This window comes from Pan troglodytes, chromosome X (genome assembly GCF_028858775.2).
Source record: "Pan troglodytes isolate AG18354 chromosome X, NHGRI_mPanTro3-v2.0_pri, whole genome shotgun sequence".
Lineage (NCBI taxonomy): Eukaryota > Metazoa > Chordata > Mammalia > Primates > Hominidae > Pan > Pan troglodytes.
In genome coordinates, this window is record NC_072421.2 from 8342638 (window position 1) to 8414726 (window position 72089).

A 72089-nucleotide genomic window follows, 5' to 3' on the forward strand; every position below is an offset into this window, starting at 1 on the left:
TTCTCTGGTAGACCCTCACTTTTTCATAGCTGTTCCAAACTTAGATGATTTGCCTTTTATTCTGAAAGACAACAGACCTGCTCATGTTTCTCTTCTCTGTTCCCAAATCCCTTTGTCATAGCCAGCTTCTCTCTCTTCCTAAGATTATGCTTCTCTCGAAGAGTTCTGTCTCAGTCCTCCATCAGTGTTTTTGATCTGCCCTATGCCAACTTTCACCAGAAACTCGCTCAACAAATGGACTGCCTGGGTATTCTCTTCCTGTCTTCCATTCTCTGGCCCTTCTTTATTTGCTGACAAATATGCCCCAATCTTCTTTTTTTCCCATCATCCTACTGTCCACAACCCAAACTAATTTCTATTCACACGCCTAACTTTCAATTTTACAGCCCTCTCTCCATGTTTTTAATATCACACATCTTGGGAAAAGTTGGTTTATGTAAAATACAGCAATGTTGTCTGTATAATCTGTCACTAATTACACACTTAAAAATAAATTTGTATTCCCATCACCATAGAAACCACCATCTTAGCTTTGCTTCTCAAAACTTATTGCGCATACAAATCACATGGGATTGTAGTTAAAAACGTGGTTTTTGTTTAGTAGCTGGGAGATGGAGCCTGAGGGTCTTCATGTCTGATAAGCTCCCAAGGGATGCCCCAGGATTGGTTCACAGACCAGAATTTGAAATGCAAAGAGCCAGTGGATCATCACCCAAAGTCTTGTTAATTTTTTTTTTTACAGGCTGTCATTTGAAGATTAAACCTAAAATCGTGTCTATCTATTTTTATCTTTTCCCTCTTTAACTCATTGCTACTTGTCTTCCAAGTGTGTCTCTCCATACAATCCGTTCTCTTCAGTCATCTCTGCGGTGTCACATCCAATAGATTTTTCTTCATCATCTCACTGGTTGCCTCTGCTGAATTCAACACAGACTACTCATACAATGAAACGGTACAACTGTGTCTTCTATGGAGGAAGAGATTCCCCTTATAGCATTACTGGGTAACATTTATGTTGTGCTTTCAAAAAAACCAAGTCATAAAAAGGTTTAAATATTTACCTCTTTCCATGTTGCTTGAGCCACAGGCCAACAAACTGAACACATGATTTAAAACCGAACTGTCAGGATATCCAGCCCCTATGCCCACAGCAGGTCAGGGATGATACATGACTTAATCATGCCCAATCAGAATTCTCTCTTACACTTTCTTTCGGGCCTATTAAAAAAAAACAAAAACAAAAGAAAGCTTATACTCTGTGGCTGTTAATATGATAGAATGTGAGTTTTTCTCTGAGAACAGCCATCTCACCCACCATCTGTAGATCTGTCTTGTGAAAACAGATGGCATTTGAATGCCTTCATTTCAGCTGCTATGCCCAGGTGGCCAGGAGATAGCCCTAGACTGTACAGCTATATGTACTTGTAAATTCCTTTCTCTTTCTTTGATCTCTCTGTGGCTTGTGGTAATTTGTGTTGGGCTTCCTTCACATGCAACAAAAAGTTTTGACAATAATCCCTCATAAATAATCTCTTATCTATAGATTTTTTGAGAAAAAATAGCTGAGAAAATGACACGTCTACAATAGATAGAAAAATTTGGATATAAACAATCTTAGTAACTGTTTTTAAGTTTTATAAATTACCAATTTAACAATTGGGAAAATAATAAGTTAGCTATGTTTTTATGGGGTTTTCTTCTGTTTGTTTGAGACAGGATCTCATTCTATCATAAAGGCTGGAGTGCAGGGGTGCAATCATAGCTCACTGCAGCCTAGAACTCCTTGGCTCAAGCAGTCCACCCACCTTAGACTCCTGAGTAGCTGGGACTACAGGTGCACATCACCACACTCAGCTAATTTAAAAAAAAACATATTTTTTGTAAAAATAGGATCTCACTATGTTGCTCAGACTGGTCTCAAACTCCTGGCCCCAAGCAATCCTCCTGCTTTGGCTGAGTCACTAGGATTATAAGCCTGAGTCACCAGGCCTGGCCAGCTATGTTTTCAATGTCTAAAATGTTACTTAGTACCCTACATATATATTAAGAATTAACACATTGGAAAAATTCAGCATTGTATTGCTCTTCCTGGAATATTTTCAAATGGCTAAAATAAATGAAAGTAAAAATGAAAATAAGAAGAAAAAGAAATTTCTCTTTACTCTGTTTTCCTAAAATAAAAATATCTCCAGCCAGGAGCAGTGGCTCATGCCTGTAATCCCAGCACTTTGGGAAGCTGAAGCAGGTGGATCACTTGAGCCCAGGAATTCAAGATCAGCCTGGGCAACATGTGGAAACCCCATCTCTACAAAAATAAAAAATAAAAATAAAAATTAGCAGGGTGTGGTGGCACACACCTTTGGTCCCAGCTACTTCTGAGGCTGAGGTGGGAGGATCACTTGAGCCTGGGAGGTAGAGGCTGCAGTGAGCTGTAATTGAGCCACTGAACTCCAGGCTGGGTGACAGAGTGAAACCCTGACTCAAAAGAAAAAAGAAAAAACAAAAAACAAAAAACCTCTAATACCTCTTTAGAAAAATAGGCAAAAGACAGTGAGAGAAAATTTGCTGAAGAATTTAAGAAAGTGAATATTAAGAAATTACATATACAGCATGGAATACTATATAGCCATTAAAAAGAAGGAAATTATGTTCATTGCAGCAATATGGATGCAGCTGGAGGCCATTATCCTAAGTGAATTAACACAGGAATAGAAAACCAAATACTGCATTTTCTCACTTACAAGTGGGAGCTAAATACTGGGTACTCATTGACATAAAGATGGGGACAGTAGACACTGGGGATTACTAGAAGGGGGAGGGAGGAGAGGGGAAAGGGTTGAAAAACTGTTGGGTACTATGCTCAGCACCTAGGTTCTGGGATCACTTGTACCACAAACCTCAGTATCACACAATATACCCAGGTAAAAACCTGTACATGTAACCCCAGAATCTAAAATAAAAGTTCAAAAAAAATTTTTAAATAGATTTAAAAAATAATTAATCTTTTTTGGCTATTACTGAGCATTTATTCTGCCAATTGAAAATTTTTTTTTTTTTTTGAGATAGGGTCTCACTCTGTTTCCCAGGCTGGAGTGCAGTGGCATGATCAGGGCTTGCTGCAGCCTCTACCTCCCAGGCTCAAGTGATCCTCCCACCACAGCCTCCCAGGTAGCTGGGACTACAGGCCCATACCACCACACCCAGCTAACTTTTTGTATTTTTAGAAGAGCCGGGGTTCTGCCATGTTGCCCAGGTTGGTCTTGAACTCCTGGGCTCAGGCAATCCTCCCACCTTGGCCTCCCAAAGTTCTGGGATTACAGGCATGAGCCAGCGCGCCTGGTCTGGCAGATGAACTTTAACATCTACTTGTCACATTTTGAAAACCAAGGTTCTGAGTGCGATTGGCATTTGTAAAATTTGTGGTTTAATATATGGGTACTCAACACCAATATACAACGTAATTTTCCCATTCAGCAACATAATATGTCTAGTATCACATAAGCAGATTTATGTGCAGAGTTTTTGAATGTATCTTGCACATTTTCTGTGTGTTGCCATTTTTTTTGCTATTGTGATTTCTTTTTTCTACTTTTAAAATTTCTGGTGATATAAAGTATTATTAATTTCAATATATTCTTATAGACATTTGAGTGAATTCTTTAACTTCTCATATTACTTTTTCAGTTGATTATACTGAAATATTTAGGCATTCAGTTACTTATTTATTCCACAATTATTGAGGACCAGTGGTGGGTTAGGTCATGTGCATGATACTAGAGACAATTTACAAATATAATTGTTAGGTTTTGAAGGGAAGGTGAGGGTTAAAAAAAGACACACACACACAGAAAGAGGGTGGCTCAACAGCAAATGCAGGCTTTGTGTCCAGCATAAAACCTAAAGAAGTTGGGGACCAGCTTAATGCCAGAGCCCACCGCTGCTTACAGGCTGGGGGTACTTATAGGTATAGGCAGGAAGGGTTTGGGCAGTATGGCTTGCTGCCTGGTGGGATGTTGATAAGATGTTCCCACGATAAGGTGGTTCTGGTCCTTGTTCTGGCGGGATGTCATCATGGTGTTCCTTGGATCTTTGCCCAGCAAGATATGATAGGGACGTTTCTTTAGTTGGGGCTTTGTCTGCCTTGTGATCAGGTGGTTAGGCAGGATGTTTCTCACAGCCCGAACCCCCGTGAAATGTTTCACTTTGACCAAGGTCAGCACAATAGCGGGGAGCTTACATAAAGGTGCAGTTTGGACTCACATTCTTGCAAGGTTTGCAAAATAGCGGGGAGCTTACAAAATGATGAAGTTTGGACCAACAGTAATGATTCCAGTATCTTTTTTTTCATTTTATTGGTTTTTCTTTTTCTTTGTTGCTGCATTTTCCAAGTCTTGCAGAACGGTGTGTGGACTAGCAGAGATGTCAGGCACACGAGCCTTATCCCTGATTTAATGGGAATGCTCTCATGCTTCATGACCCAGAATGAGGCTTGCCATTTGATTGTGAGTTTTTAAATGGTATTTTATTGAAACTTCTTTTTATTCTTGAGTATAGCTATTTTATTAATCTATCATGCCCAGTGAAAGAAGAGCATTTTCAAAAGGATGGTCTGCTTTGACTGAATAAAGCCAGAAAAGGGCAGTGTTGTGTCTACAAAAGAACTGTATGGGGATGATGCCAATTTCTCTGATACAGCACCTGGAGCATTACACACAACCTTCACAACAACATCAAAAAAGACTTTTAAAATTTATTATTATTTTTATTATCTATGATTTTACATTATTTGTGCCAAAAGCATATTAAACTAATCCAAAAGGAAAAGCTAAAGATCAGTCCCAATAGCACTAGCACCATCAGACATAACAAAACTACTGTGAGCTAATATCTCTAACAACATCTTCAAAACAGCAGCTGGGCCATCATGGCACAATCCTGTAATCCCAGTACTTCGGGAGGCCAAGGTGGGACGACCCCTTGAATCCCTCCAGGAGTTCAAGGCTAACCTGGGAAACAGCAACACCCCATCTCTATGTTAATTAGCTGGCTGTAGTGGCATGCACCTATAATCCCAGCTACTCAGAAGGCTGAGGCAGGAGAATCGCTTGAGCTCAGGAGTTCAAGGTTACAGTGAGTTATGCATTCACTGCATAGTGTCACTGCACTCCAGCCTCAGTGATAGAGCAAGACCCTATTTCTAAAACTTAAAAAAAAATAAGAAAAAAGGCAGCTGATTATGATTGAGCAGGCATCATTCATATCAAAGTCATTGAAGATGTGCATTACAATAGCAAAAATACAATAACTTCCCAGCAAACGGCAATAAACCTCTTGAGGAAATAAAGTCATTTTTTGAATTAATGCAAGGATACTATTGGGAGTGAGGATGGCACTGATCCTGCTACGCTTTTTGTGGGGCCATCTTCCCCCTTAGTCTATAGCACCACAGATTATTTTATTCTATTTATTTTTGTAATTTAATAAAATCCCCATTTTTAACCTTGTTTATTGACTCATTTACTTGTTACTGCTTTCTCACCCAGTAAAACAAATATTCCCTTAAGTCAGGAACCTGCTTTATTTGTTTTCATCTACATATCAAGTATGTAGCACAAATTCTGGCACATAGTAAATTCTCAATAAATATTTATGGAATAGACCAGAAAGCAATGATTAAATACCTTCTTTCTGACCCTTCTAATCCATAGAAATACTTTGCAAATCACTGATATTTTGAAATGTACATTAAAACTACATTGGTACCCTCTCAATCTTCCCAGTTACAGTCAATAATTTAATTACACCATTTAAGATGACATGCAGGCTAACCAGTAAATGGTAGCCACTAAGTAAATGTGATAGATCAATATAGAACATGAATTGTAGAAAGATCTTTAAGCAAAGTATTTTACAATGTTGATTGCATATTCTAACTCCATATGCATTCTTTTTTTTAACAGTAAGTTAATTATATTTCACTGACAGAGATAGTGAAGGTATTGTAAAACACAATTAAAAATATATTATATATTGTTGTTATATAAAATAACAACAAATGAAAATGAAATCAATTGCACTTTTTCATGCTAGTGGCCTGGTGTACTAAATTGTTCAAGGACAATCTAGCCAACTGATTTTATGTTTATTGTTGCAAGGTGACAATGACCTATGTTAGATATAAAGTATTTGCATACTTACAGGTATATTTTCTTTATCTTAATGTCCACAATGTGGCTAAAAAATAAGAATACTTTTTGGTTTATATAATTAATTGATTAAAGAATTTCATCATGGAATGACTATCACCATTTAAGTAGCTTTATATAGATGAAATACATAAACTAAGGAATTTTTATCCATAGCACTCATAGAAAATAATCATGCTTTTGAGCAGAAATAATTTCTGAGATATTCTGTAGCCATAAAGTTAAATAAAACATATCTAAGACTTAAGAGGAGAAAGAATAGGAAATTATTTTAAATAAAGTAGTAATTATTTTTGGATGCCATATTTTTTGTAAAGTCTTTTAAACACAAGTTGAGAATTTCAGTGTCTGCATTGTTCTAAGTTTGCATTAGAATGTTTTCAAACTGCAGATTGTGATCCATTAGTGATTGTGAAATTATTTAAGTGTAGCATGACAATTTTTACAAATCAAAATGTAATAAAAACCTCAAAAAACATTACACATAATAAAAGTGTTTCATAAAAATTATTTTTATTTATATGAGTAAATAGTTTTACTCAAATTTATATTTGCATATGTATACTATATGCATATGGAAATATATGTGTAAAATATGTGCATATATGTATTGGATTACCTTATAAAACAGGTCATATTCAAGAAAGATTGGAAGTCATTGAAGAAAATGTTGTACCAAACATTAGAATACATAGGTGGCTATAATATGCAACCAAAATGTATTCAGTTCTTAGTGTGTGAGGAGGATTTTGCAAAGACTGTCAGCTAAAAACAACTTCATGGTGAAATGTAAGGAATGATAATGTGATAAGCCATTTGATCTCCTTCAGCTCCTCTCAGTTTCTGAGTGTTAAGGATGTTGTATTTGAAGGCGGACACTCCTACTCTTTTACCCCACACGTTAAGTTCTAGTTAAGCACCAGGTTCCTAGTTGGGAGACAGATGACAACCTCTCCTGTTTTAAAGACACATGTCAAAGCTGCATATTTGTAAATGACAACCTAATCAAAGCCCCTTTATGTTTCCTAACTTTTAATGCTTACTTTAGGAGGAAAGACCTAGGTACCCTAAAACAAGCACAACTGTGCTGCCCTACACAGGAATTTTTTAACATAAGAAATTAATAAAGAAATAATTGTTAAGTTCTCATCTGCTTTTTCACCAGTTGTTGGGCAGGTATTTATATACAGTTCATCTTTGAACAATATGGGGGTTAGGGGTGCTGACTTCCCTGTCCACCACTCCTGTGGTCAAAAATTCACATGTAACTTTTGACTCTCCCAAAATGTAACTACTAAGAGCTTACTACTGACTGGAAGCTTTACCAATAACATAAACAGTCAATTAAGACATACCTTGTATGTTACATGAATTATACACTGTATTCTCACAATCAAGTAAGCTAGAGAAAAGAAAATATTAAGAAAATCATAAGGAAGATAAAATATACTCACTGTTTACTTAGTGAAAGTGGATCATAAGGGTTTTTGTCCTCGTCTTCACATTGACTGGGCTGAGGAGGTGGAGGAAGAGGAGGGGTTGGTCTTGCTGTCTCAGGGGTGGCAGAGGCAGAAGACGTAGAGGAAGTGGAAGGGGAGGCAGGCACACTTGGTGTAATTTTTACTGAAAAAATCCACATGGACCCTCATAGTTCAAACCCATTTTCTCCAAGGGTCAAGTGTACATTGACTCTAAGTGGGGTCCTTTAGCAGCAAGTAATAGACCCTGGCTGTGTTAAGTCACACAGAGCAGGTACTGGAAGGATATGATATGAACAGTTCCTACTATTGGCAGCTGGTAGGAGAACAGGCTTCTAAAACTCAGCTACTTGGCATCAGGTTGGCCATCCTAGGTCACTGTGGCTGCCACTGTTTCCGAGGTGACATTGACTTTCCTCAATCATTCTCTATTCCAGGTGGCTTCCTTTTCAGGCACATGTCAGGTGATCAGAGTCCATTTTCCAGTGACATGACTCAAACCTTAGGTCCTCAGGGATGTGTACCCTTGCTTCTGCCATATAAGGTTGCAATGGTTTCCCACTAACTATTCCACTAGTGCTGGTTGTAGACTGGATAACCGGAGGGGTTACCCCAATTTCATGCACATTCCTCCCTATCCCCATCATATGGCAGCAAATCCATCTCCCCTTGACAAGTACAATAAGATCATCCATTACCATGATTCTGTTCAGCCAGTAGGAGGAGGAACCAGAAATGGCAAAATAGAACAGATCATTTCCCTCACTGGGAGTGATTGGCGCTAGTAACCCCCTTGGATTTGAAATTGTCAAGAGATAGTTCTGACTGAGGTTGATCAGTAGAGCTAAACTGCCTAGTTCCATGACCTTGCCAGGAACCAAGTTTTGGGGTTGATGTGTCCACGGTGTCAATAAGCCCAGTGATCACCCCTTCGACCATTTTACCTTCTTCCTGGAGTAACTTCAGGATTTGAACATGTGTCATCCTGAGCCTTTCCTCCAGGGGGTCCTCTTGTGAGTGGTGGGTGTCCAGGTGAGTGGTGGGTGAGGGGGTAATAGTGAAGTCCCTGTCTTGGCTAGCAACAGACACCAGCACATCTCGCTGTCGGACAAAAGGAGAAGCAGCCACCGTAAATCTTCCTCAAGCTTCCTGGCCCTTTCACATTGCTTGTGTGGCCTGAATTATCTCACATGATTGTTTTCTTAGTTGCTCAGGTGAGCTCCGTGAAGGGAGGGATCCACAAAAGTGCCCAGTAGACTTTTGCATGGCCCAAGTCCAATCTTGCAAGGGACAGTTTATGAATCAGGGACCCACCTGCAGGGCCATGAGCTTGGCCATAGCTGGAAGGTCATGTTGCAAAGCCATTGAGCCCATCAAGGGAGGGCTGATATTCTTGGACTGGCTGGAACTGTGGGGCTTTCCAAGAGTAGAGTACGCATATGCACTTTACTAGGTCTATCCACAAAAGTGAATCTGACTATATAAAGGTTAAAGAGCACTTATAAACTCAGTGAAATCGGGCATTACATAAATGCTGCTTCATCTCGGCACAGTTAAAATGCAGCTGCTGTGACATGTTTTAGGTATGTGTATATGTACATACATATATATGTGCAAGTATGTTTGTTCATATTCATGTTTTTCACAAATTATCTTATTTCAAGATTAAGTTGGATGTGATATTATGACTTGTACATGACTGTGTACTCAGACATGCATTCTAAAGTATGAATAAAGTTAAATCATATTTTTCCCCTCTAAGTCAGTCAAAATGGGGAAATTATACTGAGTTAGGGGATATGTGTGAGGAAAAATAAACATGTGTGTTAGCATTAAGTAAGCAGAGCTTTGAGTTGTGCAGTTAGAAAAAAATTGAAGTGCAGAACTAAGCAAATAAATGGCGAATTCTGCCCAAGGAAACTGTCAATTTGCAAATCAGAATCATGATAGCTGTCTAAAAATCTGTCCACTTTACATGAACTGCAATAACTGCCTTCCTTCCTACTTTGAGTTATTTAGATAATTACTTCAACTTCTGATTTTATTTTGCTATCACGTAGACAAAATTTAGGCAAGAAAAATCCCAAAACACTGATCTTCCATAGTTAGGCTCCTCAATTGTAAAAGTAATAGACTGGATCCAAAAACTTTCTACGACTAATATTTATAAACATGTTTTTATGTAATTGTATTTATCTTTTTTAATCCTCCAAAAAATTAAAAGCATAATCACTAATATCTGTGTATTTTGAGTGCTCATGCTTGTTTAGAATCAAAATTCAATGCCCAGAGTGGTGAGACTGTATCTTTGCAAGCTTCTAGTATATACACCCTGCACCTGATATTAAGAACCCAGAATTAACAGTTTTTTTTTCTTGCTTACTTTTTAATATATGGCTTGTTCCTTTAGAGCACTATTGAACTTCAAAACCAAACCTATTTTCTCTAATTGTCAATGGAAGCACTGGGTTACCATAGTTACAAAGTAAAGTGTCTTATTGAAAAGAAGAAAAGGAAGACTAATGACATTTTTAATGACAGATTCAAATATATAAGGAAATTGCCCCCACAGGGAATTGGGAATTTATCAAGCTGCCAATCACAGTAATTACCCTGCAAACATATCAGTATCTGGGTCAGAAAGTCCTTTCAGATTTTCTATATGCCAGTTCTACAATGCCTCAAAATTTTGATCCCACAAGTGAGGCAGATCCTGTTGTGAATGCCTGTTTTCAATTAGTATGGCTGCATGAGCACACACTCCAGCAAAGGTAAGCAGAGCATGCTTGGTAGCGTGCTCACAGGAGAATTTGGTGCACCAGCCCCGGAGAGCGCCTAGTGTGCACCAAGTATGTGTTTCATTACACCGCTGTATTCCCCTCATGTAGGAAAGTTGCTGCAGACTGATATGTCAATGATCTTACAGTATTTTTAAAGAAAAGTACCAACACCTGGGTGATAAATTAATCTTTACAACAAACCCCCGTGACACAAGTTTACCTATAACAAACCTGTACACGTACCCCTGAACTTAAAATAAAAGTTAAAAAGAAAAGTACCATCCTCCCACAGGGTCAAATACATATGTAGTCGATACAAGATACTTCAAAAAAGTCTTATACAATGAAATTTGGTTTTGCAGCTTAAATTTCTTCAATTTAAGGGTACATCAACAAGGAATTTATTGAAATACAGTGTATCATACAAATAGAATATTCACATGAAATGATCAAAGGAAGGGGTAAGGAGAAAAGTATTAAAACTGAAAATTTACCTAGTGAATAAGTGGACATAACAATTGAGAATCTATCCACTTCATGTCACTTATGGAAACAACAAGTTAAGATTAAACTACATGTTTGCTAGAGTAGGAGAAAGTACATACCACAGGGACCATCATTACTCTAGAGTGGGTCTATGCATAACTCCTCAAAAAGAGGCCATCGTTGGTGTTTATGTGCTAAAAGTTGTGTATTTTGGCTTCTGAGAACCATAAAATTGACTCAAAGAATAGTTTCAAAGAGTAAAAGAAGAAATGCGTGACAATTGAAGACATGGAATTAAATTGGTTTGTCTCTAACTGCCTCTTAGTAATCAAGAGTTCTTGCTTGGCAAAATCTCATAAAAACAGATTTAGGATTTAAGACAGTGTGAGTAAATTAGTAGAAGCCCATACACAAGTCCTCAAAGTGATGGACAACTACTCAGAAAGTAAAAATCCTGGGATCAGTACAACGTGATTTAAAAATGAGAAGTGAATGATTATTCTGGATTTAATTCTTATTTACTAGGCTACTTGGTTCTTTGTGTTTAGTAGTATTTTATCTATTTAAGTTCCCATAATAGATGTATCCAGTATATAGAACAATAGCTAAATACTCAGAGAGGTATGGCCAGAGAGAGAGAGAGAGAGAGAGAATGAATGACAACCAGCTTGATAATCTCCTAAACTGGGGGGTGGGGTTTAGGGGAGGAAGATGAGAGGGGATAAGCCTCTTCAAAATCTCCTAGGCTTCTGGATATCTGCCCCTAACTGCACTGGGAGCAACTGCACACACCTGTGGAAAGCAAACTGTTATGGTTTGGCTGTGTCCCCACCCAAATCTCATCTTGAAGTGTATGTAGCTCCCACAATTGCCACACGTTGTGGGAGGGACCCAGTGGGAGGTAACTGAATCATGGAGGCAGGTCTTTCCCATGCTATTCTCATGATAGTGAACGAGTGTCAAGAGATCTGATGGTTTTATAAAGGGGAGTTTCCCTGCACAAGTTTTCTTCTCTTGTCTGCTGCCACGTGAGACATGCCTTTCACCTTCCACCACAATTGTGAGGCCTCCTCAGTCATGTGGAACTGTGAGCCCATTAAACCTTTCTTTTGTAAACTGCCCAGTCTTGGGTATGTCTTTCTCAGCAGTGTGAAAATGGACTAATACACAAACCTTTGTTCCTCCAGTCCTGATCAAAGGTCTTTAACCATGAGTTGCCTATTTCTCAGATCCTTCCTCTCCTACCTAGTTCCTTCAGTTCCAGAGCTACAGGGACACAGCTAAGTCACGGAAACCCCATGCTTCACGTCAAGATCATGCCACATATTCTCCATGGAACCTAAGTGGTAGCCCTCCATTTTCCATGTTCCTCAATTTACCCAAAGAACCTATCCTCCTCCATTTTTTAAAGGACACGACAATTCACCAAAAATGATTCCTTATCATCTAAGTGTATCCTTCTTAATGACGTTGTCAAATTCTAATAAAGTGCCTCTTATATCCATGTGCTAAGTAATAATTCAAATATTAAAAATAAACACAAATATTACAAGGAGTAATACAATTGAGTCTTGATAGATTTTCTAAAAAGGATTTGATTAGAAACTTCCATCAAAAACTATCTAAAACATGTTTTGCATTATAAACTTTTATGCATTTTATTCAAACCAATTTTCTTTAAGTAAAAACTTAACAGTGTCATCAAAACCACACTGATACAAAGATTCCATTTTCCTCTTGCTTGGGGGAAAAAGGGCTTGGTTGAGTCTCACCAGGTTTGCCAGGGACAACTAGAATAAAAAGACCGAAATTTAAGCGGTAGGATATTCCAGTACAGGTAAATATACACTATTTTTATAATCTAGGTTTTCTTATCACAGACACAATTAGCAGTAACAAAAAATCAGTAGGAAAAATTTAAACTTCAGAAGTTACCTCCACTGATACACTAAAGGAGGGTTTCTCAGCCTTGGTACTGCTGACATTTGGGGCCACGACGTCTTAACTGTGGGACAGTCATGTGCACTGCAGGACGTTTAACACCATTCCTGGCCTCTACCCACCAGACGCCAGTAGCACCACTGGGACATGATAACCAAAAATGTCTAGGTACAATATCATCCCATGTGGAAAACTATTAGACTAGATTAAGGGAATCAGTATTTTTATGTCAATTATTCATTTGGGTCCCTAAGTTTTTCTCCACTATTTTTATATATTTCATTACCTCCATCTTTCTAAGCAAATAAATGATTTTATTTAAAATTGCTCTGGGCCAGGCGTGGTGGCTGAGGCCTGTAATCCCAGCACTTTGAGAGGCCAAGGCAGGTGGATCACTTGAGCCCAGGAGCTTGGGACCAGCCTTGGCAACACAGTGAGACTTTGTCTCTGCAAATAATTTTTTTAAAAAAGTAGTTGGGTGTGGTGGCACGCGCCTGCAGTCCCAGGTACTTGGGAGGCTGAGGTGGCAGGATTACCTGAGCCTGGGCGGTCGAGGCTGCAGTGAGACATGATCTTGCCACTGCACTCCAGCCTAGGGGACAGAGCAACACCCTCTCTCAAAGAAGAAAAAAATTGCTCTGATATCCTACCAAGTTTATTGATGTAAAAAAGAAGTGAAGAAAAAGAAGTGACAGTTAATAAGCAGCAAAAATGGGTGGGCGTGGTGCATGTCTGTAATCCTAGTGCTTTGGGAGGCCAAGGTGGAAGAATCACTTGAGCCAGGGAGTTTGAGACCAGCCTGGGCAACCTAGTGAAACCCTGTCTCTACAAAAGATAAAAAAATTAGCCCCGCGAGACGGTGCACACCTATAGTCCCAGATACATGGGAGGCTAAGGTAGGAGGGGTGCTAAAAACAAAAAAAATAAAAATAAAAGCAGCAAAAAAGACTTAATGCTGACAGTCCATAGGAACCCAAGTTCCTATGGCTGATACATGTTATAAAGTATTAAACAACACACTAAGGAGAAGATGCAACTCCTACCTACAATTATCAATGAACTTCCAGTGCTTGGGAAACACGTTGAATTCTGTGGGAATTTTTAGTAGATCAGAACTCTTCAAATATCACTGAACATAATTACTCACCATGATATCCTGCTTGGCGATATTAACATACAGATCTAGCTGCCCTTTGTCCTGCGGGGAGATGTCCAGTCGTCCACTGAAGGGGGAGATGGTTACTGTCCGGCCGACGGGCAGGATGGGAAGGGCGTTGGTGAGGCCTCCGTCCACCCACTTCTGTGGAAAGAAACATCTCACGTCAGCACATGTCAACAACACATCCTGCACAAAGAAAAGCAGCTTCTAATAATATGTGTGCCTTGGATATGCTTTTAAATTGCTATTTTTGAGGACTAATCCCATTGGGGATCTGTTCTGGGGGTAAAACAAATCTTGGTACACATATCACTTACCAATATAAGAACAACTCTGGACAGAATTTAACTAGATTATTGTCTGTAAGACTTGAATTCTTACTGACTACAGTGCATGCTTAAGAAGCCATGTGTAATTAGATTGGGGTTCATTATTTAATCAAACTAAAAACTCAAATTTACTGTGGATGCTGAACAAAACATCCACCACCAGAGGAGGTTCCATTTTTATTATATGAATTGGAAACTGGCATTTTCTGTGGCAAACTTAAAAAGTAAATACAGCAACTAGAAATGCTTCTAATTCCAAAGTGGTTCCTGTGCTCTTGAAGCAAGGGGCATGTCCTGAAGCCATAAGGCATGGGAGTGCTGCATCAAAGCACACATTCCTCAGTAGGCACTCAGTGCTCTCAAGCCCACCGCAAAGGGGAGTGAGTGATGGAGAAGGCGGAGGACAGAAGCCTCCCAAGGAAGAAAATGAAAGAGTCTTGGGGCAATGAGGACGGACAATGAGGTGCTCAAGGTGTGTGCAGCCTCAGCCCCTAGCTCTACAGAAGCGCACAATGAGAAATGGTGACTGAAGAACCACACAGACAATATTCCTTCTGCTGTCTATTCCAAGGCCAAACAGTCTCAATGCAGCCATGATCTGATGTATTCACATGATCAGCTATAGCACTCAATAAACACAACACACATGGAAATAACGCCCAAATTGTCTAAGTTTATCTGTTATTAAAAATAGCCTTCAGATAATATACAAAAAAACAAAAAGTCTGGTAACAGTTGAAAGTCCTGTATGCAGGAATCTTTAGTGAAGTTTGTAAACTGAGTTTTGCTTCAATGTGTAAAATGCAATGCAGATAAAACAAACCTTTGTTATTCAACATAAAGGTGGCAAGAGGAGGGAGAAACAGGCCAAAATAAAATGTTCTCAACTCACTTAAAACCATGCATTTATTTCTTCCAATGTGTCTTTTTCATGTCCTTCTTAATTGTGTTTATTTATTTATTTATTTATTTATTTTTGAGACAGAGTCTCACTCTGTCGCCCAGGCTGGAGTGCAGTGGTGTGATCTCAGCTCACTGCAAGCTCCGCCTCCCAGGTTCACGCCATTCTCCTGCCTCAGCCTCCCGAGTAGCTGGGACTACAGGCACCCGCCACCATGCCCGGCTAATTTTTTGTATTTTTAGTAGAGACGGGGTTTCACCGGGTTAGCCAGGATGGTCTCAATCTCCTGACCTCGTGATCTGCCCGCCTCGGCCTCCCAAAGTGCTGGGATTACAGGCATGAGTCACCGCGCCAGGCCAATTGTGTTTATTTCTAAAGTTGATGACAAAATGAGTGGTATTACATTATTTACAAAGGCTCTGGACAGCCACAAACTCCTCCAAAGGAAATAAAAGTAAATAAATAAAAGATAAAAATGGGTTGAAAATTCCTTTTGAGAGAATTGCATTTTGGTGGAGGAGAGAGTATAAGTAGATTGGATTAAAATAAAACTGACCTGCATAATTTGCATATTGTCATTATTTTTAAAAGATATAAAGATTATGATATATTATGTGTTATGTGTATTACACATACTTATTTATATGTGTATGTGTATACGCATGTACACATGTGTTTGTGTATGTGTGTTTATATATGTACCCATATGTATACATAAAATATAGCTGGTTATGTAACTGTATGATCTAAAAGGGAGGTTTGCAAAAAAAAAGGCTCCAAAATATCTGATTCTGTCCCAGAACTTGCTTTTTTTCCCTGGTTGCTTTAGGTGTAAATATCAAATTCTGGAATAGGATAATACCCAGAAGGGAAAAGAAAGACAGCTTCCAAAATTATTTCATATTGTCAACAGAAGCTGTCATCAACGATGTAAAAATTCATACAGGTTTCATCAAGAAAAATTAAAGATATGCAACTTTAAGTAACAGCTCTTCTGACTTATTCAACTTAATGAAAAGAAGGGCAATCTGGCTCAGTAAATTAAAAAGTGTTCTAATTTACTGTGGGGTTAATGACTGCTGTTTCAGGGAATCGAAAATCCTTTTTCCAAATTTTGTTCACTCTTGTTAGCTTATTCTGATTAGATAAATGACAAGGGAAAATGTATAGCAGCTTATCAAATCACTTGATTAAACTTGCAATGATACCGGCTCCTTCACAACCCTTGATGCTATAGCCCCACTGCTCAGATATGCTAAATGTGGTACCTCTTACTCCTGATTTATGCTCTCACGAGCTGTATCACTTAGGACAATCACACATTCATTCGGGCATACAGATTCCAGCAGTTTCTGGAAACAACCGTCAGAACAACAAATATTCTTCAACCTCCAAATTAAAAGTAGAAACATTTTATATCTTGTGCTCTACTGATAGTTTAAAATCTTGCATAGTAAACACTTCTGTCCATGAATTCTCTGGCTGTTCACAACATATGGCTGTGAGTCATTCCCACCTTCTTGCTTCATGGGCAGCATTTTACATGCTGGTAGCTACTTCCATGAGCTTCTGTGACTCCAAAATTGTCCTTAAGAAAAATAGCTGCTGGTCTACCCCGTTAGAGTTTTCCTGTGTGTTTGTCAGTTTTCATCACATATCACCATCATCCTCAAAGGAAAAGGGAGAGCAAGTACATAAAAATTCCAAGGCAAAATAGTTTCAAAATCATACTCGTTACAGGCTGTACAGTGACCACCTCTCAGTCCCACTGCTAGACCTACTACTCTTTTCTCTAATCTTTGGCCATATTCTAAATGTGTTCCACATTCAAGTCAATGCCTGAGTCCTAAGACATAGAAATAAGCAACTGCTCAATAGAAAAACCAAAAACAAAACAAAAAAACTCAGGCCCAATTGTGGGGCAGACATCTACTGTGATTGTTCTCTGAAAGTTACAGCACTGAAAACTAGAATTAATAGAATCACTTCTAAAGAGATAAGGCTACCCATTACACCTAAACAGGCTAGAATATTCATCTGGCAGTACTTGTTAAACTTCGCTTTAGACATTGATGTATTATGGGTAGCTATTGAGAACATGCCTTATGAATTCAAGTAACTGCTATTACATAACGCAAGTGGAAAACTTAAGAAAGAACCTGATGAGTTAACCTGTACTGAAAGGGCCAGTTTATTCATTCAGCAAGTGATCCCTCAGCATCCAGTGTGTGTCTGGATGTATGGTAGATGCTGGGGATATGTTTGTGATAGAACTTCCATGAAGGGCTCCATTTTCTTAAGGTATATTTTGCTCAAAAAACAAGTGAATAAAAAATACTTTGCTGGAAGAACGAATGTTGCTATCTATAATTATTATAAATACCATGGCAGAGGGCCTAGTAGTTTAAAAGTGATTTCACATGTATAATTTAATATGCGAACCCTGTAAGGCAGAAAGGTCATGCTTGTATATTCAGTTCCCTCATGTTACAGAAGAGGAAACTGAGGCTTGCAGGTTTCCTTGCTATAGTTCACGGGGTGGTAAACCACGACCCACCATCTGCTTCAGTAAATAAAATTTTATTGGCACATGACCAGGACCTTTTGTTGAGATATCGCCTGCGGCTGCTTCCCTCTACTACAGCACAGTTGAGTAGGTGTGTTGACAGAGACAATGTTGAAAGTATTTGCTATCTGATACTTTACAGAGAATAAAACATCTATTGCTATAGAATATACAGGCAAGAAGGGATAGTTGTCTTTTCACTTCAGGTTTTTTTTCTCGCACACTGTAAAATTCAGGGATGCTCGATGGGGCAGGGCAAATTAGAACTGATTTCTGAGGGGTGAGAAAGAAGTAAATGTGCTTTGAACAATAATTTCTTATTTGCAAACATATCTGCATTGCTTTCATGAGATAGCCTACAGACAGCAATGCCCAACAATGCTCTTGATTAGCAATTCCTAAAATAGAAGGGAGAGGGAAAGAGACAAAGAGATATCCACTTCCTTAGACACAGGTGAGAATCTTCCAATTACGGTGGGAAGAAGAGACAGATGAGATTTTTTAATCAAAGAAAGACAAGTAAAAATACAATTCTAAAAGAGAGGTTGAGAAACCTGCCATACTAACCTCTACTAAGCATTGATTCTTGGTGCATTGCTTTCTTGGTTTTTGCATGTGTGAAGGATGATTAAAAATGATGACTCCAGATATCTACTTTTGAGAAGGCTCTAAAGGGTTAACAGTTGACCATCTATAAACACCATACAGAAAATTTTTCCTAGAGGACTAACATGTTGTTTCAAAAATTAAACAGACAGTGCAAAAAAATCTAAAAAGTGACTGAAGATTAAGAGCGTCTATTTCAGAATAACTAGAAATTGATATCCAGGTTTCCATCCAGCCAAATCTAGCTGGTGGCAAGGCCAGCTACCACTGTTTGCTATGACAGTGACAGAGCTGCATTTCCATGTAAAAAGTCTAAGCCACGAGGAAATAGAAGCCTAAGGACCACAGTATCAACCTCATATAAAAGCATAGTTACATGGAGTATTCCACAATTCTCTTTCCCACACAAGTGTCAATAATGAAAGGATAAATGACCCATAATGCCAAATCCGCATGGACTAGGGTAATACAACGGTGCATTTTCACGTTCCTGTAATAGTATGTACTTAATCTTAACCAAAAGGCCAAGAAGCGATCTTGTAATACTACACAGTCAAAATATTACTTGAATTCCAACTCAGATGAAAGAAACAATGCAAAGTCCTACAGCTTTTCTTTTCTTTTCTTTTTTTTTCAGACAGAGTTTCACTCTTGTTGCCCAAGCTGGAGTGCAATGGCATGATCTCTGCTCACTGCAACCTCTGCCTCCTGGGTTCAAGCAATTCTCCTGCTTCAGCCTCCCGAGTAGCTGGAATTACAGGCATGCGCCACCATGCCCGGCTAATTTTTTGTATTTGTAGTAGAAACAGGGTTTCACCATGTTAGCCAGGCCGGTCTCGAACTCCTGATCTCAGGTGATCCACCCGCCTCAGCCTCCCAAAGTGCTAGAATTACAGGCGTGAGCCACCGTGCCCAGCCAACCCTACAGCTTTTCTTCTGATCTGCATGTGCCAGTTCTGGAGATGATTTTATTCTGATATTTTAGTCACCTGCCAATGCTAATTCTATATCTTAAAACAAATGAGTTAAGAATTCCTCTTGAAAATTTTCATTCTTATTCCAAATTGACAAGAATCTGTGAAAACATGGCCTAAATGTGTGAACATTCCTGTGGATTTATTCTACCATTGGAAAGAGTTCATATGTAGTAAAGAAAAATCATTAGTCAAAAATATAGGACTAAACTTCAATTTATTTCCATTCATTCACTGACAAATCTATTAATGAGTATGTACTATAAGTAAGGTATTAAAATAGTCATAAGATGAAGCCAGAGAAAGCTACAGAACTTTTTTAAACAATATTTTTTAAAAAGCAGTTTTCTTTTATTCTTTTTTTTTTTTTTTTTTAACAGGGTTTCACTCTGTTGCCCAGGCTGGAGTACAGTGGTGTGATCATAGCTCACTGTAGCCTCAACCTCCCCAGGCTCAGGTGATCCTCCCACCTCGGCCTCCAAAGTAGCTGGGACTATAGGCACATGCCACTATGCCTGGCTAATTTTTGTTTTTTTTTTTGTAGAGACGGGGTTTTGCCATGTTTCCCAAGTTAAAAAGAAAAAGCAATTTTCAAAGACATCATTCCACTTTAAATCACTGGTAGAGGGTTTTGAAAGGACTCATACTGGTATTTGCTGTGGTTGAAATTAATCTTAAGTCTTATTAAGGTATGATTCTTCTAAGCGATTAATAAAAACATTTTTTAATGCACATATTGGATCCACAAATATATCTTAATAAAATCCAGTAATACCCGCAATGTAGAAATGAGGAGGTCTGTGTATTTAACAAAAGTCACAAGTGGAGAGACTAGACTCTGCCCCTGTTGGCTGAGTCCCACTTTCTCTGCCTTTCCTGACTCAGTGCCACAAATATAAGTAACGCTAAGTCCCTTTTTCCCCTTCTGCCACCTCCACTTTCGTCACTTCAGAAAAACAACTAAAGACAACAAATACATCAAAACCTGAGCTGTATGAAAACATGAAAATCTAGAAAATAAGAGGTGTATTCAGCACAACTGAAATGTTTATGTAATTTAAATCACATAAAAAGCTTATACCCACATTAAAACACTGCATTTAAAGCAACATTCACGCTTCCCTGAAAACGGAAAGGAAAGATTCTAGAAAACAACTCGGCATGGAAGCCCTATTAGAATGTGGGAGGTGATCAGGCTTAAAGAGAGTTAGTGTTAAGCAGAGAATGGCACTTCTAAATTGTCGCTTTCTGGTGTTATAAACAATGCAAGGCCGCTGTGGCTCTCTGTCAATCATGTGCATGAGGCCCCCTTATTGTGGACTCCATTAAACAACAGAGGAAAACTGAATGCTTTCAGGAGACATAAGGTTCAACTCTACAAGTAATTATTGGTGTGCCTCCTATGCACAGACACCACATGATCAGCAAGACACTGTCCTGGGACATTGTCCAGGGTCAAGGGGCTTGGGTGGGTCGCTTTCCATCTTCCTCACAGTTCTGGGCCTGTGCATTCCCTGCTGTTTAATTGTGGCTGTCACTCTATGTCCATGTCCAAAGTACTTAATCACATCATGGAAAGTTCACTAGAAACTGATTCCTCACTCATGCCCTTTTAAACATTGCTAGTCTTCCTGTCACACACCCACGACATGGCGCTGGGGCTGGACAGGAAGAAAACAAGGAATGCATTGTTTGAAAAGAACTAAAGGGCAAAGCAGAGTAAGAGGCACAGCAAAGATAGAAACATTAAGGACTATCTTGGGGAAGTTGACCCCTTCTAAGCTCAGTGACTTCAGTGAAGTAGACTGACGTCTTTACATCTCAATTTCCTCACATGTAAAATTGGAAGTAAGAATCCCTACAGCAGATAGCACTGGATTCTGGTGTATACAATAATAACAAAAGTTTTAGGCTGGGCGCGGTGGCTCACGCCTGTAATCCCAGCACTTTCGGAAGCCAAGGCGGGTGGATCACGAGGTCAGGAGATAGAGACCATCCTGGCTAACATGGTGAAACCCCATCTCTACTAAAAACACAAAAAATTAGCCGGGCATGGTGGCATGCACCTGTAGTCCCAGCTACTCAGGAGGCTGAGGCAGGAGAATGGCGTGAACCCGGGAGGTGGAGCTTGCAGTGAGCTGAGATCGCGCCACTGCACTCCAGCCTGGGTGACAGAGTGAGACTCCATCTCAAAAAAAAAAAAAAAGTTTTACTTCTTTTTTCTGGTAACAGGAATATCGAGGGCAGGCTGGTAAGGTAGACTCCTCAAATCATTTAGGACCTGGGTATTTCCAGCTCACTATTTGGCCATCTTCAGGGTGTGATCCTTGACCTCATGATGAACAAGAGCTGCTGGAGCTCCAGTAATCACATCTAAGTTCTGGGCAACAGGAAAAATGGAAAGATATACAACTTTCCTTGTACTGTAAGTCCCACAGTTATTCGGCTCACATGTCATTGCCCAACAATGAAATAAATGGCCACACCTAACTGCAAGGGAAGCTGGGATGTATAACCTAGCTGCACAGCCACAGGTTCAGATAAAAATTGGGATTCTGTTACTAAGAAAGAAGAAGAAAGTGTATATTGGAAGAGAACCTGGAGCCTCTACCACCTGCCTCTCCTTCTAAGATAGAAACACTCTTAATTTGTAAGTGAGAGACTGGCGTAATAGGGACATAGAGGAAAAATATTCTAATCTCCTAAGTGGCAAAGTAATTTTACTTGTCAATTCAACATTTCATTAAGTATTTCAAATGACAGCATCTGAATATGTGGAATTTTACCACTCACTCTCAACCCATTACCTTCTGCTCTATCAAAACATACATTTTCCATATTACCTGAAGCCTATTATGATTTGCACTAGAGAGAAAAGAAAAAATTCCAAAGCTCAGCAAAGCTCAAGGAAAGACACTGATGAGGACCGATGAGATCAGAACAGAGACACTGCCTCAATCCTATTAGCCAAAGGGTTTGTAAAACTCAGTTCTTTTGTTGAGAGACCATCAATTCCTTGAGCACAGGCCTGGTGCTGGGCCCTCAAGGTGAGTGGGTGAATGAATGAATGAAAGATGGTTAAAGCACTTTGTATGTACTCTTTTATTAATAAATAAATATATATTACATATATATAATAAATGTAATTTATTCATCCTGAATATATGCTTGATCTCTGATATATGCTAAATAGATACTTTATTAGATATATGCTAAATACTTTATTATTATAAAATATATATCTCTGATATGTATGAAATATCTACTCTATTTGATTATAAAACATATCTCTGGCATGTGTTAAATAGGTACTATATTTGATTAAAAAATACATATCTCTGGTACGTGTTAAGCAGATACTCTGATTATAAAATACATATCTCTGGTATGTGCTAAACAGATACCCTATTTGATTATAAAATACATATCTCTGGTATGTGTTAGATACCTACTCTATTTAATTATAAATAGATATCTACTCTATTTAGATATCTAGTAGTTAGATATCTACTCTATTTAATTATAAAATATATATCTCTGGAATGTGTTAAATAGGTATAATATTTGATTAAAAGATACATATCTCTAGTAATTGTTAGATAACTGATTATAAAATACATATCTCTGGTGTATGTGCTAAACAGATACTCTATTTGATTACAAAATATATATCTCTGCTATGTGTTAAATAGCTATTCCATTTGATTATAAGATGCATATTTCTGGTATGTGTTAAATAGATACTGCATTTAATTACAAAATGCGTATCTCTGGTATGTGCTAAACAGATACTCTATTTGATTATAAAATACATATCTCTGGTGTCTGTAAAATAGCTACTGTATTAATTATAAAATGCATGTTTCCAGTATACGTTAAATAAACACGTTAAACCAAATACTATATTTGGTTATAAAATATGTATCTGTGACATATGTGAAATAGACACTATATTTGAGAATAAAATGCTCATGTTGAACCTGTGTCCATGCAATGGAGGAGCTGCCTTGGGTCGAATGGTGAATACTCAAAACAAACTCTGTGCAGATCACAGAAGGAAGCTGGGTCACAGTCAGCGCAGACTTCAGGTGGGGAAGCCCATGTCTAAATTTCCCTAAAAGAACTGGCATCCTGTCTTAAGTGCCAGCTCCAAGTGAGGAGCACTCTCCTCAAACAAAATGGGTTTTGGCCTTGCAGTGATCAACGTGTCTGGGTAAGTAGAGAGCCTTGGAGGGGAGTGGGTCGTCCCCTAGCAGAGGGGCTGAGGACAGGCTGGAAGGAACCTATGCTGCATTGTCTGGGGGAGGACAAGGTGTGGAGCCCTTAAGCCTTTTCTCACCCTGACGGTGGTACAACTCTGCTTAGAAGGGGCTGTGAGTAGGACTTTACTAGGTGGAGAAAAAATCGTTCACTGCTAACAACAACAGAATATATATATATGATGAAAATAAGAGCATCACAGTCAATCATTCCCATTCACGAGATCTTGATGATAAGTTATCACTAGCCCTGTATATTCTTTCCCTCTTAAAGAGAAACAAAGCTATTTAGGAGGAAAAAAACATATAAACTGATTTGAAGCCACTAGAATAATTATAAAATTGGATGTTTCAAAAGAAACATATTAATATAGGGAGGAGGGTAATTCCTCAGTTATAACAAGCTTACCTGCCCTTTGTATTCCACTGGCTTCAGTCCTGCATAAATGGGCACAAAACTGCTGGCTAGGAGGACCTAGATGGATAAAATAAAGAAGCAGCTCATGATTACAGGCATGAACATTCAGACAATACAGTTGTAGTATTGACTAGCAAAATCTCAATAAATAAGCCCCACAGACTTCAAGTGCAGCACTGCACGTAATTACATAAAAGATAACACTTTTAATATCAGAAAAGACTCTAAACAGATAGGTACAAGTTGACATACTCTGAATCAATCAACTTCACCTAGGTAAAAATCAGCATTTTAATAGTAGACACACAAGTTACTACAAAATGAAATTTAAGGTAAGTCTAAGTTCCTGAGTATGTAAAGGTTACAGATAAATTATTTGTAATGTTCTATCATATACTGTAAAAATCATGTTACAGTTGCACTCCTGCTTTCTGGAGGAACAAAGCCCTCTGATTATGACAGGAGAGGTTAGTCCACAGCTCAGAGATGTTCTCATTTATGTCACCAGGATTTGCAAAGGGAATGGCATATTTTATGTTCCAATGACGTGGTCAGGATATGTAATGGAACCCTGGCAAGCAGTGACATCAATTATGCTTTATCTCCCATTTAAACAGTTGAAAAAGATTGTCATTTAGGAAATTACCATTCCATACACCATGGGAAGTTGGGCTCTGATAGCTTTTCTGAAATGTAAATGTTTTATTTTGCCATGTAGTTTCCAAATCACTAGTGTTCTATTTGAAAACATACAGCATTAGATACTGAATATTTTTTAAGCTATAATCTTTCAACTGATAAGTGAAAGACTCTGGCTGTTTGTTGTCAAAGATTTCATGAGTTTTTTTTCATCATACATTATTCAGAAATGGATTATGGCTCAAATGCTGACTTGCAGATCATCCATTTACAATTATTTAGAACTCAGAAGGCATTTCCTCCAAAAATCAATGTTATAGGTATGGTTTTTGGGTCAGCTCTCAAAAGCCTATTTATTCTGAACTGCAACTAAATTACAGACTCAGTCACCAGCATAACAATTTCCATAGGAAAATCCTCTTTTGAGCTGTGACCCGACACAGCTGGAATCCACTCTTGCCATGTTTATTTCTGCACCAGGTACAGGGAACTTCCATAGCTTTCTTATGCAGTGGTTCTTCCTTGGACATGTCTCCTGTTTCCTCATTACCAAAAAACCCACTGAAAGGAGAGGGACTTGTGTCTCTCCTGGTATGTCCAGCCCTTGGCAGAGTTAGTACTCAACAAACATCTGTTGGGTATCTCTCTCCCTTCTCTGTGATGGGAATGGACCCAACACTCCTCCACCTACCTCAGTAGTGGCACTAAAGAAGGTTGCCCAGTGCTGTTGGTGGCATGTTGGTTGCAAAGGCACAGGCCTGGTTGTAACAGCTCCTATAGCAACAGGCTCCTGACAAGTGCCCAAAGAAGCTTCTGGGGCCTCAGGTTTCAGCAGTGGCAAATTCAAGGGTAACAGCACAACACAAGGACTCCAGCAGGAAAGAAGGTAAGAAATAGCCAAGTGTGAAAGGGTTCTATTGCACCATGCTGGTGCTAGGTGCCAGAATCAGTTATATAATTTCTGGGTCCTGTCCAAAATAAGATAAATGCAGGGCCCCCTGTTCAGAAAGTATGGAGAATATTAAGATGTTGACAGCAGAGCATTAAACCAATGGTGAGGCCCTTTGGATAGTGGAGCCACGTGCAAATGCACAGGTCATACATTCATGAAGTAGACCTTGCCTCAAATATAGTGTCTCATTTAATTATTTCTCGACCCTGTCTCAAAAAGATAAAGTTGCTCAAAGGTCTCTCTGCTAATACGTGGTTGAGACTGTCCCCAGAACCAATTTAATATAAAATGTATATTTTTACCAGAGCCAACATACACGTCAGATTTCTCACAATGGGTCTTTTTTTTCATCTTTTGGTCAATTTCATGCACATCTATCTCAATCGCTTGTTTATTGAAATATTGAAAGCATGCTAATTTGCACACTGTTTCCCAAAGGAAAGCAGGCACTTCTATTTATTTTTTATGTGCTTGTTTATTTATTTATTACAAGGCATAATAATAACCTCACGCAAGGTCTGCCAACCTTCTACAAAATGTCAATGTGGACATGCCCGCACCGTGACATTCTTCTCAAAATCTCAACTTTAAATGGCCCGCATAATGCAATACTGTGACATTAGAGCAATCATGTCTCTTTCACAAAGAGGCAAAGCAGGAGTGAGTAGCACCTTGGGTGATTTGGTGAAGATCGCTTAATAAATCAATAGGAGAGAGAGGACAGAAAGCAGGCATCTTCAACTCCAACCCTCTCAGCCCACCGGTAGCAATGACATCATTGGCTTCAGAGAAAGGTTGTTTACGGTTAAGGTAACTGCATTCAACCTAACTAAACCTGACCTTATCATCAATTGGCTATGCTTTTAAAAAAATAATCACAGACCCTAGGTATGTTTCGCAAGCACAATGTAGCTATTTAATGAAGTTATTCAGCAAATGCAACACTGCAAAGCAATAACTAGAGCAATTTGTAGATAGCGCACATATCGTGAAATTACAGTACTTAGAGGTCTTTAAAGAACCAAAGACACTACATAAATATAATGATTTATTTCACTATTCTGCAGAGAGACATGTGGACTGCAAAAAAATCACTAACCTTAGAATTATGTTTTTTTTTCTTTTCCCCCATGTCAAAGTATAATGTAGAGTTCACAAGTTAATGCTTGCAACTATTTTGAGATATTTGGATGAAAAATGCTATCCAATTACTTTCCTACAGATAATAACAGTAAGAATCCTCCTAAATGATACGAAAAGTGCAATGAACTGGAAAATACTTGTCACTCCTCCAAATCAATGTATTTGTTTTTGTCATAGCTGACTCTCCCTTTATATGGACTGATGATTTGTATATCAAACCAAGTTTAGTTGGGAAATTAGCTTTAGATAGTTAAGAGCTAAGCAGCTTTTCTTATTTGTAGTCAGCTTACTGCCATTTTATTGCAGGCAAATAGGATTTCCTAAGAAAGGAGATAAAGACTGACATTCTAAGGTCATGTAATAAAATATTATGCCTAAACATGTGCTTTTAGTGTATCTCACCTCACAATATTCCCAGTGAAATTCACCTCGCCAATGAACCTCAACACGTCTACAGCACTTGTTCTCAACTGGAGGTGATTTTACCCCCTAGGGACATTTAGCAATGTGTCTGTCATAACCTGGAGTGGAGGGTGGGGGGGGTGTGTGTCCTGCTAGCATCTACTGAACAGAGACCAGGGATGCTGCTCAAATTCCTACAAAGGACAGACAGCTGTCACAATAAATAACTATCTGGGTAATAATCTGGGCCCTTACTGCCAGGAGTGCAGTGTTTGTGGTTGAGAACGCTGATGTGGAAAGCAGGGGTATACTTTTCACACCCTATCACTTGGTACAGCACTTTAAATGTTGGACATATGTGAAACCACTGATTTGTGTTCTTACTAAACACACAATGATAAAAATGAGAGCTAGTGTCTTCCTGTAGCAACTGTATAAAACATCGCCAGGTGCGCATTCCCGACACGTTCTGATTGACTCTCTTCATTTTGCATTTTACAGAAAAGAGGTATTTAGAAAATTATGTGGCCTAGCTTCCTTAGGGATTAAATTCTCAGCAAGTTTCATTTATGCCTAAAGTTTACTGTGGACTTTAATGAGAATTAACTGTTTATACAGAACTTGCTGCTGTAGTTCAAATTCAAAGACAGATTCAAATTTATCTTCCTCAGTTTTTCCAAGATAATGACCAATCTTAAATTCAGTTTTTATTTCACCTTCACAAGGCTAAATGTGAGAGGATCTTGTTAAGAGCATTCTCACACATGCAAAGAAATTCAGGACATCACTGCAACAGAGACAGGGCAGAATTTTCTCAAGACGGCCAGGGACACTATGGTGCAGGAAAGGCTTCCTAGGTACCTCTACCCTAGAGCATTCACACGTGTCAAAAGACCCTTTCGGAAAACACTTGTGCATCAGTCTTAAACATGAAGAATTCAATGATTTGTACCAATTCAGGGAAGTAGTGGAACTCTACGACGCCATTGCACTGTTAATTTACGCATCATTTCAGCTCAGCCTCGGAAGTTGCATATGACTTTCTTTTAACCTAGGGGCTCACCTCCCTAGTTAGGCTTTGCTGAAGGCTAACATTAAAATGTGTTTGGATTTCCTAGTTGCATGCATGCTTCTAAAGAAAAAGAGCCCACAATAAAATCTGGAACTCGAAATGAATGAGTTGGTATGCAAAATGCACGCACTTGACACTCGGGGGATACTGTGTAGAGCGGCACACCAGGAGAGGAATCAGGAAGGAATCATGCTAAATAATGAACAGTATGAAGGGATGGATGTCTGGAGAGTGGAGGCACTTGAAGGTGACCATGCACATCTGGTGTGTACTTAAGAGTTGATGAAATGCTTTCATACATACTTCATTTGACCTTGTTCTGAAGGTCTCCATCTTAAAGATGAAGAAACCAAGGCTCCAAGAAGTTGAGACTCGCCAAGGGTCCCAGAGCCCACCAACAACAGGGTTAGGTGGATGTGTACCACTCCTCCATGACTCTTTTCAATTCCCTAAATTATCTGCATTTGCAGGAACTGATCTCAGCTTGGTGTTGATCTGCTGGCGACCCACAGACATAAAGGGTCATCCTTGGGGGTAACATTTTTCTGGGTGTGGCACCTGGAAATAAATCTCTCAGACGGGAAATAAAGACATGATTTTGGAGGGGGGCCTCCTGGGGCTCTGGTTAACTCTATAAAGGGGTCTCCCCTCTGCAGGCTGCCTTCAAGTAGTTGAGCAGACATCATCTGTGTTTCCCTTTGTCAGTACAGTTACTATAAAGGAGGAGGGGAATGGTTGGCACCAATAAATTCTGAACAAAGGAATGCCTTAAGGCCTGCACCTGTCTTATAACAGTTTATAAAGTAGAAAAGACTGAGTTAAATCCTAATGAACGTAAGATTCAAAATTCTGTGGAAATTCAACCCCAAGTAAAATGAATAGTTGGACCACACAGTCCACAAGGGTTTCAAGAAAACAATCAACTAGCATTGCAGCTATCAAACGAGTGATTTTTCCATGCTACTAAAGGTGAAGCTCATTAAGATAAATTAAGTATGAATCATCACACAAAATTATTTATTTTAAAAAAGAAGGCCTATAATGATGAGCTGTAAAATCAGATGCCTAAAGGTGGCAAGAACTCAGTAGCAACCTGAAGTATTACAGATATCGGTTAGCACATTGTTCATGAAGACAGGTAATAAGCAAGGGGTTAAAGAATAACACTGATAAGAAAAAGTAATCCTATTCAGCCTGAAGAAAAGAAAGTTGTGATTTAATATGGCTTTAAAATTTCATGACAGATTCATACAAGGGCGCTGAGCAGGGGTGTGTGTGGGTTATTATGTTATTCGTTCATTATTTATGAAATATTAGCTCCATTCAGCATGCATAAAGGGCTTTATCATTTAAAACACACTTTCACATGCTTTATCTTATTTATTCTGTACAGTAACACTCGTTAGTATTACTGTGTGAATTACTCCATTTCAGAGATGAGAAAACTGAGACTCAAAAATAATCAGTCCAAGAGGACAACGTCAGGAAACGACAGGCCTAGACATGATCACCAGGACACTCATAAAACAAGTAATCATTCTTGAGGAGATTCAAAAACACGTCAAAATACACACACAGACACACACACACAAGCACACACTCTCACATATTCTAAGCTACAGGTTTCTAGTTGGATTTTCAGGTACATAGGCACTCTGTAACAAACAGCATCAGTCAGCTAGTGGATAATGAAAAACTAGGCATTTTTTTAAAAATTCAACTATTAAGTAGCAGAATAAATGAGTTAATGATAAAAACAGAAAATACAACATGGAGCAAAGTTTAAAGAAGGTGAAAATCACCAGTGTTTAGTATTTCATGCTCTCCCATGCTCTTTTACTCTAACTTGAGTTTTAATCAACCTCTCTCTTTCTCTCTGTCTCCCATCCCCTCCCATCTACAGAATATCCAGATACTGGGAAGTAGACCTGTATTAGTTCATTTTCACACTGCTGATAAAGACATACCCGAGACTGGGTAAATTATAAAGAAAAAGAGGTTTAATGGCCTCACAATTCCATGTGGCTGGGGAGGCCTCACAATCGTGGTGGAAGGTGAAAGGCACGTTTTACATGGCAGCAGGCAAGAGACAGAATGAGAGAGAGGCAAGAGACAGAATGAGAGAGAAGCAAAAGCAGAAACCCCTTATAAAACCATCAGATGTTGTGAGACTTATTCACTACCAGGAGAACAGTATGGGATGGGGAAAACCATTCCCATAATTCAATTATCTCCCACTGGGTCCCTCCCACAATACATGGGAATTATGGGAACTACAATTCAAGGTGAGATTTGGGTGGGGACACAGGCAAACCATATCAAGACCCCAGGCTGTATGTTCAGAGCCAGGTGTGCCAAGCCCTGGGAGACCCACAGCTACCCATCATCGAGCTGCTTCAATGCATGGCTTCAGAGCCTCCTGTCTCCACCTAAGGGGAGTGGGGTGACCTTCAGGCAGCCTCCCCAGTCCCAACCAAAAAGGTCAGAAGCACCATCCTCCCATGGCACCACCTCAGACAACATTCTCCCACCAGCCACTTCTTTCACCGGAACATATATACTTGATCATGTCCCTACCTGGCAGGGGGTTTACTTTACTTCCTCTTCACACTTCTTCCTTTGCTACATCATCCCTAGTCTTCCCGCACTCTCACTCTTTTCCGCTAAATGCTTCATGAGTATTCCAGGCATAGGTTTCACAGTTTGATAATCACCATCTGCTATCAAGGAACTATTCATCCTTCCTTTTTAGTTCTGAAAAATGTTAAAACATCCTCCTAAACACGTGGAATGTTTCTTGTAGAACCTAGAATAAATGTCAATTATTCCATATTCTCCTTACAAGGTATTACACATTTGTGTCAACAATTTCTCTTCTGTTCAATGAACTCAAGTAATTACACAAATTCTCTGAATAGTTATTATCCAAAACAAAGGAACTAGAAAAACGTCATGTTTTCTTAACAGCAATAGTTTGCTATTGCCGTTATAACAAATTACTACAAATTTAACACCTTCAAACAAGACACATGTATTGTCACACAGTCTGAGGGTCCAAAGTCTGGTATGGGTCTCACTGGGGAAAATCCAGGTGTCGGCAGGGCTGCATCTCTTTCTGGAGGCTCTGGGGGAGAATGTGTCTCCTTGCTCAGTCAGGTGTTAGGAGAATCCAGTTCCATAGGTTAAAGGGCAGATGCCCCCTTTTCTTTGCTGGCTGTCAGTGGGGAGCTGCTTTCCTAGAAGCCTCTGTGCTCCCCTGGCATGTGGTTGCTACATCTCCAAACCAGCCATGACACAGAATCCAGAAAAGGTGTCCACTTTTCAAGATTCATGTACTTAGTTTGGGTCCACTTGGATAATATGGGATCATCCTCCTATCTCAGACCTTTAATTTAATCACATCTACAGAATCCCTTTTGCCAGGTAAGGTTATATCTGGACAGGTTCTGGGGATTAGGGTAAGGACAGTTTTGGGTGTCATTCTTCTCTCTGCCACATAAAAGGGATGGATAGGGAGGATGAGCATTTTATCCAGTGTGGGGTATATATAGTTAGGGAAGAATGCTAGATACATGAACCACAGTCACAGCTGGGCCCCAGCCAGCTATGTGATTTTGCCCAGGTCATACAGTATGGAGGGCCCAGCTTCTTTCTTTTCTTTTATTTTAAATCGAGCCAGTGTAACAGATGCAACCTTGGTTCATATCTATTCGTTTCACACATATTACGGAGTGCCTACACAATGGCTGGCAGTGTGGCAGGTACTGGGCTGCGGCAGTGAGCAAACCAGAGAAACCCCTGCCTCTTGGAGCTTACATTCTGGTGAAGGAGGATGGACAATGAAAGCTGAACAGGACAGCAGTAAAAGAGGTAGCATGCTAAAGAGTGATATGTAAATCAGGAGGGATGTGGGGAGATCAGGGGCTGAGAGTTCTGTCATTGTAGACAGCAAAGCCAGGGATGGACTCCGTGAGAGAGAGCTGGGGCAGAATCCCCCTCATTTTATGTCACAAGAGCACACAGTCTGTTCCTAGGTAAACAAGAGGATGCATGTCTGCCCACCGCAAGCCTTATCTGTCTGTATTGGACATTGATGGCTTAGGACCACTTAGCATGGGTTGCCCAGCTCTTCCCTTGACACTGTCAAGTCTACATAATATTGTAATAAGATTATAGAATAATGTCTTTTTATAAGATAGACTCTTGTAAGTGAGAGAATGACGTAATAGGGATATCGAGGAAAAATATTCTAATCTATTAAGTGGCAAAGTAATTTTACTTGTCAATTCAACATTTCATTAAGTATTTCAAATGACAGCATCCGAATATATGGAATCTTACCACTTACTCTCAACCCATTACCTTCTGCTTTCAAAAACATACATTCTCCATATTACCTGAAGCTTGTTATGATTTGCACTAGAGGGAAAAACAAGAAAAAATTCCAAGAGAAGTACACCCTTTCCACCCTACAAATATTCAGTGCATTACCACAGCAGGCACATTGGTATTTGGAAATCAACCAGCTGAAGTATTTCCCAGAGATGATGAATTCTCAACCAACCAACTTTCAAATGTGTTTGGATAGAAAGACATCAGAACAAAATGGAAGAAACAAAATGGAACATTAGATTGAAAAGTTAAAAGACCTGGGTACCAGAATTAGCTCCCACTGCCACGCAGGATAATCTTGGGTACATAGGTACGTACATCACATAAAATCTTTCCATTCACTTCTCTGTTAAAAACATAAAAGGGATCAGGTGTGGTGGTTCATGCCTGTAATTCCAGCACTTTGGGGGGCTGAGGTGGGCAGATCATTTGAGGTCAGTAGTTCAAGACTGGCCTGGCCAACACAGTGAAACCCTGTCTCTACTAAAAATACAAAAATTAGGTGGACATGGTGGTACGTGCCTGTAATCCTAGCTACTCAGGAGGCTGAGGCAGGAGAATTGCTTGAATCTAGGAGGCAGAGGTTGCAATGAGCCAAGATTGCACCACTGCACTCCAGCCTAGGCAAAAGAGCGAGACTCCATCTCAAAACAAAAACAAAAACATAAAAGGGTCACAATAACACCTACTCTACTTGATTTACAGAAGGACTTGAAGGACTGAATAAGAGAGTACATGTTAAAAACCCTACATACACTCCAAAGTATTAGCCACATAAATTTCGGGAATTATTATTGCTACTAAACTGCATCAGCGACTTGCTTCACATAATCAACGTGAGATCTGAACATTGCAGGAAAACACTGAACAAGTACAGGGAGCATTTGGATCACAGTGCATCATAAGGCGGCCTCAGGAGGGATCCTGGTGAATACTTTCATCAAACACGTAATTTACTGAGCACTCAACCATCTATCGGGCCTGGTAAGAGACACAGGATCTAAAGAACGTGGTAATGCTCATTACTTTATATGAAGTATTGAAATCAGCACTTGCTGATTTCTTCAAATAGGAAACATGGCTTTGTTACCTTAATGAGGTCCTCCCTGGAGGAAAAAGTGGAGACTAAGTGATTTTCTCTGGTTTTGGCGTTGGTGATGGATACGTGCAGTCGGTTCTGGGCCAGCTCGTGAGCGCTGGGAGGAAGAATCGACTCCATTCCACTTCTAAAGAAGAAAAAGCAATCTGAATTACTCACCTTTAATTATTGAACTCCCTGTAAATATTTTACAAGAGAGAATGCTGAGCTTGCCACAGTTTGTACAGAGAGTCGTCAACATTCTGTCTTCATGTACTTTTGGGCAAAATGTACTCTGTATACCTTAGTCGGGCCATGAAGTCATAACCGGGCGTTACTGCCCCGAAAGACTGCCTTCTGATTTCTTCGGCAAACTTGTAGGTAAATTGGTTACATTCCTAAAAAAAGAAAATTAAGAAGTGACCCTAGGTGTTGTAAAGAAAACAATCATTCCACTTCTAAAACTTGGGATTCTACAGACCCAACAGCAAATGTAGGGTGTCATGTTATTAAAGGTGTGCAAATTCCCCACCTGGCCGGGGCCTCACCCACCACTCTCAGGCCCTTTGCAAGGTATACACTCTCAGAATCCTAATCTTTTTTTGTTTTTTCCTTTGTAAAGCACCTTAAATGGCTTTTGCCCCATCTGAAAAATCCTTGAAGGCTCAATCTGACTTTTAATTGAGCACATTCTTCAAAAGGTTTCCTCAGCGCAATTAACCTTCTCTCCCACCCCTATTTTGTGGTCTCAGCAGCAGTTTGATTACAACCGTGCAACAAAGCTGATTACAAATGACAGCACCAGTGACAGAAATAGGAGTAGTGACGTCTACGGTTTGCACAGACTGAATCAGAGTCTTCTGAGATTCATCTTGGGCACTGGTATTTTATAAAGTCTTTCAGGGATGCTCATGTCTACCCTGGATTGGGATCCACAGAGATGACACTGTCAGTTCATCTTCACATCACCCTGCAGGGTGGGTATAACCATCCCACTTGACAGACAAGAAAACGGAGGATTGGAGAGTTCAAGTGTCTATCCCAATATCTCATTAAAAATGAGTCTCAGAGCCAGAATTTACATCTAAGTCTATTTTGTATTAAATAATGAATTAATTTGGCAACCAACTGGGCACCAGGTACTTGGCTAGGCACTGGGACTTGGAGAGGACAAGATACAAAGAACCTGTGCTCATGAGAGTCATAAGTGCCTCCAAGAGCAGGTCATAGAGGGCTATAAGAGCCCCCACAAGGGTGTGTTTGGCTCTCATTTAGTGCAAAAAATAAATAACAACAGGTAAACTGTTTTGAGAATATGAGGACATCAAGTCTCAAATTCAGGTAAATCATTCAATGTCTTAACATTGCAGAATTTCAGTTAAGTGGCTATATTATTGCAGCAGTCTCTCCTCTCCCCACAAAGATGTCCACATTCTAGTCCCTGGAACCCGTGACTAGGAGACCTTCTATGTTAAAAGGGACTTTGTAGATCCAGTTAAGGACCTTGAGATGAGGAGATAATCCTGGATGACCCGGGTAGGCCCAATATCATCACAAGGTTTCTTGTAAGGGAAGGAGGGAGGTAGGAGAGGCAGAGTTGGAGAGATTTGAAGATGCTGTGCTTATGGCTTTAGAAATCAAGGAAGGGGTCAGGATCCAAGGAGTCTGGGCACCCTCCAGAAACTGGAAAAGGTAAGGAAATGGATTCTCCCCTGGAGCCTCTGGAGAGAGTGAGCATGGACATTTTGATTTTAGCTCAGTGAGACCCTTTTAGACTTAAGACCGCCAGAGCTGGAAGATGATAAACACATGCTGTTTTAAGCCACTACGTTGAAGGTCCTTTGTCAAATCAGCAATCGGAAATGAATACAGTGTGTGTCAACCTCCAACCTCATGGGTTGCCAAAGGTTTCCCTCCAATTTGACACCCAGGCTGGGACTTAAATATAAACAGGAGTTGGGCAGAGGACGAAGGTGAAAGCAGAGGATAGTAAAAACAACAGCAAGAACAATTCTGAGAGGGGCACAGAGCTGAAATGTGTCCCTATGGCGAGCCACAAGTAGGGCTAAGTCACATGGGCCCTTGTGATACATGCTGAGAAACCTGGGTCACATTATCCTAAGTCCACAGACAGCCCCTGCCCCGGGGGTAATGAGGTGATCAGATGTGCCTTTGGGTGACATCACTCTAAGCGCTATGAGGTAGGTGGATTGTAGGGAGCTTGAATTGATATAGGCTGTGGGAAGCTCCTGGGTGAGAAATGGGGGTAGCCCCACCAAATGTATGTTCATTCTACTGAGCTAGACTGCCCATCTAGCCTATTTCTTTGTACTAATATTAGTTATATTCAATACTCTCCATAGCCCGGACTAGACTGTAAACTTATTAAAGATGGACTTATTCATCTTTGAGTTCCCCACTGAGTCTAGCACCATGGCTTCCTCGCAAATTGTGAGGGCTGAGGAAAGTCTTGCAGCATTGAGCTCTTCCACATCAATATCTAAATTTGCCTACCACTTAAAATATGCCCAGTATCAGGTGCTCCTCTTAATCATTCATGCATAAGCTCAGAAGATTAATTACACACGTATTTGTCACAACAGTAAAAAGCTTGAGGAACTTACATCATCAGCGAGAACCAAGCGAACACGAATCTGAGTAGGTAGAAACATTTGCTAAAAAAAACTCAAGGCTATCCTACAAGTGGATTATTTCAGATGCTAAAAATAAAGGAACTAAAATAACCTTAAGTCAAAGGGTTACTTTGGCTGAAAAATTATTTTGAAGAAGAACAAATGAGGATGCCCTAAGGAAACTAAGAAAATTATTTTCTACCTTCCCATGGGAGCACCAGATAAAGACACACACCTTTTCATCATACCAGCACCATCAGACAACACAACCCAGGCTCTCATTTAGTGCAAAAAATAAATAACAACAGGTAAACTGATCTGAGAATATGATGACATCAAGTCTCCAATTCAGGTAAATTATTCAATGTCTTAACATGGCAGAATTTTAGTTAAGTATAAATGGCTGTACTATTGCAGTATTTCCAAATCAGGTTAATTCTAAATCATACAATACATTTTTTAATTTGCTGATAATTGGAAACCAAGTCTACATAACTCCAAAGCTTAGGATTTGCCACAGCTCAAGAAAAGACTGCAGTAAAAAGGAAGAAGTGACACCCTGAAAGTCCTCTGCTTCAAAAACGAAACACAGTTATGGGAAGGAAGTAGCTTGTAATTCAAAGCTTATGAATCTGCTAGTTTAGGGGGAATTTTCCCACCTCATTTATACCTTGCATGGCTTAAGGTTCTCGTCCTGTTTAATCTCTGCAGTTTTTAAATCACTTTTCTAGTTCCCTGTAAATCAACCATATAAAGACAGGAAGATAAGTGGATTTCTGAATGATTGGCCTCAAATCTAGCTTCCCTTTGATAAGCAGCTCACAAAAGATCTGAAATGAGATTCTGATGTTTAACATTGCATAGTTTTGGAATTTTAAATGTGACTGAAATTCATTCTTGGGTATGAGGGTGTTAAATTGTTATTTCATTATTGTTCAAAGCTGCTAGAGTACGTAATGATTAACAAATATAATATTCTCCAACTATGGAATCCAGCTCTCACAGTCAGAAAATGATTGATCACTGTCTGGATAGCAGAAAACAGATTTTAAAACATAGATTGCATTAAATAAAGTACTTAATGAAGAATTATTTGTATTACTTCTGGATAAATTGCTTGGAACTCAGAGCTTCCTCTTACTGTGAGAATTAAAAAAGAATTAAATTCCTATACCATTCCACTTAATAGAAACTGCATGCCCACATTTTAATTTATGTATCTATTTCTAAGTAGCAGTGAGGTAAGACTTGTTGCCCACATGTTCAAGGCCTTGAAAACAGGCCCCATGCTCTTCTCATGATCATAGAAAGAAGAAATATCCTTTGCTTGAAAGGAACAGAGCTGGAATCTTAAGGATAAATACAAACTCAAGAGTAATATAAGTCATTTTATTTCCTTATTTCACTATCACCCAAAATAATCTTTTCCACAACCAGAGCACAGATCCCTAATAATTACATCTTAAGAGAAAAGTCCTAATCCTTTCTGTTTCCAAGCAAACGATTATTTCTCTGCAGTGTTAACTTAGTAGAGTCAATGCTCGTGTTTGCCTTTGGGTCTTAATTTCTTGATGAGGAACACAGCCTAAGTTACTACTTAATTACCTCTATTTTTTCTGGTGCTGTTAGCAGAACAGAAGCAACCAACGATCCCGCAGACGCCCCAGCGAAGGCTTTGACATCCTTCACAAGTTTTTTGCCATGTCTGCAAAGTGCAGATGCTGCCCCCAAGTGGTAAATGCCCAGAAATCCACACGCTGCAAATGATAGGTTGATGTGCTTCATTCTAGCTGTAGCACTGGCAATACAAAAAACAAAAATGCTGTAAGTTGGAATAGTTTATCCCACATACTGTGTAGTCTTATGTTGATCATCGTTCCAAGGCTTTCTTCTAACATCATTCTCTGTTTTAAGCACAGTGGTTTCAATTAATTCTAATTAAACACAAGAATCTTTCAAGGAAACCCTTTCTTTCCCTCCTCACCTTGACCCAAGTCTTATACATTAAAACAAAACAAAACAAAAACATTCCACATTTATTCGGTACATAGATTATGAATCTACGATTTAATTACTTGGCAGGAAACAGACGTATAAATTCCAGTTGACAAGGGCATTTGGTCTTTTCTCTTGACCCTTTGAAACGTTTTGCGGGTGGGGGCGGCACTACCATTATGAAACAGAAAATTATTAGAGACCGTATCAAATTCCAAATGAACAATACATTTGTTCTTGGTAAGTGTATCAGAAGATTTCAAATATAGTTCCCTACTCCCCTTCCCAATTTCTATTGTGAGCACCCATGCTTTTATGAACGCCAATACAATTACTCAGTAACGCAATAAGCAATCACTCAACAATGCAATACATTTCTTTGCCAAGTATCTCAACACAAACTGAGGTCATGACTGGTGAAGGCAATTTAAGGCTCTATGAAATGTCAGCCACGCCACTTTATACTTGGAACACATCTAAATACAAAATTACATGTTTTCCTATGCCTCAGTGCGCACAATTTGCCCAAGTGAATGAAATTGTGCCTCCACAAGGCTGTCCATTCTGAAGGTCTCAGGGTTTCCTTGGGGGCCCAAGGGCCCCATTCAGGGACCCCAAGATGAGGCACATTACAGGGCCTCGAATTTAGGGACCTAAGACCGCCTGTTCCTGATGCACCCGGCCAGGCCCTGTGAGGGCAGGTGGCTCGGCCGCCGCAGGCTGCGCTGGCGTCCGCGTAGAGTGAGTCCCAGTCATCGATCCGGGGTCAAGCCCCAGTTTTGATTCCACTTCTGCAAATGGGGACGGGAAGGGGGTTGGGTGTTTAGCATCCAGGCGGCCAGGCCCAGCCAGCACAGGCTCAGTGCCCTCCCGCGGCTTGGAGGCCGGCAGGGCCGGGGTGGTCCCCGCATCAGTCCCGCAGGAGCACACCCTTGCTGGGCCCCAGGGCTCCGTACCAATGCAGCCCCGGGACACTTCCGTGTTGAACGAGTCCCTTTAACCAGATGGCGGGGCCGGGCCGTCACTCAATGCCATTCCGCCACCAAGGCCGCGCTACGCTCTCCGCGAGCCGGCCCGGGAAAGTCCTGCGGCAGGGGTTGGTACCGCCTCCCGCGCAGGTATGTGACGTCATCGCGCCGACGCAGGCGCCCGCTAGGCCCCGCCTGCTCTATTTAAACTTCTGGACTCAACCTGGCCGCTAGACCGGAGCGTCCTCCAGCGCAGGCAAGGATTCCTCGTTTAGAGTCATGTTATCTTCGAGTACCTAGAGAGACATTTTAACCCATACCCTAGAGAGGCGTTGTAATCCTTACGTGTCTTTTAACGCTACTTGGCCCTTACCTGCGAGCCACTGACCTTTAATAATCCTCATTTTCTGTGCCCCGGAAGTGCCTTACCCTCTTCGCGTCTGTTTCCCGGAAGTGGTTCTTCTCCCTCTCCACCCTTTCGCCCGCCTGGGCGGTCCAGCTGCCCCTAGGGGCCAACTCCAGCGGCTATTTTGGGGCTGGACATCCCGCAGCTTTTCAAGGCGTGCCTTTGGTTTTTTTAAGAAGTGCTATCTAAAGGAAAAGCTGGACTATGACTCTGGGGAACTTTCATATCCTCAGTTGACCTTAGGCTGTGTGACCTTGAGCAGGTAGCATAACCTCTCTGAGTTTCCCGCGTGCCTTATGTGCAGATTGAGATGCTAAAATGAGAGAGCTACATTGGAAAGCTTTTTCCACATAGGGGGCCGTGAGCAGGTGGCTGTTTTGTCCTCTGGCACCTTTGGCTCAGACTTAAGCAGCTTCAACGACCGCCAAGATGCCTGCCATGCCCATCAAGATTTAAAGGACTCTGATAATTCTTTCTCTCCCCAAACAGTGTTTTCCTTATCTAATCCTAATAACCAAGCCTGGAGGAATCTCTGACTTCGTGATTGAAGGCTCTCCAGGTCCCCTAGTTTAAGGGCAGAGATTTACTTTCTCTGAGGCTACAAAGGAGCGTCTGCGAGAATGTCTCTACCTTAGACAAAACAGGGAGGAGGGGTGGAGCTCTCCAAATTGCCTCTGGTTTGGGCTTTTTCTTTCTGTTTTGGTGTATCGTCTCTGGCCAACAACACCTGTGAGTCCTTGATGTGACAATTAGGGAAGATGTTTTTAATTCACATAACTATTCTTTAGAGAAAATTGATCCTGAAACACCTTATTGCCTTATCGTAGAATGACTGCATTACTCAGAATTCTTTACCTCCACCGGAATTTAGTGAAGGGAAGGCACAACGTACATTAGGAAAATACAGGACACACTCCAGTCCTTAAACCTTCCACAACCTTCTAGCTCTTTAAGGTCGAGTGTGATCCTCCCCAGAACTGCATCTTCCAGGAAGCTCATGAGAAAGGAAGGATCCCAGGTCCCATCCCTGATCTGAGTCGGCATCTGCGTTTTAACAGAATCCTGAAGCAGTGGTCTAACTCCTTTGGTGGTGTTATGGTTTGCATGTATACCTCCAAAATTCACATATTGAAATACTAACCCCCAAGGTGATAGTATTAGGAGGTGGGGCCTTTGGGAGGTAATTAAGTCATGAGGGTGGAGCCCTCATGAATGGGATTAGTACTCTTAGAAAAGGGACCCCAGAGAGGTCTCTTTCCACCATGTAAGGATAAAAGTACACGGAGAAGATGGCAATCTGCAAACTGGAAAAGGACCCTCCTCAGAACCTGACCATCTTGGCACCTTGATCTCAGACTTCCATCTTCCAGAACTGTGAGAAATAAATTTCTTTTATAAACACTCAGTCAATGCTACTTTATTATAGCAGCCTGAATGGATTAAGACAGGTGGTCTGGTTTAAAGTGATGTGGTGGCATCAGAAGTTTAAGGAGAGACTGGATTTACAGAACCAGAATCTGGGATGCTGTTTACAGAGCAAGTTATTTCCTGCATTTGGACACTGTCAGCAGGTCGATTCAGGAGACAGGTGAAAACTTTATCACCGGGCAGCCTGGATGAACACCACAACTTTGATATCTTTCACTTAAAGGAAAGATAAGGGCATCCACTATTTCTACACCTGGCTGGCAGAGTGAGAGCTCACCAAAGGTAAGTCTCTTTGGAGCAGCAAAATGCTCCATAATTTAACTCTTAAAATTTTAAATTTATTTCCTCCTTACTCCCTTCAATCTCGTATCATATCTCCATGTAACTAGTTAAAAGTTCAGCTCTCACCTGGGTGAGGTGGCATGTGCCTGTAGTCTCAGCCACTCAGGAAGCTGAGGTGGGAGGATTGCTTGAACCTAGGAGTTCATCTTCAGCCAGAGCAATGTAGTGAGACCTCATCTCTAAAGAAAAAACAAAAAACAAAAAAAGTTCAGCTTTCTAATGTAAGGAAGGATATCATATTCATTCACATTCGTCTTTGTCATCTCATCGCCAAGCTTAGCACTTGGCCCATAGTATATGATCAATAAATATTTGTTTTGGATGTTGGATTTATGTAAATTACCATTGTGATCTGAATATATAGTAATTTAATTGCCCTTTGAAACTTTTTTTTCTGTAATTAATTTGCTAATTTTTGCTCGTCTATTTTCCTTAGTAATTTAGTTTCAAACGGGTTTGTTTATTTAGCCATTTACATAATTATTAATCATCTGTTGTATAGCAAGTGTTACGTTGGTACAGGGCATACACAGTTGAAAGAATTCAGCCCTTATCAGGGATGCAGAGTCCAGTGGGTAGGGAGACATCTGATGTGTAATTACAGAGGCGTGATGATGTGGTATTGCAAAGCCATGCACAGATGCCCTGGTTGTGCACACCAGCTATGGAGTAGGAAACCTTTAGCTTCGGGACGTGCCTACAGTAGCACCCAGCACAGAAACAAAATGCCCCAGCATGATGGCTCCTTTTCCTCTCCAGTGCTTCCTCTCAGGAGATTTTATCCTGTATCCCATAAGGGAGGAGAAATGGACATGGATAAGTGTTGCTTGTCCACACCTCTGCTCCAGGGAAAGGACCATATCTCAGAATCTTTGAGTCTAATCAGTTCTTTCAGTCTACTCTCCTTGTGGTGTTATTTCATTTTCCAGTCTTGGCATTTTTTTTTTTTTGAGACAGAGTTTTGCTCTTGTTGCCCAGGCTAGAGTGCAATGGCGCCATCTCAGCTCACCGCAACCTCCGCCTCCCGGGTTTAAGCGATTCTCCTGCCTCAGCCTCCCGAGTAGCTGGGATTACAGGCATGTGCCACCATGCCCTGCTAATTTTGTATTTTTAATAGAGACGGGGTTTCTCCATGTTGGTCAGGCTGGTCTCGAACTTCTGACCTCAGGTGATCTGCCCGCCTCGGCCTCCCAAAGTGTTGGAATTACAGGCATGAGCCACCGTGCCCGGCAGGCATCTTAACACCTCTTGTCGGTCAACGTTACAAGTGCTTTGGTTTTTTAAAAAAACAAATCTCTTGTCGTGTATTCAATATGCTTTGCTTATTCTGCCTCCTGCTTGATAACTGCTCTTCTTTGTCACTTCCTCCCCAAATCTTGCAAACTGATCCCGATGAACTGTGGAGCTTAGATACATGCACTTTAATTTCAGGGGAGTGTGGCAACACTGCTGGAGCACTGCCCTTTCCATGGGGGCTTCAAAGTAATACTCATGATAACATGCCGTCTGTGCCTAGTTTAAGCAATATCTTGTCTTGAGACCACCATGGAGTTCAGAGAAAGGAACTTTTGCAATCTTGGAGTAGAACTGCCCATCCGAAACCATAGAAAGAGGGGCTACTTCCTTCCTATAGATCACCGTCTCTAGGAACACAGTGAGGGAATAGATGAAGAAGGTCATGTGTGAATGCCACTATGTGGAGGGAGCCAGCCTGAAAACAGAGGCAGCTTAGAGGGATCCAGAGCTGAGAATGAGGTAGAGAGAGAGACAGACAGACAGACAGACAGACTGACAGACACAGACAGACACCTAGGTGTTGTTGCCCCTCTTGAGCCTGTGGATGCAAATGTAATATTATACATTGAACTGAAAAATAGAGATGGTAAGGATTTCCTGAGTATTTGTTATCGTATTAGAATTCCTTAATTACAGTGCTTGTAACTGGTGTTCTAGATAAGGTGGAGCAAGTAAGCTTTCAAAGGTTTCATGCATAAACAATATATTTTATATTCCTGACTCGCTTTCCCCACTACACGTACCCTTTTCTATTTGTTAAGTTAGTTAGCATTGAGTTTCTAAAGCTTGCAAACCAAACCGTTCTTACTAATGTAAGTGCTTTTTACATTGTGCATGGCTGTTTTCCATTAGAAATATGCTACAAAAACTGACTACTTAAAGGAACACTGGGTAAATTCTTTCTAAATGTAATATACTTTCAAAAAATATGAATTTTATATATATACCATATTATATATATTACATTATTACATATTTCTGTTATATATATGTTTACATATTTATATAAAACAAAATAAGACTTTTCTTTGATAGCATCTGTGTTTTAGTCTGTTCAGACTGCTATAACAAAATACCCAAAACCGGGTGGCTTATGAACAATAGAAATGTGTTTCTCACAGATTTAGAAGATGAACATTCCAAGATAAGTCACTAGCAGATGGTGTGTGTTGAGGTCCTATTTCCTGGTTCATAGATGGCACCTTTTTGCCCTGTCCTCACATGGTGGAAGGGGCAAGGGAGCTCTCTGGGGCCACTTTGATAAGGGCACTAAACCCATTCATGAGGCTCCACCTTCAGGACCTCCTCCCCTCCCAAAGACCGCACATCCTAACACCATCACTGTGGGGGATAGGATTCAACAGATACATTTTTGGGATGGGACACAAACATTCAGACCATAGCAATCTGAAAACATAATTCAAAATAGCCATCCTTTGGAAATATAATTTATTTATGACTCAATATATCTGATAATATATGATAATCTTTAGATCTTTTAACATGGTGTTGAAACTAAATATCAGACTATTTCTATTAAAGAGAAACATTTTAAAAATGTGACATTTATTTTATAAACTTCATTTTAATTTAATATATGAAGGGTTCCAAATGTAATATTATGCATTGAGCTGAAAAACAGAAATAGTAAAGTAGGCAAGCTTTCAGAGTTCTTATACTTAAACGATATATTTTATAGAAAACGGGTTCAGATCCTTGATAGCCAGGTGGTGAGTATGTGGTACCAAATGTACACATAATCCTAAATATTTTTTAAAATCCCAATCAAAGAAAACTGGTATTCTCTGCTCTGTGTACTTCATTGCAAAGCAACTATACAGTGGACATGGCTGCTAGGGGTCCACCAATTGTTCAGACATAAATAGTCCTTTCTAGCCTTCAAATATTTTTCTTATCATGGAGCCAATTACTGAGGAAATAATATCAATATCAAGTAAGTAATATTGTTGGGTGACAGGTGGACAGCTTCAGTGCCTTATGCTCCATCAAATTCACCAAAATACTGTATTTTAATTTGGATTACAAGATCTAGTCATTACCAGTGCTGTTATCAAAATGAACACCGTAACTACTAAAACATTTAATTATCTAATCACCTCATTTCAAAGAGACAAAATAAAGATTTTGGTCTATTCTTTGTTAGTAAAATGCCTTGCTTTCCTGAGCACCCACTCCTATTATTAGAATCTTATTATTAATATTTACTACACTTATTGTCTGCCCACTCCATGCCAGTCCTTTATATACATTGTCTCATATCACTTGTACAATGTTAAAAGATAGAAATATATGGGCCGGGCGTGGTGGCTTACGGCTATAATCCCAGCACTTTGGGAGGCCGAGGCAGGTGGATCACCTGAGGTTGGGAGTTCGAGACCAGCCTGACCAACATGGAGAAACCCCGTCTCTACTAAAAATACAAAATTAGTCGGGCGTGGTGGCGCGTGTCTATAATCCCAGCTACTCAGGAGGCTGAGGCAGGAGAATCACTTGAACCCGGGAGGTGGAGCTTGCGGTGAGCTGAGATGGCGCCATTGCACTCTAGCCTGGGCAACAAGAGTGAAACTCTGTCTCAAAAAAAAAAAAAAAAAAAAGAAATATATAATAATATATAATAGATGACTCAAATAAAAAGAGAAATATATAATAGATGAAAGTTTAAGGTAGCCTTTCCATATCTGTGCAGAGATTATAAGGCCAGGTTGCCCTGCTCTAAAGCCTGTGCACAAATTAGTAAAATACTAAGCTTTTATGATGTGCCAAGCTTTGTGTTATTTGGCTACTCTGAGTCTCAGAATCTTTCTTCCTGTAATTCTTTCTCAGGTCAGAATTTGTGATTGGTTTCATATCTGGATGTTTATAATTTAAAAATGGTAAAAGTCTTAATAGATGTTATATATGAGTTTATAGCATTTAAAGAACTTGTTCGCGTCTTGAAAAGAAAAATAAAGCAAGCCTAGCAATTAATTAAAACTACCCTTCTCTATTGATCATTTGCAGCAGTAACTCTTTTTTATGTCTCCTTTTCCTGGAAGCTATGTCATAAAGTAGGTGATTGTAAAACAAACATAATTTCCATTAGGAGCAATGTTATAAAAGGGGATTATGTTATTGGCTAAGGTCTTAACTACAAATAAATTATGTATCTATTCATTTGTCTTCACGCCTTTGCTCTCATTAGATAAACTTTTTGTCCAATATATGAAAAGAGCTGGGCTAGGCATTACAAATATATTTTAAAAGAATCTTAAGGTAAACTGTTCCTTTAGTTCACTGTATTTTCTTGTTCAAATGTCCTTTCATACTTCTGTGTCCCATTAAGCCCTACTTTTTCTTCAAGGCCTAAATCAAACTCTACTTGTGGAATACATTCAACCACCTCTGTTAATCTTAGCCACACCCTCATCTTTGTTACTACGTGTACATTATTGCTGTAGCATCTCTGAACTTTTATTTCAGTTAGAGATATGCTCGCCACCACTCTCTAGGTTCAGAGTTCATTTGGAGCAGGGACTATGACTTGTACGTTTTGGCTTTCTCCAGCACATAGAAGTTAGCTAAAGCATAGGAAATGAGTAAATGTTTATAATAAGAATCTTTAAACTGGGCTGGGTACACGCCTGTAATCCCAGCACTTCAGGAGGTCAAGGTGGGCAGATCACCTGAGGTCAGGAGTTCAAGACCAGCCTGGACAACATGGTGAAACCCCATCTCTACTTAAAATACACAAATTAGCCAGGTCTGGTGGTAGGTGCCTATCATCCCAGCTTCTCGGGAGGCTGAGGCAGGAGAATTGCTTGAATCCGGGAGGTGGAGGTTGCAGTGAGCCGGGATTGCGCCATTGCATTCCAGCCTGGGTGATGGAGTGAGACTCCATCTCAAAAAAAAAAAAAATCTTTAAACTGCATGTTTCAGATATCTAGCTAGCTTTAGCAGAGGAAAATATGCTACTTTAAATAATCAAGGTGCTAGAGGTAGCGCTAACTGCAGATATGGCTCGGTCAGGCACTCAGTGAATGCTGTTAGGGCCATGTATTAGTCTGTTCTCACACTGCTATAAAAAAATACCTGAGACTGGGTAATTTATAAAGGAAAGAGGTTTAACTGACTCACAGTTCCACATGGCTGGGAAGGCCTCAGAGAACTTCTAATCATGGCAGAAGGGGAAGCAGACATCTTCTTCACAAGGCAGCAGGAGAGAGAGGAGTGAGCGAAGCGGGAAGAGCCCCTTATAAAACCATCAGATCTCATGGGAACTCACTTATTATCGTGAGGACAGCATGGGGGAAACTGCCCCTATGATCCAATCACCTCCCTTCCTTGACACATGGAGATTATGGGTCCCTCCCTCAACAGGTGGGAATTATAATTTGAGATAAGATTTGAGTGGGAACACAGAGCCAAACCATATCAGATCACCATTTTGCCACTTCCTCTCTATGTTTCTCTTCTTAGTCTCATTCTGCAGGCAGCCCCTTATCTTCTTAGCTTATCAGTGGAAAAGTGCTTTTATCACTATCTCCCTCCCAAATTTAGAAAAAGATTCCTGCTGGTTCTGTTTTTATTACATGCATGTCCTTGCAATAATCAGTGTGAACAGCAAATTATGATACATGATGGTTTGAGCCCATGATGAGATGAGCATGGGCTGTGCAGACAGTGGGAAAATATGAATGGATGCACTGCGGGTCCAGAGACAGTTGGGTGGGAAAGCCCTCCTAGGAGGAGGCCTGGCAGACTCAATCCACCTGTCCACTGCAGTATTTGATAAATATTTGTTGAATTCAATGAAAGCAAAAGGGCGGCTGTAATCTCTGTATAAAATGGCACAATTTTCTTTACTCCTTTTGATACGTAAAACTATATAGTACATATCTAATTGGCACACATTCCGCCTAAGCGAATAGGAACACAAGTATGATGTTTAGTACAACCAAAAGTTAGTTGCAATATTAGATATGTTCAAATTAACAGTGTGTTACTTGGCATCAGTGTTGTCCAGCATTGAATTAACTATAGGGGTACTTGGCTTCTTTGAATTTCATGGGCTATTTTGGATGTGAGAGGGGGCATAAGACTTGCTCACCAAGTCAGTGTAAATGAATGATGTTTCACTGTGATAAATTTCCCCATAGGGAGCTGTGCTACTTAGAGTGGTGGCAAGAATCTTATCTTACACATGGGATGAAAGTAGATGCTAAGTAAATGTTTGTTTTTGACATCAGTGACAATAATGATAATGCTTTTCTGCCAAAAATTTTTAAGGAGTAGGAGGAGATCCCAAGGTTCTCTCCATCATCTCTTACTTTAGAACATAGCATCATAAGGCATTTTGAAAAAGAGAATAGTCACCATTTAGTGGACATCCTTTAAGGTATCATATTTTGTGTTAAAGCCATAAATAAATATACTATTGACATAAACTTTCAAAAATGTTCTTTACAACAACTTCACTAAATTTCTAACAAAAGTAACATAATATCCCAAACTATACAGATGCATTCCCCATTTGGAAAACTACAAAAAGAATAGGTAAAAGTGGGCCAGGCATGTGAGTTGGAAGTCACAGTGAAATTCCAAAAGGGCCCTGGCTGACATGTAGAAGGTGGCTGTAGTTTCAGGCTCTCTTATTATGACTTGAATTCTCAGAAAACCAGCAGAGAAGTAGGGGGCTAATAGAACCCAATAATATGTGGGACAATATTTGTTGAATTGTATGGATTGATTCTATTATTCCTGGTGAAAAAATTCCCAAGCTCTAATGAACTGTCATTGATTCCTGTAAGCAGCTGAATGTAAAATAATGAAAACACAGAATTCACCCTCTGTGAAGGAAAGAGATGGCAAGTTCAAAGTCATTCCAACAGCATTAATTACATGGGAAAGCCTATCCCCAGGTATACCTGCCTAAGATGTGTTTTGCATTTTTAAAATTCCCAGATGGAAGCTGGAGAGCCCTATTTATATTGTCCTTTTAAGCACCAAGCTTTCTTTCCTATATTTTATTCTCTCACCTCATCTTGAGGGAGCATGATCCCACTCTTAAGATGCACTAGAGATGTCATATTAAGACAGTAAACCTTTCATAATATAAACATTTGAGTAGCCACATAGCACCTTCACATCTCACTTAAAAAGCAACTGTAGAAGCCGGGCACGGTGACTCACGCCTGTAATCCCAGCACTTTGGAAGGCTGAGGCGGGCAGATCACTTGAGGTCAGGAGTTCAAGACCAGCCTGGCCATCATGGCGAAACCCCATCTCTACTAAAAACACAAAAAAATTAGCTGGGCGTAGTGGCAGGTGCCTGTAATCCCAGCTACTCAGGAGGCTGAGGCAGGAGAATCGCTTGAACCTGGGAGGCAGAGGTTGCAGTAAGCCGAGATCGCTCCACTGCACTTCAGCCCAAGTGATGGAGTGAGACTCCATCTCAAAAACAAAACAAAACAAGACAAAAAACAAAAAGCAACTGTAGAAAGCAGAACACACCATAAATATACCATAAGGTTAAGGTTCTTCAAAAGGCTCATTATCATTCTGGAATTTAGTTTTCCTGTGTCTTCATGTATAGCTACACCAAAATTTAGAAAATTCACTGAGCACCAAAGATGAGGACATTTTTCTAGTTTTATCAGAGAAAATAATTCAGATTCTGTAGGGTATAGAAACATTTACAAGATAATATTTTAAAGAGAACTGAGCTTCATTTCACCATTCTGTGAACCTAGGCAAAAGTTACATTCACTTCTGTTGGAAAAGAAACTTAAATGACATTTTTGCTTAATTGTTAAAAGAGAAGTACCTTCTGTTAATGTGGACAAACACATTGGTTCAATGACCCCAATTTTACTTACACTTAACATCCACCCAAACTAAATTTTCATTAACTGTTGATGTGACTGTTGAAATTGCAGGCCATTTTCCATCACTTAGATGTTTTCAAATATCTTTTCTTTTTTTACTTTCTATACTCATTTTGTTTTTTACTTTGTATACTAGAATGGCAAATTACTATGATACTGTATGCAACACAAAACCCCTCTGTATGTACTTTTAATTTACTTTATATTTTATGTTGTTAGAGGAAAGAGTGTTAAGTTTATGTTTTTTTAATTTACTTAACACACACTTGCATGGTGTTTACTGTGTGTGTCTTCTAACCACCTTACAGATATCAATGCATTTAATCATCTTAATAACGCTGTGAGGTATGTACTGCGCTGGCACTAACATTTTAAGGGTGGCTAAATGATCTACAAAGAGACTAAGTAACTTCCTCAAGATCACACATTTGATCAGTAGCAGAGCCAGGATTCATTTCTTTACCATTTTGCCATGGTGCCTCCCCAATGCCAAAGTCAAAAGTAGCAAAGTAGACCCATGTTCACAGGTTGTTTATGGCAGGCATTTTCATAGAGACATAGATAAGTGAATTGAGAAATGAGGCTGTCCAGCTGTACCCCAGCAGGATCTTGAGAGGCTCATCCTCCTCTACCAAGCTATTAAATGTTGAGTTATCAAGACTTAGACTTGGGGTCCATTTCCTTGTGCCAACTAGGGGACACCATTCCTGCCCAAAGCTTTGGTGTGGTCTCTCAGCCTCCGGCCTCCACATCACGTAGTGTGGTAACACGAGGACTCCTAATTTGGACTGCCTACCTGTGCATAGGGGCCAACTCAGGATATAACTCAGGGAAAGCCCCTGCCTAGGTGAAGGGGGAAAGCCCATCCTGCCCACTAGCACAGTCGAGGTGTGGGAGAAGGAAAAAGGGCTACCGAGGCAGAAAATTAATGTGCTACTTCCCCCACCTTCATGGTTCTATGTTGGGAGTGCTCTTGTAGACGCACACAGGAAGGTAAAGGGCATGCCTGTTTTCCCACACATGGCCTTGGGGAGCTATAATACTCTAGTACAGTGGTTCTCAATTCTGCTGCTTTTGATGAGTTTAGGATGGAGCCCAGGCATCAATATTATTTTGGTGGTGGGGAGTCGGTGGGGTGGGGGTGGCGGGGGTAGTTGAGGGGACCTCTCAGGTGAATCTAATGTGTAGCTAGGGTTGAGAACCACTATTCTTAGAGAAGTTCTCTGTTTGGTCAACATGGCACCAGGACTGTAATGCAGGTTTGGGAGAGGGATATGCCTGGATCCTGAGCTAACATAAGCCTCAGCCTGGTGATCAAGGGATCTGGAAGATTCTGCCTACCCCAATGAGGAGTGACAGAGTAGCTGAGCAAATCCAGGCCGGCCTGAGATGGGGATGCAGTCCTGGGGGTATAGAGAACAGAGGCAAGGACCAGGACCATGGAGTCCAGCATCAGGAACATAGCTGGTGCCACACGTGCCAGGTGCAACCTCAGGGAATGCCAGTCCAGGAACCACCCAGACCAGCAGAGACAGCACAGAGCCTTCTGGTACTTGATCACACCTCCCATTTCTCCCCCATTCACAAAGTCCTAGGAACAGTGCTGGATACACAATTTGCAGGGTCCAGTGCAAAAGGGAAATGAAGAACCTGTGCACAAAGAGCAGGAAAAAAAAAAATTGCCATTACTAGCTTTTTCCTTATTTCTGTGGCCTATCTCCCTCAATTTGTTAAAGAGTTTTAAATTTGCTATTTGATGTCTAAGTAAAGAAAAAATGGTAAATAATTAGCATGAAACTTCATCATTCATGTTTATATTGCATGATGCCAGTTTTACAGACAAATATCAGAGCATTTAAGTAGGATGTGGGATTATCACAATCACACAACCCATGTTTTGTAGCCTACACATGCACATGCGTTTCATTCTGGCCTGAATAGTGAGGATGCCATGCAAGAGTAGCCCAACTCTTCTGATTCCACTTCTTGATATGCACACATTGCACCAACACTCTCCACCTGCTGAGTGAGGAAGGCCTGAAAGGAAAAGAACTGTGGGCTCCTCTATCTTTTGCTTTCCTCTGTGTCATCATTTTGAGCTTAAGTGGCTGGCCAATCCAGGAGATGACATGGATAGGTAGGAAAGGTTATAACAGGCTTCCTTGGTCACATGTGTTTCTTTAGTATACATTTGCTTTCTCTCTGCTTTCGAAGAAAATTCTGGTTCAAATGGGAAAATGTGGCATCTGAGGCTGGCAGCATTTCTCCTAACTCAGCCATGAGTATAACACTGTCCCTTTGTACTTGCTTTGAGACGGTGATCTCCCACGCATTGTGGGTCTATTGTTCTTCTGTGCTCATGAAGCATCACAGACCCTATGTATATGAAGCAGGCAGCTGGGAACAGCAGACGTGCACATTGCCAGTATCTCCTCTGCTCATGTTTATACATCAGTGTCCCATCAGATGTCCCTTAGAAAACACAAGTTCAAACATAAAATTACTACAGATTTCAAGATGGCCACAGCAGAGCGTTAATCCAAGTATGGGGTCCTTCTGAGCATGGGGTCCTTTCTGAGCATGGGGCCCTGTTTGACTGTGCCAGCTACCTCCCCATGAATCTGATCCTGCTCAGGGATGCTTTCCAGTATTCCCAGTTAACATCTCACAGAAAATGGGGAGAGAAGAAACTTTCTGCTCTGCATGAAATGAGACTGTTGTGATTATTAGATACTAGTGATAACATGAAAGAACAAAATAATTTACTCTTGGCTGTTTGTTTAAAATTTCTATTCCTGAGATTCATTGCCTTAGTTAAGACTGCTTTGGTTGCTGAGAGAAAAAGCAGAAATTATGTGTGGATAAAGAAGATTACTGTTAGAATATACTTGCTAAAAAAGTAGATTTCAAGTGTTCTCGTCACAAAAAAATGATAAATATAGAGATAAGGCATGTTAATTAAGTTGATGTGGCATTCCACAATGTAAACATATTTCAAAGCATATTATACGTGATAGTTATATAAAATTTTTCTTTGTCAATTAAAAAAATAATACAGAACCCAGGGAAGGGGGGATGTCTAGGGGATTGGCACTAGGAAGTGGAAAGCCACCGGAAACCATGTGTCCTCTTTGGATTTCCAGGGTCTTGTGGATTCTCACTTAGCATCTCTTGCTTCCATTCCAGGAGATCCACTTTCTCTGATTCTCAGTGTGCACACCATAACCAAACGTGGCAGCCTTCAGCTCTGGAGTTTATACACCCTCAGCTCAGGCAAACAGCACAGGCAGTGTAGAGTCTCATTTTTCCTAGTCCATATTTCTGGCAGAGAGAATGTGATTGGACAGATGTCCCTGGTCCTAGCAGTGATGAATGGTGAGGGCTGGGGGGCCAGGACTTGGAAGCTCATGGGATGGACAACATTCCTGAAGTTTTCTACTGCACCCTTCGTACTTGGTTAAATGTCCTGGTCATAAGTTAACTTTCTAATAGATAAATCATACATCTAGATCTAGATATCTGCTTTTTCTCTTACTATTGTTTACATTTCTTTTTTTGGTAACTGGATCAATACAGAAGATGAGCACAACATTTTATAAATAAAAGATAATAAAAATAATCTGGGAGCAGTTGCAGAGCCCATGCTGTGTGCCAGTATCTTTGCTCATCGTGTCGTATTCATTGTGTCAGTGTCCACAATAAGCACCCTGGAGCTGGGTAAAGTCACTCACCCCAAAATGCCAAGGCACTTTCCCAGGGGCCTGGACAGGAAGGAAGCAGAGCCAGGAAAGAAATCCAGATTCAAATCAGTGCTGAGCCTGTACTCTTTTTACTAGAAAATAACAAACACGAGCTGGCTTGATTATATACTCTGTTGAGAAACTATCATCATTATCATTATAGCCCTCACTTTCTCCCTGGTTATTCATTGACTGCTGTCAGAGTTCAGACAACTTCTGATGCTTGATTTTTTCCAAGGAACTCAATTAAAAAGATAGTAGCAATTAAGCACAGCAGATTGTCAGAAATGTTTGCCCTTAATTAATGAGTGACTTTCAGAATAGTGCTAGTGTGTCCTCCAAGATTACATGCATAATCCCACAAAAATTGATGCCAGGTGGGCCTGACCTGCGTGTGAAAGTAGATTTCTTGTGTTTTCAAGATGTTTTTCTATAGCCGTTTCCAGTCTGCCCTCTGCTGGCTCATGAGAATTGGATATTGCAAATCACAGACCCAGGCAAGTAAATGCCAGAGAGAAGCCACAATTCCCTGGGTTGAAAGAGCCAAGGAGGTCTCAATCTCATAAGGCCTTAGTCCATTCAGAAACCAACTGACTCTCCCACTACCTGTATTTTACCCTTTCCCAAACCAACTCCAGGAAAGCGTCAGGAAGTTTTCAGATCAATGTTATCCTCTGCTTGCATTTACCTGTGCTGTATGGCAAAAGGCTGCTTTATGTTACTTATCTGAGTCATGATTGAAATGTCAGTGCAAAATTAAATTGATAAAGATTGAAAAGAGAATAACTTAGATTAGTGTTCATCATTTTTGTGTCTCTTGTTTCATGCATCCTTTACCTTGACTCTGCGGAGCTCTTACTGATTTTGAACATAGATGAATTTGATTTTGTCCAGAATTAAAAAATCAAACAGTCATAGAGTACAGCTACTTGTTCAGACTGTTTTTAATTTTTATTTTTATTTAAAATGTTCACTATATTACCAAATAGTAATTACTTTATTAAGCCCACTTATGGATTCATTTTATTTTTTTGGTGAAGCAAACTAAAGGTTAAAAGTGAACATAAGACAATTTCTACATTAAGTAGCATAATTATTCATTAGATCTTAAAATTAAAGCTACTGCTAATGTAACCTTTAGGATATGAAGCTAGGCTTTAGAATTATGTTTGTGTGTTGATACACACACACTCAATGGGGACTATTCATTTCACAAACCAAATATATGTTATTTCTATTCTTGTTGGAATTTAGTTAAAAAAAAATTTTTTTTTCTGATTTCCAAAGAAATGCATGTTCACCATAGAAAATTTAAAGAATACAAACAGGAATTAAAAGACTACCTATATAAAATTATATGTATGATATATTCACACACATATAGGTAAAAGCATTTTGTAATTTACTTTGTAGAAATTTCTATGTCAAATTTTAACACAAAACATTATATCAAAACTACCAATATGTTATAACCTAATAAAAGAGCTGCCAGTAATTTAAGTTCTTACATAGTAAGTTACCTAATATTATGAAATATACACGACTCCTTTTTACATATTTTGTTTCCAGACATCAATAACCTAGACTCATGAATATCATTTTTGCACATAATAGTTATGGATAGGAGACCAAAGATTGTATTAGATGTTGGTGTTTGATTATTTACTAGGCTTTGTCACCACTGAAATGACTTCTCACCCACTGTTTTTAACAACCTTGCTGGTGGAATTTGTGTCCTAATAAATTTATAAATTATGACATGCCAGGGGCCTCAATACTAGAAACATTAAATGCATGAATGGCGAGGATGTCTATAAAGTAATAGGATATATTTTTTAACACATCTGTCAGTACTCATACTTTCAAGCAAGTGTTTTCGTCAACATAGGTTAAGAGCTTACCAACTGTTTCCATAATTGATGAATGTGTTTCCATGAATCTATTTATTCATCAATATCAACTGAGAGTGCTCTGTGTCTTGGCATTTTCATAGGCACTGTGGACATAATAATGAATGACACAGGTAGTCCGCAGTCTAAGGACGGGGGCAGATGATAGCCTTTGCAATACAGGAACTAAGCTGTAAGTGGAAGGTGGTACAAGACAATGTGGGATCTTACCCACTCCAGTCCCAGGGGTCGGGTCACATGTGAAAACAACATGATTCCTATGCTCAGTCTTGGCCATTGGAATTCCAGGGCATGGCTGAACAGTTGAGAAGGTACCTTAATCAGGATTGTATCATAGTCCCAGAAAAAGGAGAGAGCTGTTTTGGAATTGCCTTCAAAGGTTTAGGGTATTTTGTTGAATAGCCTATAGGGAAGTAAATGATAACATTTGATGTAATTTGTATTCTTTTTCTCTAAGCTAAAGTCTAACGTAATACCTGCTGCTAGGTCAGTGTAGTATTAGTCACACTGACCTTTTAATAGCTCCAGGGTTTTAACAGAGGGACAAGCATGCAGTAGATGCTCAATGGATGCTTATCAATAACTGACTACAAGACAGCTAACAAAATGATTGAAGCACAACTGGAAAATTCTAGTCTAAAACCAGATAGATGTGAGTGCTGAGACAGATTTGCTTGTATAGCTTGCTAGTTGATTATATTGCTTCCAGGAACTCTCCTGCAGTAAGAGACTCATTTGAACAAGTGAGGGCAGGTTGCCAATCCGAGTATTGGCAGCCTGAATATGCCTTGACTATTCAAGTTGAGTACTTCGACGAGGGCTATAAGCATTTGGATTTTAACGTTCTGATACACTTTAAATCAAACAATTAAATATACCTGTATGTAAATATACGTATGCAAATATATGTATGTAAATATATGTATGTAAATATATGTATGTAAACATATGTATGTAAACGTGTGTAAATATATGTATGTAAATATATGTAAATATATGTGTATGTAAATATGTGTATGTAAATATATGTGTATGTAAATATATACATATATATATAAAGTTCACTTTAAAATTACTCAGTTTGCAAGTGTGTTGATACCTTTACATATGTACACACATTCACAGACTGCAGGTTTAATTGATGTGACTTAAGTCAGCATTTGCTTTTCTTGATTCGTGCAGATTACCTGGTTCAAATCCAGACTCTACCATCTATGGCTATGTTACCTTGGGAAGGTTACTTAACTTCTCTGTGCCTCAGTTTCTTTCTTTTCAAAATTTTTTTTATTTTCAATTTTTGTGGGTACATAGTAGGCATATATATTTATGGGGTACCTGAGATGTTTTCATACAGGCATGTAACGTGTAATAAGTACACCAGGAAAAATGGGGTATCCATCCCCTCAAGCACTTATCCATTGAGTTGCAAACAATCCAATTACACTCTTTATTTTAAAACGTATGGTTATTATTGACTGTAGTCACCCTCTTGTGCCATCAAATCTTAGGTCTTATTCATTCTCTTGTTTTGTACCCATTAACTACCCCCACCTATCTCCCACCCCACCCCCGCTAATCTTCCCAGCCTCTGGTAACCGTCCTTCTACTCTCTATCTCCATGAATTCAATTGCTTTGATTTTTAGATCCACAAATAAGTGAGAACATGTGATGTTTCTGTGCCTGACTTATTTCACTTAACATAATTATCTCCATTTCCATCCATGTTGTTGCATATAACTGGATCTCATTCTTTTTTATGGCTGAGCAGTACTCCATTGTGTATATGTACCACATTTTCTTTATCCATTCATCGGTTGGTGTTGGTGGACACTTAGGTACTTCCAAATGTTAGGTATTGTAAATAGTGCTGCAACATACATGGGAGTGCAGATATGTTTTTGATATACTGATTTCCTTTCTTTTGGGTATATACACCCAGTAGTGGGATTGCTGGATCATGCAGTAGCCCAAATTTTAGTTTTTTTAGAAACCTCCGAACTGTTCCTCATAGTGGTGGTACTAATTTACATTCCTGCCGATAGTGTACAAGCGTTCCCTTTTCTCCACATCCTCACCAGCATTTCTTATTGCCTGTTTTTTGGATATAAGTTATTTTAATTGGTGTGAGATGATATCTAATTGTAGTTTTAATTTGCATTTCTCTGATGATCAGTGATGTTGAGCACCTTTTCATATGCCTGTTTGCCATTTGTATATCTTCTTTTGGGAAATGTCTATTTGAATTTTTTGCCCACCTTTTGATTGGATTATTAGATTTTTTTTCTAGAGAGTTATTTGAGCTCCTTATCTATTCTGGTTATTAATCTATTGTCAGATGGATAGTTTGCAGGTATTTTCTCCCATTCTGTGGGTTGTCTCTTCACTTTGTTGATTGTATCCTTTGCTATGCAGAAGGTTTTAAACTTGATGTGGTCCCATTTGTTCATTTTTGCTTTTTTGCCTGTGCTTGTGGGGTATTGCTCAAAAAATTTTTGCCCAGACCATTGTCCTGGAGACAATTCCTCAACGTTTTCTTGTAGTAGTTTCACGATTTGAGGTCTTAGGTTTAAGTGTTTAATCCATTTTGATTTGATTTTTATATATGGTAAGAGATAGGGATCTAGTTTTATTCTTCTAAATATGGATATCCAGTTTTCCCAGCGACATTTATTGAAGAGACTGTCTTTTCCCCAGTGTATATGCTTGGCACCTTTGTCAAAAATGAGTTCACTCTAGGTGTATGGATTTGTTTCTGGGTTCTCTATTCTGTTCCACTGGTCTGTGTGTCTGCTTTTATGCCAGTACCATGCTGTTTGGGTTACCATAGCTGTGTAGTGTAATTTGAAGTCAAGTAATGTGATTCCTCCAGCTTTGTTCTTTTTGCTTACTATAGCTTTGGCTATGCTGGGTCTTTTGTAGTTCCATATAAATTGTAGGATTGTTTTTTCTATTTTTGAGAAGAATGTCATTGGCATATTGGTAGGAATTGCACTGAATCTGTAGGTTGCTTTGGGTAGTATGGACTTCTTAACAATATTGATTCTTCCAACCCATATACATGGAATATTTTTCCATTTTTTCGTGTCCTGTTCAGTTTCCTTCATCAGTGTTTTATAGTTTTTATTATAGAGATCTTTCACTTCTTTCATTAATTCCTAGGTATTATATTTTATGTGTGGCTATTTTAAATTGGATTACTTCTTAAATTTCTTTTTCACCTTGTTCACTGTTGGCATATAGAAATGCTACTGAGTTTTGTAGGTTGATTTTGTATCCTGCAACTTTACTGAATTTGTTTATCAGTTCTAATAGTTCTTTTGTACAGTCTTTAGGTTTTTCTAAATATAAGTTTATATCATCTGCAAATAAGGATAATTTGACATCTTCCTTTCCAATTTGGGTGCCCATTGTATCTTTCTCTTGTCTGATTGCTCTAGCTAGGACTTCCAGTATTATGTTGAATTAACGGTGGTGACAGTGGTCTGATTTTCTTTTCTGCTGTAATAGAACAGCACTGAGTTAAGTGCTACTGCTGTGGGGCGTGGGGTGAGTGGCATTGGTGATTCAGGACTGTTTTTTTCTCTCTTTAGTGCCTCTTTCAGTGATATGAAGTTAAAACCAGGCCCTATGAGTGCTCATCTGATATTTAGTTCTTATGAAGGTGTTTTTTTCTGTGTAAATATTTGTTAACTTGGTGTCCTTGCTGGGGGACAATCTGTAGAGCTTTCTGTTCTGCCCTCTTGTTCTACCTTGTGGAGTCCTGATAAGTAAGCAACAACAAGGAAGGGGCTCCAGGTCAGGGAGGTTCCCAGATTGGGGAGGGCCCCTAGTGAGAGTGAGCAGTGAATTTGTATTGAGAGACAGCCAATCACAAACAACCCACTGACACAACTGCCTCCCTGCGCACATAACCCCAACAGCATGACCTCATTCCACCGGTAGCCCCCTCCAGCACAATCCTGTAAGACTTCCCTCCACCCCCTGCCTCTTGGCAGACAGCCCCTTTTCTGCTGTGCTGCCTGTTGCACCCTTGCAATGTATTTTCATTCTTTCTCTAATAAATCTGCCTTTCTTTACCTACAGCTGTCTTGGTAAATTCCTTTACCTCACGCAACACTGGCCCCAGCCTATTGCACCCGCGACATGCCTCCCTCAGTTTCTTAATCTATGGACTGTGGATAATGATTATGCCTAAATTATAGAATGTTTATGAGGCTAAATGACCTAATATACGTAAGGAGCACGGGATACTATTTGTCAAGTGTTCAGAACAGTTGAACTATTATTGTATTGTTATCCTAAATCATGACAAGATTAACATTAAAAACATTTAACTTAGTAGATCAGAGTAATCAATAAAATGTGTGTTAAGAGGATAATGATTATACTTAAGCTTTAAAATGTATCTAAGGCTAAATGAGTTAATATATGCAAAGAGTATAGACTACTGTTTGTCACACAGCAACTATTTTGTTAACCTTAAAAATATTTATATTAAAAACATTTAGATTACCAAATCAAACTAATATTTTGAAATACTTTACAATTTTTATTTAGCATGAAGCTTTTTGATTATCTTTAATGTTTTAAATATGTTGAAAAATAAAAATTACTAAAACAAGAATGAAATTCAATGGTTAACATGAGCAGTAATTTAGAACACCTTTTCTCTCCCCAGATGAAAAATGTATCTTCAAGTAATCCAATTCCTTGGAACTAAATACATTTTGAAATTCTAATTCACTTTCCTATAATTTATAGATCTAACATTATTAAAATATTCATATCTTTGAGCTAATGTGGCTTAACAAATTTAATTTGCAAAACAAAGATGACATGAAAAGAGCATGATCCATAATCACTTTTTTCCTAAGCCATATGTGGTAGGCACTCCATTAAAAAGACAAGCTAGTCAACCTTATAACTCCATAGAACTGTCAAAATAAATAAGCTATTAGAAAACCAGCAAAATAACAGAATTTTGGAACAAAGTGTTTCCCTAGAATTTTTTTTCATTATTTCTCAAATAAGTAGAGTACAACCTTGGATAGGGTTGTTTAAGATGTGTGGAGATGTTTGAGGCTGTTATTTTGCACCTGGGGGGCTTTTGACCACGGTGCAGTCTGAAACCTGTGAAGGGAAGTGGGAGTGGAGGAAGATTGGATAGGAAGATCCTCAGGTGTCATTGTATCTCTGAGGAAGGTTCAGCCAGCCCAGGGGTCTCCAGTGCGAAAATCATTCATAGGGTAGCAACACAGAAGACAGAAATGGGCATACCCTACTGTTTGGTCACCATACTCCACCTTGGCTAGGAGCTCCCACAAAAAGAGTGTGACTTCCACATAAACACAGCAGCTGATCTTGAGGCATTGCAGCTGGAGGCTACCAGCCAGCTGTAGTCCCTGAAGCTAGTAAATGACTTCTTTTCCAAAGAGAGCTTCTGGTGGCACATCTCCAAGGCTGCCAGTCACCTATGTTTCTAAATCCATTCGAGTATCTATATAGAGTCTGTTCCTGTGCCATAAATGCCAAGGATTGCCAGAGTTCGCTATTGCTACATTTCTGGGTGTTTGTTTCTCTACAGTGTCTTACTTGAAGACTGTTCATGTGTGGTTTGTTTTATTTAAGAGTGTGTGGGAGGAGGGTAAAGATGAGCACAAAGGGCTTCATTGTAATTAAGCTTGTTTAGTTGAAGGGACACTTATTGATATTGTTTGGCTTTGTGTCCCCATGCAAATCTCATGTCAAATTGTAATCCCCAGGTATTAAGGGAGGGACCTGGTGGGAGGTGATTGGATCATGGGGGTGGTTCCCTGCATGCTGTTCTCATGATAGTGAGTGAGTTCTTAAGAGATCTGATGGTTTTATAAGGGGCTTTTCCCCCTTCACCCTCTTTCTCTTTCCCACCACCTTGTGAAGAAGGTGCTTGCTTCTCCTTCTCCTTTTGCTGTGATTGTAAGTTTCCTGAGGCCTCCCCAGCCATCAGAGCCGTGAGTCAATTAAACCTTTTCTTTTTAAATTACCCAGTCTTGAATATTTCTTTTTTTTCCTTTTTCTTTTCTTTTTCTTTTTTTTTTTTTTTTGGAGACAGAGTCTTGCTCAGTTACCCAGGCTGGAATGCAGTGGTGTGATCTCGGCTCACTGTAACCTCCGCCACCTGGGTTCAAGCAATTCTCATGCCTCAGCCTCTCAAGTAGCTGGGACTACAGGTGTATGCCACCATGCCTGGCTAATTTTTGTATTTTTAGTAGAGATAGGGTTTTGCCATGTTGGTCAGGCTGGTCTCGAACTCCTGACTCAGGTGATCTGCCCGCCTTGGCCTCCCGAAGTGCTGGGATTTCAGGCATCAGGTACTTATAGCAGTGTGAAAATGGACTAATACACTTATTCTGCCTGTAATACTGTCTTAGTCTGTTCAAACTGCTATAACAAAATACCATAAACTAGGTAGCTTATAAACAACAGAAATTTTTTTTTTTTTTTTTTTTTTGGAGCTTTGGAGGCTGGAAGTCCAAGATTAAGGAGCCAACAGATTTGGTGTCTGGTGAGGGCCTGTTGCTTGGTTCTGAGACAGCACTTTCTTGCTGTGTCCTCACATGGTAGATGGGGCAAGAGAGCTCTCTGAGGTCCCTTTTATAAGGACATTCATGCCATTTGTGAGGCCCGATCCTCATTACCTCATCACCGCCCAAAGACCCCATCACCTTGGTAGTGAGGATTTCAACATAGGAATTTAGAAGGAGTAGGGACACAAACATTCAGACCATAGCAAACAGGGATTATATTATGAGTTCTAATAGTAGTAGTAATGATAGTAGTATGGTAATTACAGTGGTAAAAGGAAGGAGAAAGAGTGGAGGAAGAGTAGTAATAGCACTAATAGCAGTGATTGTTAATATTTATTGGACATAGTACAAAGACATTTCATGTAATACCTCATGAAATACTGGCATCACTGTGAAGCAAGGATTAATATTATTGTGACTTTAGAGATAATGTTTAGGTTAAATGACTTGAACCAATCTATTGAGCTAATAAAGAGATAGAAGTAGAATTCAAACCCATACAGGAAGAGGGCCAGGCACCTTCTCTTATCTGCCACCATTTAGAATCAAGACATGGGCTTGATTATTCCATTTGCTCTTTGTATAACTTAAATCTGCATATTTACGCTTTGTAAGCAACGATTTCCTCTCCTACAAAAAGTTGATAATAATAAACCAACCTGACTTTCTCACAGGGTTAAGGTTAGAACTTAAAAAAAAAAAAAAGGATGACACTGAGAAAGTGTTTTTGCAAACTGCAAAACACTTTTGCAGTAGACTGCAAACTCTTCCTAAATGAATATTGGTTATTATCTTACTGGTATTCAGTAGTTATGTGTTCTAGATATGAGAATAGTTTGCAGTTACACAACTTTGCCAATAGCAAGTGCCATAAATTTATGCTCAGAAATTATGATCCCTGAATTTGAAAGCCAGAAAAGGTTTTAGAGATGATCCAGTCCAGTGTGTGTGTGTGTGTGTGCATGTATTCTCCCAAGATGATTCTAATGTATAGTCGGGGGACAAAAATGACTGAATTGGACCAACACACTTCTTTCTGATAATTACGATAACTGTATATTTACCTAGGGCAGTTACAGTTGACACTTGTTGCTCAGTGTCCCATCTGATGGTCCTGCCCTCTTTCACTCTCAGGTGTCACAGTTTGGATGATAAATTGTGTAGTCCCTCTGCTGATAAGAAACTGAGGCTTAGAGAGGCTGTTTCCCTTCTAAAAAGGAACTAAATATAGTGTCTGACCTGGGCTTTCAGAGACTCCCTTGGAGTCATGTTGAACACCATGTGGGTATGCAGGATGCATCTTGGTATTCTTAAGGTGAGAGAACTTCTTAATTTTTCTGTGACAATAAAACTGTTAAAAATAGAAATATGCCGTGTTTCCCTGTCACTCAACTAAGTAATGCAATACTGAGGTCTGTTATCTGACCCAATTCCTTTATGAGGACATTTGATTATTGCTTACAATTGCTGGAAAAATCTTCTCATGCATGCCATCAATTTGTTCTTTAGGAAATTCTGTTTAGAAAACAAATCAAGAGCTTTATCAACTGCCTTGACACTGGTTTTCTGAACATCATCATGCATAGCAATGTGGATCCTGCTGTATGTGACATGTCTAATGATGACATTTAATGAAACCTCTAATCAAAAGACTTGAACATGCAATTTGGACGTGGTGATGCAGTCTTCTTGGTTGAGATTTTGCAGCCAATGTCAAATTTAATTTTAGCATTTAGGTCATCGTAATCCATTATGTGCATTTCTCAGAGTAATGAAGATACTTTTAAGCTAGTATAAAGGAAGTTTGTATTCTGTTCGCATCAAAATCTATTGATATGGGCACATTTCTAGAGTAATAGTTAAGTGTTTCTTTTCATCATTGGGCATATTGTTCCAGTTTGACCCAATCAGAAATGTAGATCTTGAAAAGTGAAGGTTTGCCTCCAGAGGTGTTGCCATTGAAACCCATCAGAATGAAACTAAGGACAGAATAAGTTCTTTTCATCCAGCATTAATGACTTCACCTACTTGGGGAATCCAGGGATTGTATGATATTCCAAGGATCCAATGTGCATCACCCTGGTGGAGACTAGAGTATTCACCCATCTTGCTCATTGACGATTGTGGGTGAAAGTCAGAAACTGATTGAATCGCAGAGATTCTTTCTATTACAAAGTCTCAAGAAAGCCTTTGCAAACTACACTGGGACTTCCTTTGATGTAAACAGTTCCATGGCCTCACTGTGAATGTTGGGAACTGTGTTATAGCTGTGCATATGGCCCCTCAACAAACTCTTGTTATTTGCCAAGTGTATTTTCTAACATTGAGATTTAGAGTCTGGGAAATCTATATTCTTATAATTACCTAATTTAAAAAAGAAAGATCAACAGATTTCCCTAGACATAGAGGAAATGGGACACTTGAAAGTGTTTTTCCTGGTTCATTCAAGCCTTGTTGAGTGCTTCTTCTCTGTATTCCTAGTGCAGTATGCACATCCCTTTATCGTGATTCATAGCACATTGTACTGTAATTATTTGTTTGTGAGTCTTTCTCTATTACTAGACTGGAGAACAGAAATCAGGTCAGACGTATTTGCATCCCCCGCACTTAGCAACAAAATTGGAACACAATGGATTTTCAAAAACTTTGAGTGAATTAATAACTGCCCACAAAATGAAGAGCACCTTGAGTATCCAGTCAAGCCGTGTGACCTCGGAGTCCTTCCACACACACTCATGGAGCTATAATATTTAAGCTGAAGCCAAAATGGTAAAATGAAATTTCCTATGAATGAGACAGTTAAACTCATTTAATGTCTAGAGAGAATCACCGTCTTACTATACCTGCTTGGAAGAGCAAGGGAAGTAAGAAAGGCTTACCAAAATCTGTTTTTGCTCAAATGGAACAATTTAATTTAATAACTCTTCTGAGGATGCTGAAACAGTCATGCCCATCAAAATTCATTTTGAGTTAATCCAATCTGTGTGGAATGTCTTTCAACCTGGAAATGCCCAAAGCTTCATTGATACCCTTTCTAGAACAATGTTATTATGAGATCAACCGAGGATGACATAATGGGAAGATTTTAAGAAGGCCTAGAAAATTCTGACTCACTATGTGAGTGAAAATCACTGCATATATCAGAAACAAGGCTGGACACAGTGGCTCGAACCTATAATCCCAACACTTTTGGAGGCTGAGGCAGGCGGATTGCTTGAGCCCAGGAGTTTGAGACCAGCTTGAGCAACATGGTGAAAGCCTGTCTCTACCAAGAAAAAAATACAAACATTGGCCAGGCTGTGGTGGCACGAGCCTGTAGTCCCAGCTACTCAGGAGGGTGAGGTGGGAGGATTGCTTGAACCCGGGAGGGGAGGCAGAGGTTGCAGTGACCGAAGACGACACCACTGCAGTCTATCCTGACGGAGTGAGACCGGTCTCTGTCTCAAAAAAAGAAACAAAAGTGAGTTACTAATCCTACTATCACCTGCCTCATCAGTGACAGCCCTTTCTAAAGAGGTGGTTCAGCTGTCAACTCCAAAATGTAAGAGCTCTGAGTCTGTTAGACTTTCGATGTGTTTTTCTTACATAAAGGTGCCACCTTTGAGCCACTGCATCCCCTACATGGTAAAGAAAAAATTTAAAAAAGTATAGAGAGTTGGATTCCTGAACAGAAAGCTGCTTTTTGTAATGTCAAGCAGTTACTGATTTCCAAGCGTGTATTCCAGAGTATAAACCACCTGGCTGAGTTCAGTTGTGCCTATCCATAAAGTGCCAGATGGTCCCGAGACACCAGTTTTGCTTACTAATCAAAAGCAATGTCATGTATATACCAGTATAATGTGTAGGTTGATAAAGTTATGCAATTCTCGTGGGAGTAGGGGAGTTTTATAACCAAACCAGTTTCTACACCTTCACAATTTGTAATGTTTACAGGCTGCTTTGGGAATTTTTCTCCAAGGATAAATCAATCCCTTTAATCTCGTTACCATCTACACATCACTGAGGTATTTTGCTCTGTGCTTTTGCCAGTTTGCAGGATGATGGGAACTCTTCCTTCTGGATGCCAAACCAGCAAATGTAAGGAACTGCTGGGCAACCTCAGACTACTGGAAGCCCCCTCACAGTCTCTAATCCCCGACCCACCAACATTACAAAATAACAGGGATTTGGAACTGTATTGCTGTCCAGAAGACAGATTTAGAGAAAAATTTCCCTGAAATTAGCCCTAGCAGAGGTGGCAGAGTTGACTAATTCATCTCTCCTTTCTTCGAGTGTCCTTTGTTTGCCTGTTTGCTTGGGAAGGGTAGTTGATATTTACTGCTAACCACCATCTGCCTTAAAGAAATCCTGCAAAATAATTAACTTCACAATTTACTGATGACAGAAACTATTTCATGTGACTTGGATAAAAGTGATTATGTTTCTGTTTTTCTAAAAACACAGGAGAGATGTTAAATTGTAATAACCTTGGACAGCAGTATTACTTTTAACAGGAATATATTATACATAAGCTGCAGTGAAAGAATAATTACCTCATGTGTTCATATGAATATTGTTTGTCTCATTTCTATGTGTCAGTTCTTCATTTTTTTAATCTAATGAAATCATGTATTTTAGAACTAGGAGACAGTAGTTCTAATTTTCAGGACAGACATTTCTGAAGATTATGAAAAAAATAATATTTTTGGCTTTTTCATAAGCAATTGAATTACTTTTCCCAGGAATAAAACTTTTTTCCATAAAATCTGCACCCTATAGTCGTGATAGTATTAATTCCAGTTTTCAAAATGATGAGGAAATCAGCATACTCAATTAATTTCTAAAGGTGTTACTATTAGAACTTTCTGCCACTGTATTAATTCTAACTGTGTGAACTCTTTCTGCAGTGGAGGTTAGATTCCATTTTTAAAATAGCTCGATAAGGGATCTAGGGTGAATGCAAGACCCAGAAATCCATTTATATTTTCAGCCTTTTAATACAGTTGTAGTAGAGAGATGCAGCTTCTCAGTCCTAGAGAACTAACTGTAAATGACCCAGAATACTTGTGTCTGCTTCATGCTCTTTCTTGCAATAATCATGAATATCCTTTTGTATTTTATAGACCTGCCTGCTCTGCTTAGTTTAAGTTTTCAGACAGTGCCTAATAAAACTTTTTGCAGTATTTGGTGACTCACTGGGGCTACTGGCTTGTCCTTGTCCAAACTGTCAGGAAACCATCAGTGACTCTTCAGATCAGAGTGTTTCTGCCCATACTCCATGCAGGTGATGGCAGTTCCTGTCTGAGGTGGAGTCTGACTGGATTGCCACCCTTGTCTGGGCAGGTGATCTATCTGCTCTCAAATCTCATGAAGCCCAACATCCTAAGGAGAGCAAAATTCTGTAACTGCAAACACAGCTTCTTATCTCTCAAATATATCCAGATATTTATGTTAAGCTGCAAGGAATCTCCATCAGTTAAAACTAGCAATTACATTCCAATGTAACATGACTGATGATTTCAAGAGATTAGGGCCTTACTTGATTGCATCTAAATGCAACTTAATTCTCTTCTTGTTCAAATATCCTGTGTTCTCTATCTTGGTTTATTGCATAGTTCCTTTGCAGAAATTCTGACTCAAAGCCCTTATTTAATGTGTTATTTTGTGAAGCCACTCTGTATCCTAGGTCCAGACCCCTTTCTGTATGCTGGCATAGGGCAGTTATCTACAAGATGCCCTACCTTGCAGGCACTTATTTGAACTGATACTCCAGAATCCACTAGAACCCATATTTCTCTCTTTTTATCCAAATGTGTGGAGTTTTAATAATTTTCTAAGTACCCACTATGTGGCAGGTATACACACTAGACAGCATTTTACCATTTATTCTACCCAAGAGCCTGAGTGAAAGATGGGCAGTCATTTGATCCCCATTTTAAGATCAGACACTTAAAGTTTACTGAAGTTAAATTAATTTCTTAAGGTGACATAGCTAGTGATTCGACCAACCAGAATCAAAGATCTGTATGATTCCAAAGTCAATACCCTTCACATCCACGATGTCTCCAGGTTAAGAGCTTTGCTTCCATCACTTACTTTCTACCAGGTCTAATGAGGTCTGATTGGCTGGGGCACCCGGCCACATTTTCAGCAGCAGCACCCAGTGCCTCTCTCTCTGTGTGTCCTACGTTTCAGTCAGGGTTGTGTTCTTTCATGCATTCCTTATATGCACACACAGCTCCCTGTGTTTTTCTGCCAGTTTCCCTGTGCCCTGACCATTTTGCTAACTCCTCCTCACCTGCATCACCCACTTAAGCATTACGTACTGTCTATGACTTTCTTGACTTCCCTCCTGGCTTCATCATTCTAAGCTCCGTGGCATCCCTCCATATATTGAATTGTGGTGACTTTGGGTGTGTATCTCTCTGTTCTACTATGAATTCCTTAAAAACAGTATCAGGTTTTAATCATCTTTGTGTTCTCAAGATCTCATATGGTGGTAAGACCATAATAATGATGGAATATATACTTACTTATTTCATTTGAATTAACATTTCCTGCCACTTTGCTCCTACAGCCCTGTTCTGACTCTGATTTTTAGTCACATTACCACAGGATCTTACCAGCTAAGAGCATGCTTCCACTATATCTTCTCCACTCTCTTAAAATGGACCCATCAACATCTCATCCCTTCTGGCGTGTGGTGTGGGCATGTTGTGAACAATCTGACCTCAAACTCTTGTTCATCTGATTTTCCTTGTCTAGAAACTCTTGTCCTCCTGCTTCACCCACCTCCATCAAATTCCACGTGTCCTACTTTTACATCCATGTCTACCTTGACCTCATGTTTGCCTTGTGCTTCCCTGGAATGGTTCTCAGTGATGCTTATGACTGCATGGTTAGTTTACTTGCATGAATGTAAGGCCTTATTATACTTGACTTTCTGCTTTCCCAGAGGGATACAGGAGCTTTAAGAACAGAAACACCTGTGTGTTTTTCACCTCTTGGTGGAAGTCTTTATGAGGAATAATTATATTCCCCATGCCACTCCTCAATAAGTCTCAATAACTGTGTATTCAGCACCTGGTGAGTTATTGTCAGATCTCTATAATTCATCCTCTCTCCTTCTGTCCATCTCTGAGTCTCTTTCTCTTCATCTCTATATATCTCTGTCTCCCCTTCTGTCTCTTTATCTCTCTTCCCCCATTCATTCTTCTCTGTTTCTTCATTTTTCATTTTAAATGTTGATCTTACACCTTCAAGTTAAGAGAAATGAGGAGGAGGAGGAGCAGGAGGCATTGCTGAGCACTTGTGAGAAGAGCTCCTTTTTTATGCCCCTCCCTGACTCTAGCACTGCCGAGACCAGCTCGGCTGGGGAGACCCTAACCCAGCGGCACTAGAGGAATTAAAGACACACACACAGAAATATAGAGGTGTGAAGTGGGAAATCAGAGGTCTCACAGCCTTCAGAGCTGAGAGCCCCGAACAGAGATTTACCCACTTATTAACAGCAAACCAGTCATTAGCATCATTTCTATAGATGTTAAATTAACTAAAAGTATCCCTTATGGGAAACGAAGGGATGGGCCGAATTAAAGGAATAGGTTGGGCTAGTTAACTGCAGCAGGAACATGTCCTTAAGGCACAGATTGCTCATGCTATTGTTTGTGGCTTAAGAATGCCTTTAAGCGGTTTTCCCCACCCTGGGTGGACCAGGTGTTCCTTGCCCTCATTCCTGTAAACCCACAACCTTCCAGCTTGGGTGTTAGGGCCATTATGAACATGTTATGGTGCTGCAGAGATTTTGTTTATGGCCAGTTTTGGGGCCAGTTTATGGCCAGATTTTGGGGGGCTTGCTCCCAACATAGCACTATCTCTCTTCACCTGCCACCCTCCCATATGTCAAGTGCCCAATCAACCTATATTCTCAATTTGCAAGGATCATAAGTTTTCTTGTGCCTCTCTGCCTTTGCACAAACTCTTCACCTCACTGAGGATGCCCTCATATTAGTCTGTTCTCACATTTCTGATAAAGACATACCTGAGACTGGTAATTTATAAAGAAAAAGACATTTAATTGACTCACACACAGTTCCATGTGGCTGGGGAGGCCTCACAATCATGGTGGAAGGTGAAAGGCATGTCTTACATGGTGGCAGGCAAGAGAGAATAAGACCCAAGTGAAAGAGAAACCCCTTATAAAACCATCAGATCTGATGAGACTTATTCACTACCACGAGAACAGTATGGAGGAAACTGCCCCCATGATTCAGTTATCTCCCACTGGGTCCCTCCTACAACATGGGGGAATTATCGGAGCTACAATTCAAGATGTGATTTGGATGGGGATCCAGTCAAAGCATATCACTCTCCCTTCTCCCCTGTCTTGTTTGTTTGCCTGGAATCTCCCTACTGGTCCTTTGGACCAGCGAAATTTCTCTTTATTTGAGTTGGCATTTCAACTTATATCCTTCCTACATAAGGGAGAAATAGAAGTCTTCTTGATACTCTATTATAATGCTTATCAATTGGTTCATTACTGGTTATTTTCATATACATGATATTTATGTAAGTCACTGCTGATTTACATACATGAACCTGCCCAGATTTTGGATTTTATCTTGTTCCTCCTTGTGTCTTAATAGTATGCAGTGTACCTGGTACATCCTAACCACAAAATAATGACTGAAAGCACTTCCACTGCAGGCAGACTTCAGGGACTTGACTATGTATTCAGCCTTGGGCTTCCTTTGATTCAAAAGAAGGGGACTTTCCTTCATGAACAATAAGCACAGACATTAGTATCAATAATTTTTATTTTAATAATTGAGTTGATTATTTTTAAAATACATCCTATTTTTATAAGCTTGTCATACCTTGTAAACAAGCTAGTGGCTCTCATCCAGACTATCATGAGAGCACTGCTAATTTTCTTTAGGTGTGCTTTGAAAGCATTTCATTAGGATGGAGTTATACTGCTCTTTCAAAAGCAAGTATTATGAATGTGGAGTGCTGTGGAGGGTCCTATTCTGAGCAGTTTCAGAGGGCCATGGTTTAGTGGAATCAGATTAGGCTAGTTTTGGGGCAACTGAAGTTGGAATCTCAGTTTTGTCTTTAACCTGATGTATAACCTGGTCATGTCCCTTGAATGTATAGTTCCCTCGTTTGTATAATATAGTATCTCATGCCAGAATTTTACAAGAAATAATTTGAAAATGCTTAAGCATAAAGCAGAATAGAAGCATAAGGGTTTAATATTGGGAGGCGGAGGTTGCAGTGAGCCAAGATCATGCCACTGCACTGCAGCCTGGGCAACAGAGCAAGAATCCATCTCAAAACAAAACAAAGAAACATAAGAGTTTAATAATATTGAGTTACTTAAATTTATTTCACTGTATTTTCCTATATATATATATATATATATATATATATATATATCTTCTTATTATTATTGTGATCTTATTTTTGTTTCTTCTTCCTATTTCTTTTCACCACCTCCTCCTCTTCCCTTTTTTCTCTTCCTCTTCTCCTCCTTCTTTCTCTCTTCCTCCTTCTTCTCCTTGTCCTTCTCTCATTTCTTTTTCTTTCTTTCCTCTTCTTCCTACTTCTCTTCTCCATCTTCTTTTTTTTCCTCCTTTTCCTTCTCCTCCTCCTCTTCCTCCTCCTCTTGTCATTTAAGGTGATGCCTTCTATTGACCTGTGCTCCCTTGGATAGGAGGTTTTTGTTCGACAGCTCAGTAGGATGCTCCCTGCAGTGAAGAACTTCAGGAATTTTTGTTTGAATACATTTTTCTCTAGAAAGGAAAAACAAAAGATAGAAGGCAAACAGTATTGATGGGGCAACTGTACGTCCCAGACACTGTTCCTGCTGCTTTCCACAGTGATTCATTCGATTCTGTCAATAGTCCTTACGGTAGACACAACCAGTTTCCTTTTATAGGAAGTTATATAACCAGCCAGTGATGGGACAGGGTTTCCCCTATGCCTGTAAAACCAAGAGCCTGTGCAAAAGACTTTAATACATGCCTTTGATACACTTAACCATAGAGAGGTACTCAGAGAGTAGTTTGGGGGTCCTAGTTAAAGAAAACAAAATAAGACAGAACTCAGTCTGCACTTCTAACATCTGTACTTGGGATCTATACCAATATATGTCCTAG

General features: G+C 39.7%; 1 protein-coding gene across 3 annotated transcripts; it reads right to left on the bottom strand.

The window, feature by feature from the left end:
• Positions 1–12582: 12582 nt before the first annotated feature.
• On the bottom strand, positions 12583–39819 carry PNPLA4 (patatin like phospholipase domain containing 4). 3 transcript variants are annotated; one of them, XM_009438741.4, is made up of 7 exons: positions 39766–39819; positions 38020–38212; positions 34085–34179; positions 33794–33929; positions 24095–24160; positions 14039–14191; positions 12583–12740 (listed from the first exon to the last, which is right to left on the bottom strand). In XM_009438741.4, the coding sequence occupies exons 2-7, from the start codon at positions 38197–38199 to the stop codon at positions 12609–12611; spliced, it is 762 nt and encodes a 253-aa protein (XP_009437016.1). In that variant the 5' UTR covers positions 38200–38212; positions 39766–39819; the 3' UTR covers positions 12583–12608. The 3 variants fall into 3 exon arrangements, with proteins under 3 accessions (XP_009437016.1, XP_009437015.1, XP_001139947.1); XM_009438740.4 differs by having other exon boundaries at positions 39751–39808; XM_001139947.6 differs by lacking the exon at positions 39766–39819 and adding an exon at positions 39366–39513.
• Between the last annotated feature and the right edge of the window lie 32270 nt (positions 39820–72089).

Coding starts and splice junctions, on each gene's coding strand:
- PNPLA4 (XM_009438741.4), bottom strand. CDS start 38,199: ATGAAGCACATCAACCTATCATTTGCAGCGTGTGGATTTCTGGGCATT. Junction 33,930..34,084: donor GACTTCATGGCCCGACTAAG/GTATACAGAGTA, acceptor TTTCTTCTTTAG/AAGTGGAATGGAGTCGATTC. Junction 14,192..24,094: donor CAGTGGAATACAAAGGGCAG/GTAAGCTTGTTA, acceptor TTCTTTCCACAG/AAGTGGGTGGACGGAGGCCT.